Below are 60,948 nucleotides of genomic sequence, written 5' to 3' on the forward strand. Positions count from 1 at the left end.
AGGAAGGAAGGAAGGAAGGAAGGAAGGAAGGAAGGAAGGAAGGAAGGAAGGAAGGAAGGAAGGAAGGAAGGAAGGAAGGAAGGAAGGAAGGAAGGAAGGAAGGAAGGAAGGAAGGAAGGAAGGAAGGAAGGAAGGAAGGAAGGAAGGAAGGAAGGAAGGAAGGAAGGAAGGAAGGAAGGAAGGAAGGAAGGAAGGAAGGAAGGAAGGAAGGAAGGAAGGAAGGAAGGAAGAAGGAAGGAAGGAAGGAAGGAAGGAAGGAAGGAAGGAAGGAAGGAAGTGGCGGAAAGAAAGAAAGAAAGAAAGAAAGAAAGAAAGAAAGAAGAAAGAAAGAAAGAAAGAAAGAAAGAAAGAAAGAAAGAAAGAAAGAAAGAAAGAAAGAAAGAAAGAAAGAAAAGAAAGAAAGAAAGAAAGAAGAAAGAAAGAAAGAAAGAAAGAAAGAAAGAAAGAAAGAAAGAAAGAAAGAAAGAAAGAAAGAAAGAAAGAAAGAAAGAAAGAAAAAGAAAGAAAGCCTTTCAAATTTTATTTCTTCTTTCCTACTTCATAAAACAGCCTGTATCTGGAAACTTCACATTTTCTGTCTCCTGCACTTCAGAAGGCAGAATAAAAGTAAAGAAATTACAAAAGCAAAGGATTTTTTTAAAGAAACAAAAGGAAAACAAATTATGAGATACCAGCACCTTTAAATAAAATTCTGCCCAGAAAACCTCATCTCAGATAAAATTATGAGCATCTGGTTATGAACCAATATTAGAAGTATCTTTTTATCAATCTTTAGCCTCATTTATTCTCTGTGTCCTTTTACAAGAGAATTTGTTGTATAGAACCCCAGATTAGGTTGTATTTGGGAGTAAAAGCCACACATTCAAACTAAGTGTAAGGTGCCACCTAGATCTCATTGGAGAGCTGTTTCCTTTGTTTTCCATACTACAGATAGGGAAAATAACAAAATAAAATAAAATAAAATGAAATAAAATAAAATAAAATAAAATAAAATAAAATAAAATAAAATAAAATAAAATAAAATAAAATAAAATAAAATAAAATAAAATAAAATAAAATAAAATCCAACAAACAAACAAAACACCCCTTTGATTTAGTACATTTACTTCTCAGAATCAGACAGGATTAAAGGAAACTTACTTCAGCAAAGACACACTTTTTCTATCTGTTCAGCTGTCAAATGCTTAGCTTGATACTTTGGAATGTGGATACTGTAAAGTCATATAATTCAGTAACTCATGCTAATTATCCCTCACTTATTCCATCAGCTTGCACCAAAAGATAATATTTATGTAGCTCAGATCAGCACAATCACCCATGGCTCACAATGATTTTCCTATTTTAGATGTTAACTGCAGCAGACCCTTGATAAATTAAAGTGTATAGCACAATTACTTGGAATGTGGCACTAACCATAAGCAGTTTCCAAGCTAATTTTAGGCATCCATAAATTCCACAGATAGAGCAAAACTCAGGTTCATGCTGCAAGAACACTTAGTCTGCTAAAGACAGAAATTAGACCAGATACTGCATAAATCAACAGAGTCCTCTGAGCTAAATGAAAATGGGACAGTTTACCCCAGCAGAGAATGTGGCTTAACAACCTTGATAATTTTTAACACAGGCAAAACAAAATGAAACAAAGAAATTAATAAGAACTATAAATAATAACAAAAGAAACTACCCCAAAAACCTAGGCAGCTGAAATAGGAAAAATACTGCTGCATCTGAGCCAGAGCATGGTTGTGTCCCTCAAACAACTTTTATAAATCTCATATCTAAGAGGCAGTGATTTCATTGACCAGGAGAATCAGTTCTGTATAATGAAAAAAGCATTTGCAATAATCTGAGTAAAAGAGGATACTATTTTATTTTTATTTTTCCTTTGGGATATAAATGGATTTTCATGAACAGGGAAATGTGATAAAAAGGAGCAAATGTGTGGGGAAGGGTGGGATGATAGGGGTAAAATAGATCAGCACAAATTAATCAGAAGTAATAGGAACTTAGGAACTGCAATTGAAACATCAAAAAGCCATCAGATCAGGAGATACCTAGGGGTGAACACAAGCAGTGATGCACCAGGAATTGCGACTGAAGAAGATTTTAGCCACTGTGCCTTGCACAGCCTAGAAAAACAAACAAAACCTGAATAAACTAGGAATATTTATGGTATAACCTTCCTGAGTAAAGACTTTTATGGCATCAGAAGTGAGTATAGATCACTGTCCTTATCTCAGCATTATAGTGTTGAGGAGTTTGCAAGCTGCAAATGCAGATTGAGGTGCTGACCGAGCTCTGGGGGGGAGACTGAGAAAAGGAGTCATGAACTGACAGCAGAATTTCATTTAATCTGATAATCAACACCTGTAAGCAGCCAGAAAGGAGATCCACTCTCCTTCAGGTTTACACAACAGCTGAGGAAATCCAGAGCTCACTAAAACTCTGCCCGTGCACATCTGTGGGATTTTACTCTCAAGTATTATAAGGGGAAAGAAAAAACCAAACCAACGTGGATTGAGGTAAGGCATGGAAGAGAAGAGGCAGGAAGGGAAATTATTCCAGGAAGTTCTCTAGTGGTGGCTTAGGAACATAGTATAAAAAGCTTTATTTTTGTAACTTTGTGTTAGAGAACAGCATCTGCAAAGTCCTGGGGACACTCACAGTCACTTCATTTATTTTCTATTAAAAGAACATGAGGGGTTTTATAACCTCTTAAAGGGCAGCCCGTATATATTGTGCAGAAGAATATCTCAGGGAGAAATACAATGTAAAATCAATTTGTGCATTTCTTTGCATTCATCGCCTTTCCGCAATAAACCCTGCTAAAAAAAAAAAAAAAAAAAAAAAAAAAAAAAAAAAGCTGTAATTCAGCTGAAATTAAACTCCTAAGACTCCCCCCCAGATGCTGGCTGACACATAGGTGTTCTAAGCAGCACAGTTATCTCACACTCTGCAGTGGCTTGCAGAATAAAAGAGGAGTAGAAGTCTTGATCTCTTAAATTGTCCTCACTGCATGTCTGTGCCATTTATCTGTCCTTAACCCATGAGAGCCCTCCCCTGCAGACACAGTTCCTCTGATCTGACATGCTAAACTACCTGGCATAAATAGCCCTGCACTGTTTTAAGATGTCACCTGCCTTAAAATTTTCCACATATTCTGACATTTACTGTTGGCTATAAGGACAAGCTGTTCAGGCAGGTGAAAAATAGGTCTGTAAATGTGCTTATAAATCCTTTGTGCTGAAAACAAATTTAAAAAAAAATATGAAATAAAAAATAAGAAAAGCTAAGTGCCTAACTGTGGTAATAAACAGTTCTGAAGATTCACAAAAATAAAGAAAATGTAAATATAAAATTATTTCTTTGACCATGAATACAGACTGCAACACATGCCACAAAAAATAAAAAATACCTTGCATTGAAGATGCATCTGCTGGGGTGCTGTGCAGAACAGTGTCAGGACCAACATCCTTGCCCATCTGAAAGAAAAAACACATAGCTTTAAAAAAATTTCCAAAGATGATAAAATCAGAGACGCCTGAAAGATCAGCTGTGATGGGTCTTCTCTGCAAGAACAAGACATTGTGTAAGAGCACACTGTGTAACTGTGTCAGAGTTTGCCAGACTCATAGAAAATGTCATACAACTCAACACACCACAGATTAAAGCAAATCATTAAAACATAAGGAAAACGAACAAGCAAAGCCCAAACAGCAGTCTGAAGCTTTTTTTTTGTTTTAAGTGAGAAATGCTAAGTTAAGGACAAGGAGAAACATGCCTGGAAAACACCTTGAGTCATTGGTGTTTGACATTTGTTTTTATCACATTTTCTAAAAGGACAGGTCTGTGGGTTTTTCTGTTGCCAAGAGTCTCACCTGGCCAGCTACACCAAACACTGAAGAAGGTCTGGATTTATTTGCCACCATAAATTTCCATAAATGCCATAGCTTTGCTACAGGGAAATGCATTCTCTCAGCAATCAGGCAAAGAAACTCACTGAGGAAGGAGTGTGTAGCTTGTAAAGCACGTGCACGATCCTCAGTCCTTAAGAAAAAGGAATGAATGTGATAAAAAAAGCCCAACTCTTCACCAAAATGCAGGTTAGCAACAGGACAGGAGAAAAACCCCAGCTTGTAAGTTTAATCAGCCACGGTTGTCCACAATAAATGTTCAATTTAACTGTGTTATTTTCACTTCTATTTGTTACTTGAAAAAAGGTTTTAGGAGGTATTTAAATGCTACTTCTCATGGCAGATCACAAAGATATTTTGCCAGTTAGAGTTTACACACATAGTTACAACAGCTAAAGGTGACCTCTGCTCAGGACACATTTTAGACTGTCACAATTTACAGGAATTAGAAGAGCATAAAATTTTGTGTCAATTTTCCAGATTTGTGTAGTCTTCTCATTAATAATGTGGTGTTGTGGTCTTTTTAAAAATAGGCTCTTTTTTTTGTCCCAATTCACTAGGTTTTAAAACATCAGCAAGTTGATGTTTTGAAATCTTGTGTCCACTTTTGCTGTTTGCCTTTCAGGTGTTGTGGAAAAATTGAAAAAAAAAAAAATATATATCACCAAAAGCACCCTTCCCAAAAAGTGTGGAAGGAGGCAACAGCAGAGTGTGGAGAGAGAACACTAAATTAAATAATTTACCTCTTTTGAGGAAGATGAATGGCTCCACCAAGAATGGAAGCCTGGAGACCAGAGCCACCACAGCGGCGCTCCCACAGGGCTGGAAGAGCCATTCCCACTGGATTTGTGAATAATTGAAGGTGGCAACTGCATGGCTCAGCTCTTAGCCTTCAGGTTGCCTGGACTGGCAACAAGAAATGCCCCTCTGGAGAGACTTGAGGGAGGGAGGGAAGCCCACCTCTCCCCAGGGCTGCTTGCAGTTTTCCTATCTCAGGGGCTTTGGGCAGGTGATTTACAGCACATTATGCACGCATTGTCTCAGGGATGAGAGGCTCCAGGCGATATCATGCTCCATAAGCTGCGCTGCAACAAGCAATCAATGATGTTAAGCCATCCGTTTGAGAGCAGATTTATAGAGAAATAGTCAAGTCTTGGAATTAAGCTCCTTGCGCTGCAGTTCGAGGACGAGCAAATGAGGAAAATGCGCATGAATAATGTAGAGTAATGGGCCAAACGTAGTTATGGACATTTCAAGGACTGGCCTGGGATTGTTTTCCAGTGATATGAAGAGTAAAGTCATGTGGGGAGAGCTTTATTCCAGCAGTGGTCCAGTGGAGCCAGGGAGGATTGCTTAGGAAAACCTGGGGAGGCAACTTGGGGTTTAGTTCTACCAGTGACAACAAACCAATTTTAAAAAGTTTATTTCCTAAGGCAGCTTCTGGTGGGGAAAATGAAGGTGTGGCTCAGGAACCAGGGTTTACACAAAGAAACAAAAAATTTGGTTGAAGGCAACAGGCACCTTTACAGCCACCTGTTACTGGAACTCAATATTTCAACCCTAGAATTGTTTTGTCAGGTTTTGATAACCTGGGAGAAATTCAGCTGCCCAGCGTGGGTGTTTGGTGTCACTGTAGATGTCCCAGGTGCAAAAATTTAATGCAGGGGTAGCAGATAATTCCTGCAACCTCAGGGTTACAATACACTACCTAAAATAGTTCTTCATACCTGTATTTAAACACCAAAATCGTGCTCATGACTACGCAAACAGGACTTGGACAATAACCCCTACACAAATCTTTCTCAATAACTAATTTCAGTCTTTCTTTCTTCTATCTTTTTTATTTTTTTTTTTAACTTTGCAGTGAACTTGAGCGGAAGAAGGGACCAAAATGCAAGATGAAGAATTATAATCAGATAACTTGGCTCACTGTGTTTAAATAATAACTTATAAATTGGCATAATAAAAGAAAACATTTGGAGCATCTAATTTTATTCTTGAGGCAACTGAAGGCTGAAGAATCACTGGGTATTATAATGTAAATTTTCAGCAATTATGAATCTCAGTTCATATATTTTTTTCAATCTTCTCACATTTTTTCCCATAATTTGGCTGTTTTGGATTCCTGAAAGTTACAATAGTTTGAAATGTTTTTTTCCAAGAAGCCCAGGTTTGTGATGATGGACTAAATATGTATACTCACGTCATGGAACCATGGAATTGTTTGGATTTGGAGTGATCTTAGAGCTCATCTTTTTCCACATCCTGCCATGGGCAGGGACACCTTCCACTTGACCAGCTTGCTCCAAACCCTGCCCAAAATAATTAATTTATCTGTGTTTGTGTGTGGACATTTATGTCATATGCATATGACAACATGCACAGGTTTTCCCTCGTTGTATATTATTATAATTCACATTGTGCATATATATATCCACAATATATATGTATATATATATTATATGGTATAAAAATGCGGGTTTGAGGTTGAAAAATGAGCTCTATTTACAGGTATGATGGCATTTTATTCTCTCAATATCCGGCTGAGTGAACACTGCTGTCTGCTTTGGTGTCACCATCCAATTTCCTGTGCCACAAGGCATGCTTCATAGCTCCTCACAGTCATCATCTTCACATTATCTTTAAGACCTCTGCCAATGCCCTGAAATTGCATTTGAGAGGGCTGCACCTCTCTTAGTATTGTAATAGCATCAAGGCTAAATTCTGGACCCAGAGTTAAGAGCGGAAAACTGGAATTCTTATCAGAGGGCAGGTCTCCCTGGAGGATTTTGTAAGAATTATCCTCATCTTGTCGTTTCCCTTTTCAGCTTTAAAGGAACACAAAAACATGGGAAGCAAGCTGAGCCATTGAAGGGCTGGCTCTCAGCAGCAGAATTTGTGTTGGCAAAGCGCTGCTGTGCTTCAGGTTCTCTGAGTTAAATTTGTTGCTTCAGGCCACCTGTTAATCTGACCTTTTTTTTCCCATCAAGCCAAATCTTGCTGTTTTAACAGGTGCCACTCTAATTTGCATCACTGTGGACCCCAAATCATGTTCTCTGAGAAATCATGAGCACAAGAGGTTTACACTGAGGTTTCTGTGGCGCTGAGAAGGGGCTTTAATACAAATGCAATTTTGGTAACAGAGTTTTAGAGAAGCTCAGTGTGAATATCAACCACATGTATAATTTATATATGCATGTTCGTGATACAGTATTTCTTTCTTCCACTGCTTATATTTCCTGTTCCGACCATGAACATTTATTTATCTGAAACTTTTATTTATTTTTTTTTTTTCCCCCATCCTGCAAATGGAATGCTCTCAGAGCACCAGTGACACAGATTTTCCTAAAGGAATTTGGACTAAGTTCCAATTGGAGAAGACTGGGAAACAGGAACTCAGAAAAAGACTTCAGATTTATGATTAGAGGTACTTAGGGGAATGTGCAAACTCTTCTGGTGGTATTCCTGGGTCTTGTTGTTTTATTTTCTTCCTTTCCTCACTCTCTCCTTGATATTTTGTTCGCAAGCTTTATTTTGACACCAATATATTCTGATAGTTTGGGTTTTTTTTTAAAAAGTAATGAACATTGAAGGACAGTCAATCATTTCTTGCTCAACAATATCTCGAGCAATTGCTGTGTGATAGGTAACAAATCACCTGAACAGAGCACATCTCTTCTCCCTTTAAACCATGGAATCCAAGGAATGTGATGGATTTGGTTTTGTTTCTTGCCTTTGCCAAAATGTAAGAAAGCTACTCCAAAAGTGCTCCTCAAGGTTCATGCAGCAGCATATTTGCTTTGTCCAAAGATCACACATTTATTTTCAGCTTTGTAAATTCTCATCACATTATCTCTGCCCCGTTCTTTACAACATTCTGACCACATTTCTCTTTCAAATTCCAGCACAGATACTGCTTTTATTTTTACCTCTGCATTGCCCATTCCTGCTTATTAAAATCTGAATGTTGCTTCTCATTTACAATCAAAATTTTAATTTTCTTTCTTATTTCACCTCTGACATTCCCAGGGCCTATCTCTATCTGGGCCATCATATGCTTTCTTGGAAATATTTCTACAGGGTCCATTGCAGCAGCTCATTTTTTTTGCAGTTTTAATGTCCATACAGAAACTTATGCAGTTGTTTTAATTTGATCTCCTTTCATAAAGGCTTTATTGATATTTAATTTCTCTTAATTTGATAAAGTAGTTTAATTTTATTCAATATTTCATGGCAAAGTTTGCTACCTGTGCTCTGTTTTCTCCTCAGGAACATGGAATTGGAAATGGAAATACACTGAGAAAGCACAAAGGAATAACTCAAAGATTAAAAAACAAACCAAGAAAAAATTTAAAGTCCTTACATTGGTCAATTTAGACCCATATTATTTTAAGATTATTTAGTTTGCATTCAATTGCAGGATTTAGCATCACAACTTCAGTCCTCTAAGTGGTTCAATACCTCCCACTTAAATTAATATCAGTAAAAAACTTTGTGAACTTAATACCCCTAGTGGGGACACTTAGCATCACAGAGGTATAAACTAATTAGCAGTGAATCATGTGATAAAGAGTTAAGTGACAAAAGTTTCCACAGAGGTGAAGGCAGCAGAGAACATTCTTACTGTCTTTAAAATCTTTAGTTTTCCCAGTGTGGGCCTTCTGGACGTATTCAACTCCCTCTGCAAGTACTTAAATCATAAAAATGCAAATGAAAATTGAAATTGATGCACATAACAAAGGAAGAAAAATCAGCAGGAATTAGTCACTGAATTCAGAAGAACATAACACAGCCTGAAGTGGAATTATCCAGCAAAAGGCATCAGGTAACAGGATATTCTTTAAATGTTTTCAGTCCTCTTCTGGTTGGCTGCAGGAAACTGGGGAGATGCAACCACAAATGCTTTGTAGCAATGATTGTTCACAATTTTAACACCTACTATCCAATCTTTTTCATAAACTGCTATTTTTTTTTACTTGAAAACCTCTAAGAACTCAGTTTTTCCTACCCCAACACTTCCAAACCAGTCACACTCAGAAGTTTCTCCAGGACCTCATCCTTACAGAAGAGCCTCTAATTCCTGCACCAACAATGCATTTAAAGTCATTCCTTTTTGCTTTGCTTAAAGAGATGTCTCCCACATTTAATCACACCAGATGCCATTTCCTATCACCATTTCCATGAAGAATTCTCTACTGCTTCTCACAAATTAATTATCTTCTTCAGTTGGAATTAGAGGATTCATTTGCATTTTCAGAATCATTTCACATTATTGCATCAATTGTTGTCAGTTAAAATGTATGGATGTATTCTTTCCTGTCTTGTTTCCACCTGATATACCTGTATTTTATAAAATATATTATATACCTCATCTATTTTTCAGTCCAACCTGATTTGGGTGGATAAGAAGTAAAACTATTCCAAGGATAAATGCTGGACATTTGGGATAAAAGTAGTTTTCACTGAGTTTAATACTTTTTTTTTTTTTTTTTCTGTTTAGAACAAGTCTTTGAATAGGGTTTTTAATTTATTTTAAGAAAATGCCCAGGACACAGGTTGTTCTGCAATCTGCAGAAATCTCTCCTCTTCAAATGCCTCCCCTCTTTCACAGAATAATGCTAAAATATTTGTTGAGGTGCATCACAGCCCCTGTTATTCTGTCTTTCACCTCAAGAAAATCATATTATCACCATGTGATAGAGCCTTTAAGTGAATTGAGGAAGACAGCTAAATCAGATAACCTGAGACTAGGGCATATCCCTGAGATGAGTTATTTTCCCTGAGATGGTTTCCAGGAGCTCTTGAATGCTTAAAATTATTTTCCTGTTTATATTTGATTTAAATTTTCATGTAATTTGAGGTTAAACGAAACTTTCAGATGAAACAGAGAGAACAACTTTTCAAAAATGTGGAATATCGTGGTAATTCCTCTACGAATCACAGCAAGAATACTCTGGAAAAGATATTGCCTATCATGTGGGACATTTTTTTCCCATTCCCTGAAAGGAAGGAGAAACAGCCAGGATCCATTGGCCAAAGTGATCCCAGAGCTGGACAGCCCAAAGAACCCAGGAATTTTTTGTGTCCCAAACTCTGCTCCCATCCACTTCCACCTATCCATGACCTGCCAGATGCAGTGCTCCAGTTGATTCCAATATAAACACTGTTAATGTACTGTGAAATGATTCTCCTGAAGCAGCATAAACATTTAGTCTTTTCATTAGACTAGTGAGTTTTAAATTACCCTGCCTGAAATGCAATATCAGACTGCATTAAAAAAATTAGGAGAACCTGATCCTATAAAATTGACTAAAAGGTTGACCTTGAAAGTTCTTGACTTCATCAGGTAATTAACACATATTAATTAGGCCAAGAAGATGTTTTTAATTTACAAGTTCAGCTTCTAGTGTATGAATATTATTTTTTATATATATATATAAAAAATCCATTTTAGTGTAGATAATGGCATAAATCATTTTCCTTGTAATTGTCAGACAAAGACACATTTCCCCAAACTGAAGAAAGGCACAAGACTGCAATTTCATTTGCATTCCTGACACTCAATCATCAATTCTGTCAGATATCTTACTGTCACAATCTCTATTTTATTTGAATTGATGGCAAGACATCCAGCATTCCTCAAAAATTTTGCTTTAATATACCTGATTTACAATTTGTCTTTCAGTTAAACCTTAAAATACATAATTTTGGTGAGCACTAGAAGTAATGGAAAAAAATAAGGGTGGAGAGGAAGTTTTTCCTGAACTTTCTGTCTGTTGCCAGGGCAACCACATACTCAACATCTCTGTAGATTATGCATGGTGTAGTTGCTTTATTTAAGTGTGATGGACCCAGGTAATAACAGGTTCAAACACATAGCCTAGGAAGACTGAATCTAAATTGTCACTTTATTTATTTCTGAAAATAAACAATCTTTTTTGTATGGGGGTGAGGGGCTTGATTGTTTGTGAGGTATTTTGCTTTTTTTTCTTCTTTTTTTTCTGAAATGTGATGAAAAGAAAGAAAAAGAAAAAGAAAAAGAAAAAGAAAAAGAAAAAGAAAAAGAAAAAGAAAAAGAAAAAGAAAAAGAAAAAGAAAAAGAAAAAGAAAAAGAAAAAGAAAAAGAAAAAGAAAAAGAAAAATTCATAAAAGCCTCTGTCTTTTACTGGCCACTTGGGTGGTGATGTGAAATATAGCTGTGATGTCTTGGGAGTGCAGTACAGAATAAAGAAGTTACTTGTGAAAATTAAGCTAATGTGCCACCTAGAAGAAAAAGCTGTTATTAACTACAATAGGGTGCTATCAATCACTCAGGGTAACTTTCAAGTGCTCACACTGGCTCCTCTCACAGGACAGAGCATTCTAATTGGCATTTTGCTGCCAATTAGACCCCTGCTGTCCCAAAAAAAAAAATAAAAAATAAAAAATAAGGAAAACCAAAAGTTGTCCTCAAATTAAGAGTGATGAAGTAAGGGGTGTTTCTGAATTTCTTCAAAATGTGATCTCTCTGATGTCAGGGAGCCTCATATAAATTATGGATTACAGTGAGGGGCACAGAGAAGGCAGATGATTGGACTGATGGTAATACAGGACAAGTATAATTTATGGCACTGCATCTTACAGAAAGGCACCATAAAAAGAACCAATATGAGGGAGGGAAAAAGAAAGACATCAGATTTTTCATCTAAATATGTAAAGAGGAATTTTTCATTAAGCTGTCACGAGCCCCTACTGGACAGTGTCTATATTAAAGAGGAAAGAATTCTATGATTAATGAGGGAACTTTCTGGCAGCATTAACAGATAACAGTAGAATAAAGTCCACAAAGCAAGAAGACCTATTAATTGCCTCCTTTGGTCCCATCTGTCTACAAAATGAATATTTACTCTCTCAGCATTAATCTTGGTTGGGATTTAGAAACATGCTTAGAAGCATAAATTATATTTTAAACACTTCCAACACTCACCATGTTAGGTATTTTTAGAAGCAGATTGGATGTATATTTAGAACATCTTTTATATTTTAGTTGTTCTAGTGATAAGAGAAAGTTTTTGCTTCAGTTTTGGGGTTTTTTACCTGTGATGCTTTGTTAAATTTTGCTGTTTTACTAGCACTGGCTTTAAGTTGTACTTATTCAAAAGTTATTCCAATGATATATATTATGTTATGTTATGTTATGTTATGTTATGTTATGTTATGTTATGTTATATTATGTTACGTTATGTTATATTATGTTATATATTATATTATATTATATTATATTATGTTATATTATATTATGTTATATTATATTATATTATATTATATTATATTATATTATATTATATTATATTATATTATATTATATTATATTATATTATATTATATTATATTATATTATATTATATTATATTATATTATATTATATTATATTATATTATATTATATTATTACATTATATAATATTATATATATTATATATTTATGTTGAATTGTAATTTTGTACATTCTGCACTCCTAGAGTGAAGGAGAAGTTCCCTACCAAAAACACTAAAATTATTCCACCTGGCCACCAGTTCTTATTCAAATGGAGAATAATATTTAACTCCCAGGTCTTTGATTTTCAATTTTTTCCTTTGCACTCAGGTCACAGCTTTATTTCACTGTCATGTTGGCACAGGGAAAAACTGGAAACTATTGGTGAAGTTCCTGCTGATCCTTCTTGTTCTGCCAGGGATTCTGTGATTTAGAAGCAAAACTGGCACTCTCTCTAAAAGTTTCACTTAATTTTTCATGGTGGTGATAACAAAACAAAAAAAAATTACAACAGCACAGTCTCGAGTTTAAAGCAGTGCATGTTGAAAATCCTCATTATTTTTCGAGACAGTGAGCGTGTTTCTGTTTGAGACAGAGAGAAAAAGAGACATTTCCATCACGTGGAGGAACTGCAGAGCAGAGCTGAGGGGAGTGGGGAGATTCCCTCACACTCTGAGCAGCCTCAGGAGACCTCAGAGTTTCAGAGGTTTCAGTTTTCTGCTGAAAAAAAGTAGTAAATAATGGACTCAGATAAATGCCCTCCTACCCTGAGTGACAGAATGTAATAAATAACCACAGGTTATGGAATGGAAAAGGGGAAGAAAAACACAAAGCCAGGCAGCCACTAAACTCTTCCTGCCTTTGAAACTTTGAACTTACGTGTCTCAGGTCCAGCAGCATCACAGCACACTGGAATGAGCCACAGATCATTTGTTTCCTCTATGAAATGAATAAAGTGAAATGACAAATGAAAAAAATGGACCTTGAAACCCAAAGCATATGATTAGACAATTTCAGGGGGCAATTATTTTACACCCAGTGCATCCAATTAGTGACTTTAATCGAGGATGCTTATAACTGCCTCTTAAGATAAAATAAACTTTACTGAATTATTCACTCAGCACCTTAAATCAAAATATTAAAAATTACTTACAGCAGACCAGACTAAGCTACACTGAAAGCAAGAACTCAGCCCAGGCAGCAAAGTGTTTGATTTTTGTACACATTCATGATTCACTAAATGATTTATGTAGCCAATCATTTCCAAAAATTTATTGCACATTCTAACTAATAAATTTTTGTCACTTGACTGTTTTGTGTACAGGAAATGGTGCCTAAATTAATTCAGTTGTCTTTGAACACATACTGATTATTCTTCCCATTTATTGCGCTCTAATACTTGTAAGGCTGACAGAAAGTAAGTTATAAAATATTTGAGTAAAAATGGTCCTAGAAAAGCTGCCAGGTAAATGAGGAAATTGATTGAGTGTGGAACTGAGTCAGAGGCAGCAGCTCACTTGCACCTGGGCAATCAGATACACCTACACAGAGGGATCACATAGTGCTGTCATCTACTTAGGATTTTGGATTCATTATGGATTTCCCTGAAGAACTCAAAACAGTGACTCATCCTAAAAAAGTGTGAATGCAAAAGGGGGAAAATTCATATAATTCAAAGACTTTACATTTAGAAACTTACAAGAGAAAAGTTTGCCAAATTTGTGGCAAGTCTGGCTTCACAAAAGCCAGGGGAACACAGAATAAAAGCTTTGTAGGGCTCCGAAGTGTGATGCTCACACCTACACATATCCCACAGCAGCACAGGGGACATCAGGTGATGGAATGGCTTCCCACTGCCAGAGGGCAGGGTTGGATGGGATAAAGGGAATAAATTCTTCCTTGGCAAGGTGGGGAGCCCCTGGAAAAGGTTTCCCAGAGAAGCTGTGGCTGCCCCATTCATGCTGGAAGTGTCCAAGGCCAGACTGGATGGGGCTTGGAGCAAACTGCAATAGTGGAAAGTACTTTTAACTACGGTTTTTCCCCATGAATTCTCCTTCTGAGAGAAAGTCATACTTCCCACTTTTGTTAGAGGCTAATTTTGCATTAAATCAACTGTGAGTAACACTACAGAGCACAAAATTATGACGTTTTTATGAGTATGTGTTACAGGCTTCCAAATCTTACAAAAATCAGCAATTTGCAAAAAGCTGTACAGCTGTTGAGGTCAGAATAACTTCTCCTTTACACTCAAAACTCTAAACTTGTCAGTTACATGAACTTGTGCTAGACCAGGACAACATGTGCCCCGCTGTTTGTTTCTTCTTCTTCCCTTCTCATGCAATCATTATTCACCCATTCACTTGCAAGTGAGTTTATTTGACAGTGTTCAACTCTACAGAAGACTTCAGACTTCTTACCTAATTCAATTCCTGGTACATTTGCAGCTGAAAGAAACTTTATGGGCAGACAGAGTCGTTCTATCTTGATAACTTTCAAGTGAAGTCGTAGAAGCTTTAATGAAATTGGACTGAATTAATGAGTTGCCCAGTTGAAGGGAAGAATTGCAAGGCTTTGCAAGCACTGTAAGAGTGTAGTAAGCACTCAGCCATGCAGTAACTAGTGCAATTATTCATCTAGGCTTCAAATTTACGTAGGTGCACACCAGGACATGGAAAAACAGAAAGCAAAACAAAAAACAACGACAGAAGAGCCCAGCTCTTAAATTTAGAGTTTAAAACACGCTGTTGTCAATCCCAGAAGAAGTTATTTTATATTTGTGCTCACAAACAACCTGTTGTTCCTGAGCCAAGACAGAGGATCTGTTACTCATCATTGGCAGGAGTTGTCACTGCTCGTGTATTTTCCAACGTCACCTGGCTGTGCTGGTTTGGTTTTGCCAAACCACAACCACCAGGAAAAGTCTGTGAACAAAACTGGGCATTACAAATGAATCCTCTCAGTTGCATGCCTTTAAGAACACAGGGGAAAATCCTCTGTGAATGGAGGAGGGCTTCAAGTTTTTGCTGATTGGAGAGTAATGAAGTTCTCTTCCAGGAAAAATACCCTGGCTTAAACAGCTAAGCCCTTGAAGTCTGGTGTCTGAAAGGACACACAGCACCAAAGGGACTTTGCCAAAGCTGAATGTAATAATTACTTCACTAATCTTGTAGGCTTCACTGTACCCCATATGACAATTGCTTTTTTTGCAACTTTATGCCTTTGTTAAGTCATCCTCAGGTGGTCATTGACTATAATATCATATTTTTTTTTTAGTAGGATATTTATTGAATTTTGTCTATTTTTAATCTGCTTTGAACTCAAATCCATTCTCCAGGGACATTTTAATCTATCTCAGATTGATCCAAATATTAATTTGAAAGTGAACATTGTTCCTTCTAATTAATGAAAATATTGCTGATTTTTACACAATCACATGATGTTTATTTTCCTGTAGAATATAAAGAATTTATGGTTGTTGTAAGTATGGTTTTATAAACACTTTCACACCATTTCTAAATTGTGTATTTCTACAGTCATAGAAACATAAATTCACATAATTATGTGACTATTTTTTTCAAACATGAATCTATGTTTACAACTGAGTCAGAAGCTTTGTTATCATCAAAGTATTTATTGCCTATTTCCTCTCTTGCTGCATGGGTCTTAAATGATCTGGTTTCCAATATCTTGTCACCACACCCTTCCACTAGAAAAAAAAGCTCTTCTAAGCAACATCTTGTCAGACTTTTTGCTCTGCAGACTGATCACCTATTACCTCATTACTTGTGATAATTGCCTGAGCCCCATTATTAGCTGATCTCATTAGCAAAAATTGTATCCACGTCAGAGGATAGCTGCATTCATGGATTAGGTTTAGACTAAAAATGACACAATGGGTAAGCTTGGCTTGAAAACAGTCATAAACTGCATCATTATGGTGGGATAGGTGTATCATAAAATCAGCCATCCTAGAATGGTTTGGAAGCCACTTTAAAGCCCATCCAGTTCCAAACACCCTGCCATGGACCAGGAGCTCCCAGATTGTTCCAAGCCCTGCCCAGCCTGGCCTTGGGCACTGCCAGGGATCCAGGGGCAGCCCCAGCTGCTCTGGGCACCCTGTGCCAGGGCCTGCCCACCCTGCCAGGGAACAATTGCTGCCCAAGATCCCATCCAGCCCTGCCCTCTGCCACTGGCAGCCATTCCCTGGCTCCTGGCCTTGCAGCCCTTGGCAATTGTCTCTCTCCATCTTCCCACATAAATGCACAATTAATACTTAAAGGTGAATGGGCAAAAAGAGTCATCCCAAGGAGGTGATAAATTCTTCAGCAATGAAGTATGCTGAGCACCTAGGGGAGTTGTGTGTTGAAACCAGAAAAAATCCTGGTCTTCATTTTATGATAAACTGTTCTGAGAGCAGATGTGATTGTCCCTTTTTATTCTGGGATGGGGTCTGAGAGGGAAGGGGAGAGAAGGGCTGAAGGTCTGTCACTCTGCTCTCGGCTTCATCACCCAGAGCTTGGCCATTAAAACCATCAGGGACTTTCACCACTACCAGTCCCTGTATTCCTCAACACCACGCCATTGTATACATTAAAAAAAAGTTTATTTAACTTCTTAAAGGTTTTTTGTTTGCATAAGCAACGAGAATGCCTGACAATGATTTAGAACCAACCACTGCACACCATTAATGAAGGTCAACCCTGCAGAAAGCTGCTTTGAGGTTTGAAACATTCGTCAACCTTTTCAATATTTCCAGCACTGTGATAATTTCATGAGCCGATATGAATTGTATGGCTATTTCATATTTTTTATATTTTATATATTTTTGCATATACAATGTATATTTGTATGTAAATATATATGGAAATAAAGCATACATACATTTGCAGTTAAAACAGTTGACACCAGTGGCGAAAGGATGTCAAAACTTCAGCCTTCTCATTTATTTGTTATCAGACCTCATCTTCCTCATGCTACTCAAGTACTCTGAGAATGACATCTTGTCACTTTTTATGTCCTCTTCTGGTTGTATCTTATCCTCTGAGGAGGTTTTCCTGATTTTGCCTTTCCATTTGTAGTTGGCACATCTACTGAATCTTCCTTTTTATGTCAGATTAACTAGTCATAAAGTCAGCCCAGGCTTTGTGATGGGCATATTGGGATATATCCAGACCTTCAGCAAAAGAGTAATGAGCTCCAATGTTTAAAAACATCTATACTAAAAAAAAAAAAAGTTTAAAAAAATTCTGTTTATACTGCTAACATAAGTGCTATGAAAATTCCATTATCAGCAGTCAACTTCAGTCTACTTAGATAGTGTTATAAACCTTTTAAATTATATGTGAAGTTAAGTGTGGTGTTTTGGTTTGGTTTGATTTTTCTTTTAACTGCTTATATCTGCACTAGGTCTACTATTTATTTCTTAGATCAGGGACGTGATCCTTCCATTTTTCTTTTCCCCTTAACTCATTAAGTTGTATGTGGCCACTCAAAGGTGAGAGAACAAAAGTAATAAGTAAATTACATCCTCATTTTTTTTTTACAGAATCTTTTCTGTAAAAAGTTTCTCTGGTAGGAGGTTAATTAGATATCCACTGTCTCGAATGATAAGCAGAATGCTTGAATAATAGATTATTTATTTTTCAGCCAAAAGGCATGATCCCAATTTTCAGCAGGTATTTTACCTCCCTTTTTGAGATATATATGATCACTTGGTTTTTTAAAGTTAGTAAGAGGTGAAACAAGTTTATCTAGAAAAATGGTGATTTATACCAAGAAGGAATATTCCTGTCTGATGTAAATTGAAGAAACTACAGTGACATGACAGAACAATATCTCAAAGCAGGTATGCCATTTGACAACTTGCTACATATTTTGCTTATACTCATCCTGGATCAATAGTATTATTTAGTTTACCCAGGTTATAAGTGTATATTCTGATTTATTTTCCAAATTTTCCTACTTTAATGGAGCCTCAAGCTGCCAGAAAAAGGAGAGCAAGGAAATGGAAACTCTGTTTTCTAGACATTTCAATTAGAGAAAAAAAAAAGCAGCAAGATGGTTATAAATACTCATCTGGTTTTCTGCCACACTAAAATCATTGGTTTGGAGCAGAAGTGTTTCCTCAGTGAGCAAGTCTTGCATTTTCTTGTTGTCTACAGCATTTCCCTTAAGTTTCTGGGTCACCCCTCATGCCCACATCACCATTTAACATCCCTTTGACCCAGCTCTGAGGACAGACCCAAACATTTGTGGGGGGCCAAGAACAGGAGTTCTCCTGTAACGTCCCAAAAGAAACTCTGCAATGTTTTGAGATTTGAGTTTGTTTGGTCCGCAATAAAACTACCCCTAATTTTCAGATTCTAGTCCCACATTAAAAATCTGTCCTATAAAGGTCATTTCACCTCCACGTGGGTGAGGTCTGAGATTTACAAAATTTTTCTCACAAGGAACAGATAGGAAGGGTTCTCAAAAGATTCAGAGACCTTGATCAGATAACTCAAAATGTCTAATTTTTTTCCCAAACCACCCTTTAAGTATAGTGGGTCATAATGTTCTCTCCCAAAGATCTACTCTTCTTTAAATTAAACTGTTCATGAAGACGAAAAAGCTGTCTGCCCAAACTATAGCCCCATGTTTCTAGTTTTGATCAGATTAGACAATGAAATTATGCTTAAAGTACTTAAACATTTTTAAGAGACCTTATCCAGCCTTTTAAAATATTTGTCTTCACAAAGAATTTTGTAAGGAGGTAATGTCTTGATTTGATTTGAAATTGTTCATATTTGAAAGCATAAAAATGATTGCAGTGATCAAGAGGGACAGTAAGTGCACAGTGATAGATAAATCACATTCATCCTGAGCCCAGACTTAATTTTATTGAACAAATCTTGAAGGAGAAGATATTCCACCAAGATATCTGTTGCAGCCAGAGTTTGAAACACACACTTGTTAAAACCATTTATATTCTCAGTAATGTCAAGCTGCGTATGAGAATTCATTACCAAATGAAAAAGGCAAAGCAGCAGACTCTAATTAGTCTGCATTTAAAAAGAGGATATAAATATTACACAGAAGGTTTTTATGAACACATAGGGGAAATCACAGTGATAAGCCAGCAGTGGTTTTCCAGCACACTGGGGCAGCCTGTCCTGCAGCACCAGCAAACTTTTGCTGGCCGATAAGGACGGCTACACAGAAATTTCATTACCCACTCATTGAACCACAGTGCCCTGTTTGTCCTTGGAGGATCATTACAGATCTTTGTAATTTAGCAGGACATTCCTAAACCCATTAATCCAGGGTCCACTGCCAAAGCATGATTTGATCAAAGGCATTAAGTGGTTGTTTTCCGTGTTTCAATCTCCAATTTGAAATACAATAAAAATAACAAAAAGAACCAAACGGGCAAATAAAAAATGCTCAGCACATTTTGAAGGCAGTTTATTTTTTCATGTCTTGCACAAGGAAATATTATGTCTTTTTCCATTTTTGGCATATTCAGGGTTGGGGTTTTTTTTCCATTTTCTTTTCCCTTCATAAAGCATGCATTAGATACAACCAACTCTACCTTAGAGCACAGTGTAGCAGTGTCACATAAAAAAATCTTGGTTAGCATTTTAAAGCCTGAAAAGAATAATTTCTAGAGAGTAACTGCAAATAAGACAGGTAACTTTTATGCTTTTTTGATGTGTTAGCTGAACTCACTCTTCCACACCGCAGACTGGTGGTCCCTTACAGCCAGGCAGACACTTCTGCTGAAGCAGGGAGTACACCTCGTAGCAGGATGCATGCATAGCAGCCAGCATAATTACTGTCAGATCCCTCCTCAGGAATGTAATTTCAGCTCCTGAGACATCATAAAAATAGAATGGGTATTGATATAAACATGGTTTTTAAAGCTCAGCATCTCACAAGCATTAATGCAGTAATACAGGTGATGGCTGAAGTCACAGTACAGTATTTCATGCAGCACATTTGTTTTCTCAGATAAACACAAAACCACATGATGGAGAGATGAAGTTTTGACATATAGGGGTTTTTGGTTCAGGTTTTTTTTTGCTTAACTTGCAAAAAAAAAAAAAAAAAAGAAGGATGAAGAATTTAAGTCACTATTGGGTGGCAATTGGATTATTCTGCATGCTCTAATATGGCTGCCTTTTCCTTCAAGGAAATTTGTGAGCAGGGACAAGGAGTGTTTGTTATTCAGAGGAGAATATTTGTGTGGAAGTGTTAGATTTTAATAACAATTTTAAAGCCTTTCTTTACTACATTATGAGATTTACAGTTCAAGGTTAAAACTCCCACTCCCATTAAACTAAGCACATTATCTTCTTGTTTAATATATGTAGCATTACAGTATAAAACAGAACATACAAAAGAACATGATCCAGCAAAACTGAAGGATCTGCACTAGTCCAAGATGGGGGTTTTACACAGAGAGGAAAGAATATTTCCAAAAAAATTTATTCTTCCTCTGGAAAATCTGCAGGAAACTTTCACATAGCATTTCTGACCCCCTCTGTGGCCACTGAAAAAGTGCCCAACACAGCAGAGGGGGTCACTTTTTGGAGCAAGATCTCCCTCTGTTCTGCACCTGCAGGAGAGAAGCCCCTCACTGCAAATTTAAACCGATTGCATTTCAGCAGCCTGTCTCTTAATGGTTATAAATTTATGAGCTCCTGTTAATTTTTAAACAGGGAAACAGCCAGAGTAGCAGCACACGTTGCTTCAAATTCATGTTTTAACATCGGCTGCTTCATAAAAGTGGATCAGAAAGGTTATGGAGGCAATACTTGCATGGTCAGCTTTCATTAAACAAGTGGCCTTGGCTTCTCTGAGGCTCCTACAGCTTGGCATGAATATGTCACAGGGCTTTGCTGAACACTGGGGAGAAAGGAAAAGAAGTCAGGGGCTTTTTGTCCAGCTTATGCTGAAATAAAAATTGCCTCCTCAGCACTCTGAGAATGAGTGGCTTTCCCTGAAGCTTCTTGGTTTGACGTGGGCACTAGACCATGCAGCTGGATTGAACTCAGGTGAAGAAAGTAAATAAAAAGAAGTTTAGCCATGCTGAAGAGCAAATTTGCTGTATTGTTGCTAAGGGAGCATTAGTAAGTGGAAATATACCACCAAGAATTAGTAGCATTTCTTATTTCCCTGTATATATGAGAAAGGAGGGTAAGTCATTATCTTGAGGTGGGGTCGCTTTCTGTATTTTCTGGAACATTCCTGCCTGGACTCTGGGGGAATTTCTTCCTGCCAAACTTGCCTTGACAGCTGTCCTTGTTAACAACCTCACAGGAATGTGATCCATGTTGAGCTACCCCAGGATTTCTGAATTCTGAACCCAGATCTGATGTAATTTTTCTACAGGAACAAGATCTCCTATAATTATGTAATTTGATGCAAATAACCCCTATCCAAGCAATGAAAAACTTAAGTAAATTTGTTGGTACTTACACATTAAATTTCAGCTAGCCTGTGATTTTTTATTCTATATATTTTTTTTTACTGGCATGATTTAGTTAGAATTTACTTCTTAATACCTGTCTCTGTGGAGCCTCAATGCTCATCAAAACTGGTGGTCTTATAATTAAACAAAACCGGGTTTCTTGTAACTAAACAAACTTTGTTTCAAACAAAGTTTGAAAATTGCCTTGTTTGTTTGTTGACTAATTTTTATTACATATTTATCAGGCTATATTTAAAGCACTTTTCTTTCCCACTGCAGAAAGCTGTGAACGAGGCATTTTCCTGAGGATACTCAGTGACAGTGGCCAATTTTCACATACCTGTAAATTCTGGCTGAGAGCAATGTGTGTAAAGCTTTAATTAACAAACATTCTTGAGCAGATTGTAACTAAAATATTTTTTGTTATCTTATGAACTTATGAGCACCTCAGCTACATAGAGACAGACACTCCACAAATGACTGACACAGAGTCTCCTGAAAGGAAGACACAGACCAGTCCACCAGTATATTTCATCAAAAAACTACTTTTTACAGCTGAACTATTCATTATGCAAATATTTCTCTGTAAATTAATACTTCAGTGTATAAGTTTTCAATGTAGGCCACTAAGTTTCAGTGTCTTAAACTAAATTTTATAGAGTGGAATGAAACTTAGATAAGGAATCTAAGTCTCATGTTAATTTTTAGATGTAGATATACATGCAAGATATATATATATATATGAGCACAAAAATGTAAGCTCAGATGTTCAGCTTCTGGTATGTATGCTTAATAAATTGGCCAAAGATTTCTTCAGCAAAAGGGTAATTGAAGTCTGGTATTAAGTGGTTTAACCTTGCCCAGCTTTACAGTGTGTCCTTCATCACATTTCCACTGAGTTTATGATTAATTGACCTCTCAAGCCATTAAACTATTCTGCCTTGTATTGTTAGCCTGATTGTAAATCAGCTCACTATTTTTCCTAATATTTTCCAGTGTTTTTAAAGTTAATGTGGTTGGAAGGACATTGCTCTTCTTTTCAGGATCAAAATGTGTTTCTCCAAGAACATTTGCAGCAGTTTTGTGTTTAAAAGACACACGGTTTAGAGTGTGGTAAGATCATCTCCTTTAGCAGCCCCATAGATAAATCTTCATAAATTATCCCTTTGTCTAGGCTGGATTACACCAAGTTCAGCTGCATGACTCACTGGGTGAACTCACCTTGCTTTCCTCACAGTCACACTGGAAGGTGTGACTGCCTGGAGCGTGAACAGGCACAGAAAGCAGAAGCCTGACATGTACATAAAGCTCTTCATCAAACACACTGCTTCTACAGTTCAGCTCAGTTTCTTAAGGGAAAGACTCCTTTGAGCATCCATCATTTACACACCTTCTTTTTCCTTTTCCCTTTTTTTTTTTTTTGTATATTATGGTGTTTGCCCTTTTAATTGAAGCTCAGACGCTTTACAGCCAAACCACCAGGAGCTCGTGGGCACTTGGTACACACACACACAAACCCCTGTTTAGACTCAGCATGAAACAAGTTGGCAGAAAGTGCAGTGTGCATGCCTTCTTGCAGGATGTTAACTTGATTCTTCACATTGCCACTGATTCTGGGCCTCACCATGTGCATTTCCCTGATAAGGTTGCTCCCTCCTTCCCAAAGTCCATCCTGCTGACCTTGCATTCATCTGGAATAGAAGGACTGGTGCTGGCTGCAGCAGATAAATATGAGCTCTGATCATGTTGGTTTTGATTAAGGTGCTGAGGTTACAGAAATGTAATTTGTACCCCACAAGGTACCATAGTATGAACAGTGACAGCAATTAATCCTTTGCCTTCTGATGGCGGTGATAAAATAGCTGTCGCTGCTTCTAATAACTTCATTCGTGCTCCAGAAAGGAAAATTTACCTGTCCCATAACAGAAAATATTACATTTTACATCTGTCTTAAAGTCTTCAGTCTTTGAAACCAATGGTTGTTCTTAGAAAGACAATCTGTTTCTTTAAATGGTACTTCTGAAATCCATATAACAAGAATTTTGATATCTCTAGAATACTATCAAAATGTGGAATATAAAATGTTTTTAAACCTAACTAAAAAAGAGAAGAAAATAGAGAGTTGATCCAGGGGACAAAAAGGTTAACTTTGCAACAATTTCTCATACAATTAAACAAAATCTTTGAAAATCTATTGATTAATACTGAAATCATAACAGAACCTAAACATGTGGTTTCTCTCACAAGGGAGAGAAAGGCCAACCATCTCCTTCAATAAGAAACTCTTTGAAGTTATATTTAAAATTTTAATTTATAAATAATATTGTGTATATATTAGTCTATATCTTTAAGGCACTGTGACAATATTGGGAAAAAACCCATGGAATTATTGCATTTTTCCTATGATGTCCCAAGAGAAACAATATATTAGGCTGTTCTCATTATGAACTTACGTTTAAAAATGTTTTCTTCCCTCCTTTCTTTCCCTAAAAAAAACCATTGCTATCAAAACCTTGTTTTCCTTTGCTAAACCACATCATCATTGGATGTGTCTCTACCACATCTCCACTTCCCAGGGTCGATTGGTGTCAACTGACCAGGAGCCACAACAAAGCCACATCCTCAAAACTGGGACATGGGAACATACCCTGAGTAGCCTCCAGCTACTCCAGTCTCCCTTTTTGTGGAAGTGAATAAATAATGCAGGGATTTGGGTCTCCTGGAAGAATGATGACAAGCACAGACCTGTCACAAACCCTCTCAGTTCCCTATCAAACTGGAGTTGAAGCTGCCAGCAAAGTTAATATGGATGAGCACAAGAGGGTTGTGGAAAGAGTCAGGAATTTAGGGAACTTTAAGTGCACTTTGATGGTATAATATAGATGAGACACTGAAAACACTTCTCATGCATTTATGAATGTTTGTGGAAGGGATTTAGTCAATTAGTTTTACAGCAATGGCTTCTAAAACAATAGCAACATCTGGCAGTGAATCAAGCGAAATAATGGAAACTGAGTGAAAAATGCACAGAATTTCAAGCAACATTTTATATGCCACAGCCCACCATTTTTATTTCCTCCACGTGTAATTGAATACAGCAAAGAGAAATAAGACAATAGTCTGAAGAGGGCTTTCTGACATTCTGAACTATGAGTGGACCAACAGCTTTACATTTACCTTGATTTTATGCTATGTTTTTATACGTGCTGTGCTATGAAGGATATTAAAGGCTGCCTCAATGATCAGATTCTGAGGGGAGTGGCTAAGCTGTTGCACTCCTCCTGGGTATTTAGAAGTGGAATACCTGAGGAACACCATCAATGATCTTGGAAATGTGATGGAACCTTCTGTTCCATTATGGATGGCAGGAAATGGAATAGAAACCTTCCTCCAGAGTTTTTCAATGTGGGAATGGAAAAAGCCTCGATCTCCAAGCTGGCCCTGCTTTGGGGAGGAGGTGAAACAAGAGAACTCCTAAAGTTCTCTCCACCACTAATTCTGTAATTCCCTAATTCTGTTCTGTGGTTCCGTAGCAAAGAACTCTCTTCAGAATATCGTGTGCCCTTTGTGAAGGTTTCTCTGCTCGTAAGGAGATAGGAAAATACATTATGTGGAGGACCATTAAAAGCTTGGATAGTCTTTGCTTCATTTAGGAAGAGGGTGGTAGATTCTTGTGCAGGTGACCTTTATTATTTCCTGACTGGCATGTTTCTGCCCAATGCACATTTGCAATGTTAAAAAATGATGTCTTTACCTCTTGTGGGTTACAAAGTCATCAGCAGCCCTTGTAAATAGATAATACATCTCCAGCTAAACAACCTTGTTATCCATCTACAACACTGCCTATAACATTAAATAACTTAGGATTAGAGCTAAATATACTTTCTTTATGGCCTTGAATTAATGGCTTACATTCAGATAGTCCCCACCGCATGAGCAGGCATTGACGTATGGTTGACATCAGTGCCAAAAGTGATAAATTCAGCATTGAAATTGCAGAGTTAGGACCTTTGACTGGCTGATGCTGCAAATTCTTCTGTCCCAAAAGCATCATAGCCCAGTTTAGTATTACAAAGTCATTACACAGACTGATGAATTAAGACCATTTTGAATTCCTTTCTTGATGTTTTATAATTGAGTTGACCTAAGACATATTTCTATCAGGAATTCAAGCAAAGATTACACCTTAACAACTCAAATATGAAGGTATACAAGGATTTGATTATCATCCTTAACAGGAAGAAAAATATGTACTATAAAACCTCTGCTTTGTGGGTTTTTAATTTTCCCCCTTTTCATTAACGTTTTTAAGTTTTTATGGAAGACCTGATTAACAGTAGGTATATTTTTACCTTAACCCTCTACTACCACTTTTTTTTTTCTTCAGTAATAAATTGCCTTGTCATTAATTATAATGTAAATTTATTATGGCAATTTAAGTTATCAAGTTTTAATTTCCCTCTGTATCTTATGCAGGGTACACACAGAGTAAGATTCCATGCTGGAAATTGTTATATAAAAAAATAATGAAAGTGGGATTGGACCTCCTTCAACAGAAAATTTAGAGTATTAGATTTTTTCTGGTTAGATCATCTTCTTAGAAATATCACCCAGAATGAGTACAGGTAAGCAGAAGGGGAATATTAAAGTACAGCTGGAACTATTTTTTTTAGTGATGAAACATATGGCATAAACTTAAAAAGCTCATACTCAACAAATACACAACACTGTAATGAATAAATGGAGTCCAATAGAAATGCTCTCCATCCAATTCCAAATTTTTCCAGGAACCCAATACATCCACTTCAACTGATTAATCTAGAAACAAGAACTGTAAATCCAAACATCATTCTTCTTATCTCCTGGAGGGAAAGGGCATGCACAGCATGGCAACTTGTCCAACAGCACCAGGAGTAGACCAAGCTATTTCAGAGATTGCCATCTGAACAGCATCCATACCAGAGTTCACTTCTCAAAAAATCACGCACTGGATTTTGTCAAGGACTTTTAGAGACAGCCAGCTACCAACTCTATTGCTCATTCCATTGTCACAAAAGGCTTGATAACTCTTCATCATTTACAGCACCCTGGGTCTTTTTATCTCCTCTAAGTGCTCCCGCTGAAAATGTTTGAAAAGGCAGCTTTGTTCAGCACAAAACTTTGTGCGCTGTCAAAGTTAAAAATCCTTGAAAATGTTTCAGGAAACTGAATGCAGATTTGTAGATGGAAGTCTATGTTCAGATTTCAGAGCAAGTTAAAAAAAAAAAAGGCGAAGAACAACTGGATTAAATAAAACCCCCAAATAAATAAATAAATATTTACTCTGCACTGTGGTTGACAGGACAATACAGATCGCTGTCACATGAGTGTTTTGTGTACTTGGAGAGCAACAATTTGAATTCAAGCACTTAGTCTTTATGTAAATTTGCTGCAGATCTTATAATTTTCACTGTCTTTCACTTTATGGCTTGTTAAGAAAGCATACAGACCACATGTATCAAGTAATAATTCAAAATCTAAAAATGTCTTGAAAACACATAACTACACTTCCAGATCCAGGTTCTAGCAATGGCTACTCTTTCTTAAGTTATTACCACGAAGGTTTTATTTCTTAAACCTGTAATTTGTATGAACCTAGGAAAAAAAAATAAATTCAAATAGAAGTTTATGCAGAAGTGATGGTACAATGATTTTAAGGATCATTTATAGGTTACTTGCAGGAGATGACCTGACTCAGTATCAGATTTTTGCATTTACCATATCCTAAGCCTTTATTTTTCATTTTTATCAAGTGTTTGAGAGGTTTTTATTTTATTTTTTTTACTGACTCGCACAACTAGAGTATTAAATTACATATTAGGAAAATGTGATTATTTACATGTATGAATGACATGCCTGAATCCAACTGGAAATTTTCCCCAAAAACAAATACAATTTTAAGAATCAAGGTAGATGGATGGGTTCTTAGCCTTGTGCCTTCACATTTATTCTTGATTCTCAAAACCTCTTTTTACTGGTTCTCTTCTTCCATAAGCTGATCTTGTAATGAAATACCAAAGTTGTACACTGCGTCCTCATCAGGCTTGCTCCCACTCTGTGGTCCTGTGTTTTAATTAATTTTTCCCAGCCAAAACTTACCCTATAATTTTAATTTTTATTTTTATTTGGCTTGAGTATTACTATGAAACTGCTGACTGTTTATTAGGGACTTCAGTATCTTGGGTGGGCTCACATGCAGACAGAGAATAGGAAGCATGGGATGTTCACATCCTCAGGTACCAGATATGTCCAAAGAATTAAAGGTCAGAATTTTTGTTCTCTCTCAGCTTGAATGAACAAATTTGTATAAGCAAGTATTATCTGTGGACTTATCCTATCACTTCTAGGTCTGCTCTCTCTCCATTCCTTATATTCTCCCACACCACACACAGTAAACTGAATTTAACATATTAACATAAACATAAACACGGTGCTGGCCATGGCTATGTTAGAACTTGGCAATAGTAAAGTTCATGTTATCTTTGCTTTGTTTGTTCTGTACACAGGACTTGAGAAAAAGATGGAAAGCTTTCCCCCAGGGCATGGTGTGAAGGGGGATGTTTGCTGATTTTGTGTTGCCAGACAGAGCAAGAGCCACTGTGATAATACTGCATTTAAAGGAGAGCTCAAGATCATTTTGGCAGTGGGTCACAGAACTCACACATAGTGTTTTTTCTCTATAAAACTTGCACATAGCTCTTCAGAAGACTTGTGAAGTCCCACCATGTAGAGAAAATGCTGGGAAATTATTGCTAAAGCCATGGTTGCTTTCTTTCGTTAGACCTACATATTTTTCTGTTGGGTACTGAAAAAAAAAGGTAGAAAAGTCTTAGAGAGTTACATGTTAGCTAACATCTAACCTCTAGAATTATAAATAGACAGATGATATGTCTTCAATGTCAAAAATTAAAGAGCTCAGAGTGCAGAAAAGTTGCCTGCTAGCCCTCTTTGTCCTGGTCTAATGACAGCATAGATGTGAACTACTTGAGGACACTATTTGGGGAACTCACCACCATGTCTCTGAATATCTTCAAATATCTGATGAGTTTTCAATGTGACCCCTAAATTATGGACCTTTTTAGTTTTGCTGCCTTCTCTGACCTTCTTCTTTCACTCCAACCTCTGTTATCCCAAACCCCATCCTTTTGGAGCCTAAAGAATTCCAGTAATAGAAAACACGGCATCTTGCATAATTTTTTTGTAAGTTTTTTTTTCCCTTCTTCTCCAGAAGTAGGTCAATGTTTTACACAAGTTCCTCTGGGGTGACCCAGTTGCAGCATGAAGGGAATGAGGACAACATTAAACATGCACAGGAGCCCTCAGATCCCCTTTACTCAGGATGACTCTGCAGCTCTAAGGACATGGAGCAGCACGAGGGTGTTATTAAAAACCTGCTGCATCTCCATGTGGCTCCAGGAAAGGAAAGAGGAGCAATACCCAGGGGCTGGATTACTACAGCAAGGCTGGTTCATTTGCGTGGTAATTATGACTGATCTTACTCCTAAATGTGGCAAAGGCCAAGAGAAAGGAGGCACTGAGGGGACTCACCAGTTTGGGTGCCATTAGGACAATCACCGTGATGGAGTTAGGACAGAAACAACATGGACATAAACATTTAATGCTTGAAAAAAAAAAAAGGTATCAAACAAAGCTGTTATTATCAGCTTAATTTAATTTCTGTGATGCAAAGGGGGATTTGTATCCTTATTAAAAATCTAAATTACCAATGTCTCTTCCTGTACCTTTTCCCAGGAAGATTATTTATTTTAATATTTGGCAACTAGGCTTGGAGGAAAAGAATAAAGAAACTTTCATTTGCAGTGTTAAAAATAATGTTCTTAAAAATCTGATTTATCAATAACATGATTATGAGAACTTTTAGAATTTTTTCTGTAGTCTCTTTCTGATCATGTTATTCCTGGATTTTTAGAGTGCAAAAATATAGTATTTATTAAAAAATATTATTCATTATTACCAAAATAAACTGCATGATGGAGTTTTCTTCATGCTTTAATCTTTATTTTTTAATATATATATATAGGAAATTTGAAAAAAATTAATTGAAACCTGAAATGGAAAATTCTCTCATCATGTAATTCTCAAAACATAATTTGTGTTTTGACTCTGGGAGGGATAAGAAAAGAAGGATCTCCTGTGTGTGGAAACCAAAACTGAAAATAAGACTTCTGGTTTCAGCTGGAATAGAGTTAATTTCTTCTCAGTAGCTGTTCCAGTGGTGTGTTTGGGCTTTGGAATGAAGACAGTATTGATAACACACTGATGGTCTGGGTTCTCACTCAGTTGTGTTTAACTAAGTCAAGGATTTTATTTACCTTGTCCCCCCCACTCTGCATGTGAGGAGGGAACATAGCCAGGACAAGTGACCTAAAGAGATTGTCCTAAAGAGGACAGGTGGCCAAAGAGATACTCCACACCACAAAACATCCTGCCCAGTGTATAAACTCAGAGCTCCCAGAATCACAGTTGGTCTGGGCTGGGCAAGAGGGGTGTGGCATCAGCCAGCAGGTGATGAAAAATTGCATTGTGCATCACTTATTTTTCCTTTTTCATCATCTTTACCATTATTACTGGTTTTGGTTTGGTTTGTTTTTTTTTTAATTTTCAGTTATTAAACTGTTATCATACCAGTTCTACTTTGATTCTCCTCCCCATTCCACCAGGAATGGCAGAGAAGATCTAGTTGAACAAGTGGCTGTGTGTTGTTTTGTCTCCAGCTGAGCTTAAAACCACATAAAATGTAAGAAACATTGTAGAAACCATGCAGTAGCAAATTGCTTTACTGTCTCTCCACATTCCTTCAGTCCTGGATCAAGGCTGCAATGGTACAGAAGAAATAGTAGCTTCCCAAATAGCCTGGGTTTTTTGGATTGTGGTATGGTTCCTTCTCTGGCATTGAAATGTGTTTTTCTCTAGTCACCTGGTGCTGATGGCATGCATAAAGTACAAAAATTGCCTCAAAAAAAAATTATATTGGTGATACCTGTTTCTTCAGCTTTTGCTGTCTGTCTCTGGAAGGCATTACCTGCCATCATCTCTGCCATATCTTTATTTCTTCAAGGTTTTAATCTGCATTTTAAGTGGCAGTGCCACGGCTTCAGAGACCACGGAAGCTCAGATGCTCCCAGCTTACGGAATCACAGAATCCTGAGGGGTGGAAAGGACCTCTAAGATCCCTGAGTTCAAATGCTAACCCAGCACTGCCAGGTCCACCACTAACTCACATCCCTGAGCACCAGATGCCAAGTTTTGGCACCAGAGCTTTGGACAACAACCACCTAATCTAAGTGAAGGACCATGAAAACTGCAGTGGGTGACAACCCTTTGTCACCCTTGAAGACTACAAACAAATGTGTTGGCTGTCAAACCAACCCAATCGTTATGAAAAAGGCACTGGATGACAGTTTAAGGCAAGCATAACACAGAAAATATAGTTTTAAAACCCCCAGCTATCTTTCCCAAAGCTCGGTGAGGCCATCACATCCCTTGGGGATATTATTGCATGTTGGTGATAAAACACCTTCTGCTTCAGGAGGCTGGGGAGGGTTTTGAACACATACAAATTTAAACAAGAAACTTCAGAGAGCATGATTTACGTAGCAGACCATCTGTCTGTCCTGTCCTGCTTTCCCACACATCCAGTTGTTCCCTCAGCCATTCAATTTAGATTTCACAGCACTGCCAGACTAAGAGAGGCGAGATGGGAATGAACCTCTCTGTTATATATGTATAATTTCATTTAGCATGTATTATTTTTGGGTTAAGATTTACAGACCAGCTTTCATACTAGGTCTGCATGCTATTGCTTTAAATCATACATTTTCCTTTCCTTCTCAAAATGCAAGGCTGAGACTAAAGTTTTGAATATTAAAAAAAATTTACCAACTTTCACCAGAGTGATTAATAATCCATACAATCTGTGGTCATGAGGTGATGGAGAAAGTTAAATAGATAAATAGACATCATATAATCATTAACATATTTATCTTACTTTACTACCAATAGTTTCTAATTTATGGAACATTGCACTTAAAATTGATGTCATGAACTGTAACAGAATTAATTCTTTTTTATTAAAAAGCTATGAAAAATATTTCAGTAAAGCATTTCAGTACTTCGACACTTTCAATTACTAAAAAAAAAAAAAGTTTGGGAAATATTTTCTCTCCTACCACCACTCTGGAACATTTGAAGACATTACTCTGGATAAAGATGGGGGCTTTTTCCACTGCTGTATGCCAACGTGAAGATAAGTGCCATTTGTGAAATGGATCTCTTTATCAGGCTTCAACAGTTGTAGGGAAATGCTGACTGAAGTTATTGTTGTGAGGAAGGGGGAACACATCCTAGGAGAAATGGACACTTCAAAAGCACTGAGCACTGGGACACCCAGGAAAGTTCTGTTTCAGTTTATAAAAGTTTCCAAAGGTCACACTCCACTCCCTCCTGCGGCTTTGGCCCAAAACAAGAGTGTCAGAAACATTCACTCCAAAGCTTTTATTTTGTTTTTGTGGTTTTTCCTTTTGTTTTGTTGCTCTCGTTTCATTCCAGAAGAAAGCAAGACTGTAGGGAGAATTTCGGACCATTTTGAAATCAGACTATAAGGAAGGATATGTTTATCTAGATATTATGCATGCAGATTTTTTTTCTCTTAAATTGAAAAACATGACATTATTTGTCTGTCAAAAAGAAACAAAATAACTTAGCACAAGGAAACTGATAATGTGCCTGCAAATTAAAAGAACATTTCTGGATGTAAGATTTTTTTTTGTTTTAGAGAAACACAACTATAGTCATCAGGTGTACCTTCTAGATAGCACTTATTTTAGGGTAAAAGTTTATAATTTTAAGGTAGCATAGTGTTGATTGACAAAGAAAAGAAGTTTTGAAACTTTTCTGTAGTAAGTGGAGTGCATTCGTGCTTATCCATACATAAAATGAGAAGTCCAGATGTGACAATTAAATAGATTAATAGTCATCAAGAGTAAATAATCAAGTAGGCAAAATGGTGAAACTAGGGAAAAAATCATGAGAGGAAAAGCAAAATTCTTTTACTTCCTCCTTAATCACTTGAATGTGCCCTGAATAAACCTATTCCCCTTCAACATAATCTCTCAGAGAATTTTTGGTCAGATCTGGAGAGCTTCAGACTACTGACCTAGAGATGAATGGACCCAAGCAGGTCAGATCCTCTGGGGCATAAGTTTTGGTCATGGTTACACACTAAATATTTGACCAAATTAATTTATGCACAAAACAAGCAAATAGTTTATTTTTTTGTAAAAGCATAAAGCATTTTAATATAACCCCATTCTGCTTGCATTAGTCTTGTGACTCTATACTTTCAGATTATATCATTTCAAAGGGACCAAGGGTCTTTGCTGTGAAAGAAAATGGCTCATAAAATTAAGAAAATGGAAAATGCTTGAAATGAGAATATTAAAAAAAATATAAAACAAAACATAAAAATAAGCATAAACTTGTACAGCATAATGATCTCCAACTTCAGTTTTTAACACAAAAAAAGGTAAAAATTAGAATGACAGACTTTTTGGCTGAAATGTGCTACGAATAATTGTGATGAGCATCAAAGAGAAGAAAACTGTCAGTATTTCTGTATGCAAAACTCACTATTGTCAAGAGCAAAAAATTACATGATTCCAGAATATTAACTTCTTCAATACATACATGAATTTTACCACAATATTACCACAGAAGGAAGCAGTTTCATTGGCATAATTACAAATTCATTTTCTCATAAGGTACTTCAAAGACTGCAGATCTCCACTGCAGTGACATTTGGATTGCTGTCTCAAGGAATTCATCTCAACATGCTTTAGAGTCTGTGGTTTAGTAGCTTTGAACATATATTCACCACAAATTATTTTTAAAAAATCATATTTTATATCAATTAGTTGTTAATAAGTACAGTTGTTGTATTTAGACATTGGTGTAATATGTCTTGGCTGGTGATGTAGATGATAAAGTTTGTTAGGAGATGATTCTAAGTTTTGACATTTAAGTTTTGACACTTAAACAGGAAAATGAATTACTAGAAGGGAAACATTATTGTTAAATGGTGCAAGATGATATTTTCCACTGATCCACTGGTACAGCATAGAAAATTACACCTATGTTAATAGAGGTATTTTTGCATATCTTTGAAACAAAACTTTTCACTGTGATGGTGCAAAATGACTGGTGGTAATCAGTTTGTAAATTATTGGATATAAGATGGTGTCTATGATTCCTCTTCCAGATCCACCAGCATGAAACTCTGATGGGTCTTTGGGATCAAAGCTCCAGAAACATGAGCATCTCTAGAATCAGAGATCTGAGAGCTGGGACTTTTCAGCCTGGACAGGAGAAGCTTTGACCTCAGCTCCCTGTGGCCTCGCAGGGCCCAAAGGAGCCGCAGGAAAGGTGCAGAGAGACAATTGCCAAGGGCTGCAGGGCCAGGAGCCAGGGAATGGCTGCCAGTGGCAGAGGGCAGGGCTGGATCTTGGGATCCTGGGCAGCAATTGTTCCCTGGCAGGGTGGGCAGGCCCTGGCACAGGGTGCCCAGAGCAGCTGGGGCTGCCCCTGGATCCCTGGCAGTGCCCAAGGCCAGGCTGGACATTGGGGCTGGCAGCTCCTGGGACAGTGGAAGGTGCCCCTGCCATGGCAGGGGTGGCACTGAATGGGCTTTAAGTTCCCTTCCAACCCAGACCTTTTTGATTCTATGCAAGATGTTCACAAAAGTATCCCTTGCTGAGGACACTGGAAGAGAAACCCCAGTGTTTTCTGACAGATTGTCCCATGATCCCAGTGCAGATCCTTGTCTGAGTGATCTGCACTGAAAGCCTGACTGCAGCCTTGTCAGGGGTGAAGTGATTCATATGGATAAAAAGAGGAGGCCTTTCTGATTTACAAGGTGTCTGTGTTTGTTTACTTGGTTATTTGTATCATTTGAAAGAGTCTGTGACTATGTTGCTTGTTTTGGATGTTGTGAATATTGTGTTTGCATAGCTTCAGACAAAACTCAGTGTGACTGCAGATAATTGCAAAAGAGCAGCAAAATTAGAAAAAGCACAGTGATGCCCAACACGTGCAGTAAGCAGAATTACCTATCAGTTTCTTTCCCCTCCCTAACTGTGTTGCCTGGTTTATAGGTAAAATGGTTTATAGGAATGTTATAGGAATGTTAGGAGAGGCAGAAATACCTAGCTGTCACTATCTCTGATCACAAAGGCATTTCTGCTATGCAGAAAGATGTTGCAGAGCATGGCCAAGGCCAGAGGTGGCACAGGGAGTAGTCTGCCCAGAGCAAATCTAAGGATTGAAAGGTCTTGCCAGAGAGTTGAAACGTGACTGAGGAAAAAATCTGAGTTTGGAGGCAGTTGTTCCCTGTTCCCATGAAAGATAGGCACTTGTAATCATGAGATTAATAGGTTCTAAAATCCATCCTGCAGTTAGACCGCAGTGTTGTAACAGCAACAGCTGTACCCGTGCACTTTCACAGGAAAAACGAAATCTAGGAGACAGATTTTCCCCAACTGCCCCGATAATTTGTGAGGGAAGCATGTTTGTTAGTGAGACAACAGCTTGAACTCTGATCTATTGATTATGGTTGCAAAATTTTGACAATATCATAAAAAAATTCTCCAAGTTTAGAGGCAATTATGTACCTGAATCAGTCTGGAGTCACAATAACCAAATTACCTAGACTGACTAGGCAGCAGGAGCATTTTTTCTCCCCTCTGCCAAAGTTCTTCTTCTTCTGGATTTGACAGAAATTGAGCAATAATTTGCTGAAATAGGGTTTTCTGCATCTTTGCTGCAAAGCTTTGTGTATATAAAACACGTTTAAAGCTGTTGGCAGATAAGCAATAAAGATAGCCAAACTTAGATTCACATAAAACTCCATCATATATCCACAAAGTCACCTGAGTGATACTTTCAATATGCTAGGTACTGATACAGCTGAGGCTGAGCTGGAATCTCTGCATCTCATCTGTCCATTCACTAGCATAGAGAACAGGAGTGCAACTCTATCTTGCAGTGAAGTAGTATAGGATAGATACATAAACGAGAAAAAAAGAATAATAGAAGCCATTCCAGTGTGAGATGTGATGGAGCACAGCTCGGCCATATCACGTCTTTCCTTCCCTCTTGGGAAGAGGGCAAGCACAGAGAAATATCCAGACCAGATCAGCAATGCACAACAGCTCCTCCACGTACCAGGGGAGTGTTCCACCAGGCACAGGCTGCCAATTTATTGGTCTTCTTGTAGTGGATGAAAGATGTGGAGGATAGAAGAAATAAATCCACCTGAGAATCTGGCCCTGGAGTATTTAGGGGTCATATCGTGTGATTGGGATTTTCATACCTCTATTGACTTCACAAAGCCAATAGAAAATATATATAGAGATGGGAAAGGAAGAAGTAGAATCCCCAGACCGCACTGTCTCTCTCAGGTCTGGTGTGATATCCTTCGTTTTGTCTTTTCAATGCTTCTTCATCTCTCTACAGAAGCTGTAAGTGTATATTAGGGTCTCTGCTTTGCAGCCTGAGTGCAAGTAAAGGCTCCAGTCTGTACATGTCTGGGAAAAAAAGTCTTACAGGCTTTTTCTCGACAATTCAATTTTTATTCCAGGTGTTTCTGTAAGAGAGATCGTTCTCTGTTGTGTAGGCAAAATGCCATATGAAGCAAGTCAGGAGGGATCTTTCTTTTATAATGCCCTATGTTTCATTACACTCTGGCAAGCAAAGCGTGTTTTATGGCTTTTATTTTATTTCCTGAACCATTTTACTGATAGAGGTGAGAAAAAGCTCTTCAGATAAGAAACAATGAATGAAAAAATAAAAAGCAAAGTGACAGTAACTTTTCCACAGGCGTAAGAGGAGCAGATACTAGGAAAGTTCACAGACAATATTTGGGGGAGCTGTCAACTCCCTGGAGGGCAGGGAGGCCCTGCAGAGAGGCCGTGAGAAAGGAGAGGCCTGGGCCAGCCCCAACCGTGTGAGGTTTAACGAGGGAAGGAGCCGGATTGTGCCCTGGGATGGGATAACCCCGCATGTAGGGACAGACTGGGGAACGAGAGGCTGGAAAGCAGAGCCAGGGAAAGGGACCGGGGCTCCCGGTCAGTGGCCGTGCCCTGGGGCCGGGAGGGACATCCCTGTCCTGGGGCACCGGGCCCAGCAGGGCCGGCCCGGCCAGGGAGGGATTGTCCCGCTCTGCTCTGGGCTGGGGCGGCCTCACCTGGAACGGTGAGTGCAGTTCTGGGCCTGACAGAATAAAAATGACATGAAACTGTCAGAGATGTGCAAAGGAGGGCCATGGGGATGGAGAAGGGCCTGGAGGGGCCGCGTGAGGAGCAGCTGAGGGCACTTGGTCTATTGAGATGGAGGAGAGTGAGGGGAGACCTCACTGCAGTTCTGCAGCTTCCTGCTGAGGGGAAGAGGAGGGACAGGCACTGATCTCTGCTCTGTGACCAGGGACAGGGCCCAGGGAATGGCCTGAAGTTGTGTCAGAGAGATTTAGGCTGGATATCAGGAAAAGGTTCTTCCCACACAGGGTCACTGAACAGTGAGCTCCCCAAGGAGTGGATCAAGGCTGAGATCAAGGAGTGTTCAGACAATGTTCTCGGGCACAGGTGTGACTCTTGGGGATGGATCTGGGCATGGCTAGGAGCTGGACTCGATGTTCTTTGCATATCCCTTCCAACTCAGCATGCTCTGTGGTACTGTGAACATCATTTAAATACGAAAATCTCTCAAAATTTGAAACATTTACTGCTGAATCAGTGGCTCTTCCAGGGGCATCACCCTCTTTCCACACAGAGTGCACACGTTTGCTTTCTCTGCTTGTACCAGCAATACCTCTAAAATCTTCAGGAAGCAGTGTTTTATGTTATTCTGATCTTCAGTGTTTCTCTAATACCCCCCAATAGCTTATGTTTGCAGTCAGGAAACATCCTTCATCACAAAAAGCAGGACAAGGCTGACCACCCCTCTACAGCAGAGTGCTTCCAGCCACTGCAAGATACAAGCAGATAAACCTTGTTTTTTACAAAAAAAAAAAAAAAAAAAAGCTCTCCCTCTAAATAATACTATGCTCATATTTGGGCAATAATCTCAGAGGGTTTGTTCGCAGTATGACTGGATAGTTTGTACCAAAATTGTAATCAAAATTTTTGTACACATCACTCATACATACACTATGAAAGCCAGAATCCATCTGTCTGGATCAGAGGAAAGGTTCTCCTGGGAGCTCCAGCTTGTTGCCTAATGCAGGAGCTCCTTCTATTGGCAGACAAATTGAGTTAGAATGGGAAAAAGTTACCTGATAAAAGGGGAGTAAAGATAGTTTTTGATGCAAATTTTAAGCTTAAGATGAACTCCTATTAAACACAACTATATACATCAACTGTTAAGAGCCTAGAGGAAATGCTGCACTGAAATTAATTTAATTTTGTAATGAAAGAATGAAAGCTTGAACCTTACTGTTAAAACATTCATTTTAAATAAGTGATTAGCAATTCCCTGTTAGATCCTCAGCAAATCTTGTTCTTAGATCTTTGAGCTGCAAAGCTATGATTAAATATGATATGAAAAGGGCCTATTATGGTGAGTAATACCTTTTTTTAGTAGTCATATTTTGTTCATCTAGGCATCTTTTGATCATATAAAAAGATTTTGCCAGTAATAAGAGAAAATTTTTTGAACATTTTTTCTGTTGGTATCACTCAGAGGATTTGTTTTGTCAGGTCAGTAAAATTCCCAGGGTAATCCCAAAGTAACTGCTGCCACTTAGTATAAGGTTTAAGAGTTTACCAATGTTAAGGTCAGTTTTAAAGGATATTTAAGGGTCAGTATTGTGCAAACTGATGCAGTACTGGCATTGATTGTGGAGGAGCATGGAGGAGCATGGCTGTGGAGCATTAATCTAAAACTAGGCTGTTTTGTCATCTGAAATTAAAAACAAGGTTCTCATCAAACTTACAGTAAGTTATGGTCCTTATTTTTTGTTAACAGATTTCCATTGCCAGTGAAATCTGAGTTATCATTCCTAGCAGTCTGAAAAAGTGGAAAACCACTTCCAAATTTCAGTGTACAAATGCTGAAGACTAATCATGATTTTTTTTTTTTTCAGAGACAAATTTTGAAAAGTACAGACAGTGCTGCAATAGAACAGAGAAATATGAAAACAGAACCTGCAGCTGTTCTCTGCAAGTTGAACATGGGGATCAATGTGTTCAGGGAGAACCTTTTAAGTCTGGGCTCACCTCTCCTCACCAGTACTAGCAACTGAACAAGCTTTAATAACTATAGAATCTTTTCAATGTCTTCCAAAGGATATTAACTTCTTCCTTGACATCATGAAGACAAGCACCCTGTCAGAGGTCTAAAGAAAATTCATTTACACATTTCTTAAAATCTCAAACCTTCAAATAGAGACTTGATTTCATGCAAGATTTTTGCACGGTTTTGAGGAGCTGTCTCAATACCAATTAACTCACAAGGTTACTCTGGCATGTGAAAAAAAAATACAATAATAGAACTCACAGTTACTAGTGTAGAGATATAAGATTTTAGGCTTCTCACAAAAAATGAGAACAAGTGTGACAAGTCACAGAATGAGTTGTCTTATACATCTGCTGAGTGGGAATGGAGAGCAGCAACACAAACAAATAATAACTTATAGCTCACATACTGTCTGATATGTTAACGACCTGATAAATTAAATACCAAGTAAAAATATCATAAAATAAAATAGTCCTATGTTGTCAAGACTTCTTCTTGGACTAGAAAGGCAATTCTGCTATATATATATGTGTGATTTAAGAACAGTAACTCAAACATCACAATGATTTTTTGATAAGCAGTCTCAGCCAGTCCATATTAAATTGATACCCTTCTGATGTCCCCTAAAAATTAAAAATAAATTATGAATAAGAGAAATTGTAAATTAGGCTGAGGATTCAAGCATATCTGGTCCAAGAATGTAATTACCTATTTCTAATTGCCATTCCAATCCCAAAGAAAATCTTCACTGAGTGGGAAAATATGGGTTGAATGTACTTAGAACAGTAAATGCTGGCCTTGGAAAATACAAATTTACAAAATACCCTGCATTTACATTACAGAGCAATATTTGCACTAGTTTTGATACCAGTTTTCAAACTGACTCAAAGTCACTGAACCAAGTGTATTCCACTTTCTATTCATGAACATTTTGGCAGTGAATTCAAGCATTCCAATGGTTGCACACCTGTGTGCAATAATGTAGTTTGGGATGCAGGACTGGACCACCCTAGCTGCAGTGCACTTACCTCTCCTGCTGCAGTGGAAATGGACACACCAAATCCTGCAATCACTCATCCAGGTGAGGCACACCTTCAGCACCAAAGCCATGAGAAACCATTTTGGGTGGGAAACACCAACTGCACGAGCCAGGATTTGAGCTGACCTACTCATACACTTGACTGCTCCATGAAAAGAATATTCACTGCCATGTGGAGTCTTCCTAAGGAACATGGCTGGAGTGAGAAACTCTGCTACAGACACCTTTAGAAACAGAGCTGAGTAATGTCGCTTAGAACATGCCTTGTTTTGTTGTGGTTGGGAGCAAGTGCATTACAGAGAGCATCAGAGATTTTGCTAATGAGGTTTCAGGAACTGTACATTCTCTGCTGATAATCAGGATATGGACTGCTTTCAGTTCCCAGGAAAACCTTAAGAGAAGAGCAAAAAACTCCTCAACATTGAGAAATGATGTCTCGTCCATGTGCCTTGTCCAAGCATGTTACAAGTAGGAATTCCTCTTCCACTTGAAGTCACTCACACCCTGCCTCCCTCTCCCATAAAAGGGTGCTTCCATTGCCTTGAAGATTTCAGGCTGAAAGAAAATTCATAGAATGGTTTGGCTTGGAAGCCCATCCAGTGCCAGTGGCAGGCCATCCAGACATGGCAGGGACACCTCCCAGTGTCCCCAGAGTTCCCAGCCCCAATGTCCAGCCTGGCCTTGGGCACTGCCAGGGATCCAGGGGCAGCCCCAGCTGCTCTGGGCACCCTGTGCCAGGGTCTCCCCACCCTCACAGCCAGGTATTCTTTCCCAATATCCCATCTATCCTTGCTCTCTGGCAGTGGGAACCATTCCCCCTTGTCTGGCACTCCAAACCGTGGAAATATTCTCTCTCCATCTTTCCCACAATTCCTCCAGACACTGGAAGCTTGCAATGAGGTTACTCTAAAGCTTCTTCTCTCCAGGCTGAACAATTATCCCAGTGTTGCATTTTTTTTGTGGAAGGACTCCACAGAATTTGTCCTTTGCTGACCACAGAATTGAGAACATTGCCCCTACAAAATAGGCCCTCTTGCCCATTAGGCATTACACTCTGTTTTAAAATGCAATAGTTTCAGTGAGAAAACAGACAGATATCATTTAAATAGGTTCCCTGTCATCCCAAAACACCACCTTAGACTAATGCATATCTTCAGTATCAAAATAAGTGAACTGTGAGCTTTGGTGGAGGGGGATGGTTCACCTGCAAGTAGACACCCACCCTCAGTGAAGAAAATAAGTTTTCTTATGAAATTTTCACTAATGCCTATATTCCAAGTTGGTGATTGTTGGAATGTTGTTTTTTTAAAGTCCAGGAACAATGTCACTGTTCCACTTGGGCAATGATTCAGCTAAGGAATGTTCCGAGGCTGTCAGGGGATGACCGATAATCTCTCATTCCCTTCCTTAGTCAAACAGAAGTTCCTGTACAGACACTCCCCATCTAAATCATGCAGGAGTTTCTAGAATAGACAAAGGATGCTTCACTGCTCAGCCCATTACTCAAAGTCTGGGGGATATCAGGAATTCCTGGGATTCTACAGCAGCTTGAGGACAGGGCAGTGTGTGGGATGTACTACCACAACAATGCAGTACATGTGAAGACTGCCTTTCTTAATTCCAAATAAGTTAACATGAGAGTTTCTGTTAGTCTTTTATTTTGAATAAATCAAAACATTTTCATCTGCTAAGTTATGGCATAAATTCAGTAAATAACCAAGTTAATGAAGCAGCAATAAAAAAAAACAAACAAACAAAAAAACAAAAAATCAAACGCCGAACCAAACTAAACACAAATAACCTGACAGATAAAAAGGATCTGCAAGACCATGCTGAGACAACTCACCATGTGCGCTTGCCAGGATTCCTCAATAGCTCATGCTCCACTCATATTCTCTGTTCTGTCTCCAGATCACCATGGTCCTTTCATGTCAAAATCAGATTTTTCCAGAGATCCTGGCTGGTGTTTCTTTAAATCTCTGGGCACCCAGCCCAAATGTGCCTGGGGGAAGAAACTTACATCAAGAGCTGTCAAAGGTCATGCTGGTGGCAACTCTTTCTCTGGAAAGGACCTCAGACGAAACTACAAGTTTTCTGTCCAGCTCTAAATGAGATGTTATTTCACCTCTTCCAGCTTCTTTTGGGGTTTAGCAATGAATTTCTCTTTCTAGTCTTGCCATTTTCCACTGGAAGTTTCCCATATTTAGGAGGAAAATGTAGAAATTAAATACACTGCAAATTCTCTCTTAAACGAGACTGTGATGAAATAAACAGGGGGAAAAAGAATTAAAAGGAAGTCAGAAAGTATATTATTCTTTCCTAGGTTTTGCATGTGCAATTCATTCTGAGGCAGCCTTTTTTAGGTTTTCTCTGTGTGTCCTGCTCTCTAAAATGGCTGAAGAGCTGTACATCCTACCCTTGGATGGAAAGCCCACCTTCAAGGACAACAGTTCGGAGTGTGGTGGCCCATCCTCACAGAACTGGAGCTGAAGAAGGTGGCAGTATGAAAAAAAAAGGGGAAGAAAATTGCCATCATTTTGTTCCTTGAATGGATTACAAATGAATGTTTTTAAGAGCAGAGAGCATTGTTTATCTCTAAGGGGGTACAGCACCATGAGAAAGTACTTGCAGCAGAAGAGACTCCTGAAATCAGCCTTTCCTCTAAAATTATGGATTTTACTTCAATCACCAATAGCCCGAGAATTTTAACCTAATGTGTCTAACACACATTTTCAAGGGGTACTTAAAATCAGAAAGTGGAAACAATGGAAAATTTCTGAATTAATTTAAATTCCAGTCTTTGATTATGTTTAAGGAATTAGCTGAGCAGCAAACAGGAACTGCAGAATACCTATGAACTATAGTTGAATTACATCATGAGCATAATGTTGCAGTTAAATAAGTACTACACAAAACCATTAACTATCAAGACCACACTACTCTTTTTTCTATTTCTTTTTGAAAATCTGCACTCAGGGTTTTAGCACTGAACCACAGGGCTGTTAAGCTGTAATAAAATATTGTATCAGGAAAAGCTAGAACGAGCTGTAATAATGAAACCTTGATTATAGGATGTACAGAGCGATAATATCTATCAGATAACCTTTCTTTACCTAATTTGTGTAGGATTTTTTGCTACATTTGTGCTTGTAAGTGGAGAAGTAAAAATTATCTTCATTTTAATCAAGCTTCAGTGATTTTAGTTTGCTCGGATTCCCCTTTTTCTGTAATTATGAAGACATTTGTTTCCAGCCTTACATTTCAGTAATGAAAAAATCAGTGTGGGAAAAAGAGATTATATGAAGAATTTTATGTAAGTGATTTGCAGTAAATAGTTGCAAAGCTCATGAGTATTGTGTGGGAATTTGTGTGTTTCAGAAAAACAGGAACCAGAGAAGCCATAAGCAAAATAATTTTCTCCTTTATTTCAGCAATTGACTGGAGATTAGAGAAAAATAGCCACTAATCTTTCATCCCACAGGCCAGCAGCAGGAACTGCCGTGTTCTGTGACTGCAGAAGGAAGGATCAAAATTCACAGGAAAAGTGGCAGGTCCTGATGCTCAGACACATCCTCGTTACAGCAGCGATTTGAGGTCAATCACACGAAATACATCCCATACTCTCAATCCTTTAGATCTGAAGTGTAAAATACAAGGAAATATTTATTTCTGGGATTGCCATTCTCTTTTGGAGTGACTTTTACTTTTGATGGCACATTCCTGTGCAAACCACCAAAGCAACTTCATCACAGGCTTTTTCTCACACATTTTATTACAGGCTGGAGTTAAAGCTATAAATGCTGTATTAACCTTGATCAACATTTCTTCACAAATAAACTCTGAAAAACTCCTTACCTTCACCTGCTTTTTTGAGTGAAAGGAAAAATGGGAGGGAATAAAAATATTATATTTGAAAACTTAAGTGCTAATGGTGTTGCTGACTAGGACACCGTAAGAACATAAGCCTAGCTTTTTTGAGGAAACTGCTTTTGTAAACTAAAAAACAGCCAGCATTTTATTTGCACAGTTTTCAGCAAAAAAGATAATATTACAATTTTCTAAAACATGTGGGAAAGAATACCTGAGCTCTGCTTTTCTGAACATTAATCTGGAGCATCTTCAGACTTGAATAATATACACAGGCCAATAATAAATATTTCTGTACTCATTGCCTGGTTTTTACTTGGCTTTTGGTTAATGCTAGTTCTACTAAAATAGAGTTTAGATGAATTCCACTATTAGATGACTATTATTTTTTAGTAGGAAACCAAAGATGAAAACTGATTAACAAATACTCCTAATTATCAGGTTGCAAAAATAAACATATTTTAAGATAAAGACACTACTTTCAGAAACCTTGCAAAAAGTTACTGGTGCACCAAGAGCTTACTTTCCTTTGAAGTACAATAATTATATAATTGGATTGCCTGTATAAGTGTGATTATTTTTTAGTAGGCATTTAATACTACTTTCATGAATTTTTCAGTCAGTAGAGAATGTATTTCTTGTCCTTCCACATGTGTTTAATTAAAGGCTTTGAATATAGTTTAAGCCTCTCCATACTGGCAGACTTCATTGAACTTAATTTGTTTTATCTTGCTTCATCCATTATTTTTTCCATTTCCTTGCCTAGATTTTCACAAGACTGGTGAGCATTTCTGTGGTGGAGGAAAACAGGAATTATATTACTAATCACAGAGTCTTACAGTCTTTGAAGAAATGTGGGATTCTGGGATCCCCTAGCACTGAAGGAAAAGATGGAATTATTTACATGCAACTATGAAAAGTCTGTGGGACATTGAACAAAGATGAAAAAGAGAAATTCCACTTCTCCAGTTAAGGTAGGATGGACATCTCCTGCTCATGGATTTTGTGGAAAAGCTTCAGGAAAGGGTTGAACTCCTCAAATAACATGGAGAAATTGCAAATTCATGCTTCAAGCCTCTGCTCTCACACATATCCAAATAATTGTAAAAAACTATAAGCTGAGAAGAATATTTATGAACTCAGTCCATTAACAGGATCTAAACATTGTAATTTCTGGAAAACTTACAGTGTCAAACAAAGCCATTAAAAATCTAAGATAATAAGCTTTGAGGGAGTTTGGGAGTTGGGTTTTTGAAATTTGTTTTGTTTTGTTTTAACTTACAAGCATGGTAAAGGTTTTGGTTTTAATCTGTAGTTGTATTTGCTAGACTTTCACTGTTGCTTACACCTTTTTTTTGTAAGAAACTAGACAGAGGTCACGTTTGCATGACATCTGTGATGTTTCAAAATTTGTAAGTGAACACAAACTAAATGAGATATAATGCACATTAAACAAAACAAACAAGAAAAAAAAAAAAAAAAAACCCACAAAACCAAAAAACAAACAAACAAAAAATAAACAAAAAATCAGAGTAAAGCTGAGAAATTTATGGTGTAATTCTAAGTGGAATGATTTACTGAGTAAATCATGGTTGGGATGATCAGTGACCTTTCCCAGCACAGACATTTCTTTCTTCACATGAACCTAAGCAAGAATACACAACTGGGCCCATTTTCTTACACAACTGTGCCTCAAAATGCAGGAACCTTTTCAGATCCCTCAGAGGAAAGTGCTGCTTGGAGCAATATTCTGGATGCACCCAGTAACAAAATCCTAGATGGTGGTAGTTCATTTACACTTGATAATCATGACATGATAAATCTTCAGTCCAACATGTAAAAGGTAGTCCATTAAGTGCTAATATTCTATACCATAAAATATGATATACTTACATGACTTTCTGGATGGGATTAGTGACATTTTGTGTATAATTTGCATATGCAAATTGCATATTTCTATGCCTGCTGTAAAGTTTAATTTTTTTGCCTATAAAACATGCAATAACACTTTGCTACATGACTTTATGGGTAGGTGTGGTATTAAGAGGAAAAATGCCTTTACTAAACCCAGAAGTTAAAAACTCTTACTGATATAAGACAGCGCTGCTCAGTGCAGTCCCATTAACCACCATCAACATGAACTCCATACCCAGAACATATTTCATTTCATCTGCCAGTTCCTGTTGACTTTTTTTTTTTTTTGGCAGCAATTCTGATAGTTACCACCATCAAACAAGAACCCAAAGAAATTATAAATCACATTATCACATGATAAATAATACTAGAGGAATCCAGGGGCTGGGAAAAGTTGGGTCTCCAGTGCATCATAGGCCAGAAGGAGTTCCCATAATTTATTCTTCCCAAACAGAGACTCAACACATAACTTTTTAAGGATGGGGTTTTAATTGAACTGTCTGACAACTACTTTAGCTGACTGGTTTGACGGTATCTGAAGGAAAAACATCACACAGATCTGGCAAAACTGCTCAGCCAGGTTTTTGTGGGGATTATCTCTGATGGGATTTGATTCACCTCTGGTTTCAGTGCAGCAGCCACGCACACTGATGCTGACAGCTTGTCACATTTACAGCATAAGTTTCTTGTAGAAAACCTGTGCTCCTCAGCAGGAGCACACTGCTCTGAAAAACACCTGTTTTTTGTGTGTTTATCCCTGACTGTAATCTAAGTGAAAATTAGGAAGCCAGAGCTCTGCTTTTGGAACAGGAATCTACAGACTTCTGTCTGAAACTAAAAAAAAAAATACAAATTCCAATGTCACAGAAACTGGGGCTAATTCTAGACAGGATCCACACAGTTGCTTTTTTTCACAAAAGAGAGCACAATGCAATTATGTAGTAGGAACATATTAATTATGCAATAAATAGTAAATATCCCATAGCAATAGTAAAAACAATAGTAATACGAGCAGTGATTACAAGACTAAGAGCAAGACTAAGATTAGGTAAGTAATAACAATTAAAATATGAACAGTAAGTGGAGTAATTACACAGTAAACCATGCACTATATGAAGGCAAAGGTCAAGATTCAATAAACTCCATATGAACTGTCTCCCACACATGGCTGAAGCCCAGATGGCTTTATTGAACTCCTAGACAGATAAAACTTTTTATCCATGAAGAGTGTAACATTAATATCTTCATTGATTCTCCTTTCTTCAGCATTTAGTCCAAATAATGAGTAGTTAATACTAGTGACATATAGATTGTGCTTAGGCTACCCAGGAGACACTTAGGTTGCCAGTATTTTTACAATTTAAAGCAAAACATCATTATTATGCAACCTCCAGTCTTTGTAATAAAATAGAAAAACAACATAAAAATATGCAGAAGTAAGTAAAAGAGGTATCTAAGTACAAAGAGTTGTAAGCATTTTAAATACAGAGGGAACCAGCTAGGTCTGAGATAATAGTACAGTTTAAGAAAAGATAAAGAGAGAAGCAACTGACATCTGTCCTCTGAAGCAACCATTCTCAGTTTCCTTCTCTTTAAATAAAGCTTGAGCCCAGACTCTCAGCAGTTTCCCGTCTGTGCAGAAAGATGGGAGCTATTATTTCCTCATCAGAACTTTCTGAGAGGATTACTCATTTTGTTATAAACTATTGTGATGCCAAGTGGTGGCACTCAGGAAGCAATGACAGGAAATCATCCTAATGCCCGTGCGTAATGCTTTTAAAAAATTCTGCCCATAAAGTCAATCTCCTCTGTCATTTGCTGTAGTTTCCAGCACAATTTAGTGAACACTGGGTCTTTTACTGCTGTTTCTGATACTGTGAGTAAAGTCATTGGCACAGCTTTCCCAAGGAACATTTGAGATATTCCTTATCTACTGAAATGTTCAAGTGGAAAATCAACAGGCAGATGGTAGGAGATAATAATATTTTAATGAGAGCAGAAACTCAGCCTATATAGTTGCATGCCATTAAATTATTCAATATTTTGTAGCTAGACACAATAAAACAGTAGTTATTTATGCCAGAGACATTAGAGGGTTTTGTAAAATAAACCTAAGACAAAAAAATTCCACTTGTGATATTACAGGTGCCAATGAGCTTATTGATACAACAACATCAAACAACAGGGTAACTATAAACAAACACATAAACCTAACTATAAACCACCACAAAAAAAAAAATAACACCAAAAATCCAAGATGTTTTCTAAATTAGTTTTTACAAGTGACAACGATAATGCAAATGTAGCTGTGAAATGGAATAAGGATCTTACAGCAGCTACCTAGACTCCTCAAAATGCCAGTCAGAGTTGCTGGGATGAAAGCTGCAAGATGCCTGCTGGTTACCCGATAATCAGAGAACCATCAGTCAAAAGCACATTGCCTTAAGATCTTTAGCATTTTGAGAAAGTAAATGAACAAACACGCAAAGGATTCTCTCTCAAGAGAACTAGGACATGTTTCTGCTACAAAATTTTAATTGGGTAGCAAAAACTGTGTTTATTCAGACAGTTTTGCTGAATATTTTGCCAATATTTTTTTCCTCCAGGGTGCACATCAGGTGGGTCACTTTGTTGTTTTGCTGCTCCTCTTGTCTGAGGTACTTCTACCTCTCTTTTACCTTATCAGCACATATGAATTACCTGAGTGTGTGGATTCCAACATTAGAAAAGGAAGGGGCAGGAGGTTGTCACTCACATTTCCTCTCCTCTTTTCAAAGAAAACTCTGAGATTCAGAAATCTTGACTAGTGGAATTTGGCTTACTCACAGTGAATTTAACACAAATTTCATCGTGTTCTTTCGAAATGATATGGCATTATTTCAAAATGCGGTGATTGACAGAGCCTGGTGGCAGAGAAAAACAGGTACAAGCTGCAAGGTTTGAAACTGCAGTTAGATGAAAGGAGAAACTTTCTGACTCTGGGACTGGTTAAATATTGCAGCACTTTTCCATAGATGCTGTGAAGCAGTCATCCTTGAAAATATTCAGATCTCACCTGGGTGAGGCCCAGACAAATCTGATAAATGTTACCCCTGCTCTGCTAACAGAGATGAGATGACTTTAGGGATTCACAGTGTCCCTCCAAACATATAAACTTTTTTTTATGCCCAGTGGAATCAGTAACATGCCAGACAAATTGCTTCAGTGAATCACAAGCCACTAAGAAGCAACGATTTTTTAAAATTTTCTTTTTCAGAAAGTTTTTTTCAGATGTGCACACTGCAAGCATGGACACAAACATGAGGTGTATGAATTCTTTTGCTCCTTCTTAGCAGAATTTTGCACTACTGATCAGAAAGCCTTGACCAGCTGTGAGGAATAAAAAAATATGTTTGGTCAGACAGATGGTCTCATTTCGAGATGATGATTAAGAGTTCTGGCATTTGATGTTCATTTGGTTGCACCCTTCTAGATTTTTTTATTTTAATAAAAAAATTCCTTTTACTTTCTACTGTTCTTGTAAACTGCATGTTTGCCAAAATTTTCATTAATTTCTAGAAGGCAACTGTTTATACTGTTACTTCTCCTACAAAAATAACACTACAAAATTCTTTTAAACTAGGTGGGTGATAAGCACAATTAGATGGTTCTTATTTTACAAAAAATGGGGCTGCGGCCTTAAGGGCTCATAATGTTAACATAGTAATTAATTATTACTTTTTGCTGTAAAATATATATTGCACTTTTACTGTCATCTTTACAAAGCACTTATTCCAGTGGAGAGCAAACTACCTCTGTGGAAATAGCATTTCAATGATCTGATTCAGAGTGTAAATCTGAAATTAAAAATCAGTCTCCATATTGCAAACAAAGTACTGAGGAATGTAAAAAAAAAGAGAGACATCATGACTCACACAGAGAATGTTGTTTAAAAGACACCCAGCCCAATTTCTTATTTGAGAAGTAATTTTTTTTTTTACTTTTGACTTTCATATCAACTGGCAATGAATTATACATTTTTTCTGGATTAACTGCTGTGTACATTCATTTCTGGTTTTCTGCAGAGCAAAGCAACACAAAAATTCACAGCAAACAAGAATAATAAGAGGGAAGATGATTTTTTGGCTTCAGTAGTAATCCTGAGGCTCTCAGGAGCCTCACCTCTGCCACATTATTTCAATTAACAGGAAAAATTTCCTTATTAGGTCTTTCAGCTCACTGTTCTAGAGGGTGCTGGAAAGATCACCATGTACCAATAATGATGCACCAGTTCTTCAGAGAAGTATCAGGAAAGTAAAAAGAAATCTAGAAAAACCAACAATACAAAATATTTTTTCATCTTCAGAAAAAAAATACCAAACAAATTTACTATTAATGGGAAAAAATGTATTGGGAAAGTCTTCTGTCATGGGGAGGCTGTGGAGCTCTAAAAGAATTCTCTTAACATCTACATATGCTATTCTCTAGAATACTGATTCACATTAACATAAAATAGTTCTGGTGATGTTATTCTGATTTCCTTTTCCCCTTCTGTTTAAATGTAGGTATGAATCTCTAAAATACTTGTAGCTTGAGCTATTCCTGAAGTTTAATGGCTTCTAACTACATGGAACAGTTTAAAAAGGAGAATAAAAACAAAAAGCAAATGTAGCATTTTGAAGGACACCACAAATCCTGCAAAATGAGTGAAAATTCCTAACCTGAATGCCATTTACAGTCAGTAGTAACAACCTCATCTTATTTTTTATCATTCCTGCCCTTTGTTTTGGAACAATTCAGTGGAAAGTAATTCATGTTTAGTGTGTCCCCTTTCACATAATTAATTCTAACATTTCAATAGGACCAGATAAAACATATTAACCCTCTTTGCTGACAGTTCTCTCCTGTTTATTTCTCTGCTATGTTTGTAGTTTTAACATAAAGATGGAAGTTTATATATTCTACCACTATATATAGTCAATGTAATTTAAATGTACAATTTAAATGTAACATGTTTATGTACATGTAAATGTACATTTAAATGTAATTGAAAACTATATCCATTCAATGGATTTGAATGCCGACATAAGTATAGAATATTAAATATTAATACAGAAGATGAAGAAATTTGTAGCAGATTTATGTATATGTGTCTGCATATACCAAAACACGTTTCCTGTTAAGGCCCTTCCCATGTGTAATATTTCAGTTAGAAACTTCACATTTAGGACTTTTCGGGTTTTTTCACATATTCTTTTGACTTCTCCTGCATATCCCTCTCCTGGCAACCAGACTATCTGCATGCTGCAAATAGCAAGAGCTCTCTCACAGAGGTCACTGGTCTACCAGGGAGAATATCAGGTATTTCTGAATATTGAGCAAAACAACATTTGACATTATTAAAGGCATCCAGCAGTGCAAGACATTTTTATTACTTTGCATGGAGCAACACTATTTGAAGAAATGCCTGTACAAGGGCTAATGGAACTGCTTCAGATTGCACCTGGCACTAGGCACCCACAGAAATAAAATCTAAGGAAAAAAAATTATATTTATATATAAAATCAATTTGACAGAGGAAAAAAACGTTCAGTCAGAAATTATAGCTCTAGTTATCCCAATATATTTACCAGGTCTGAGAATCTGAGTGGTTTTTGCAAGAGAGCATTGACCACTGTACTTCATCAGCTGTATCAAGTGTTTTAAGTGTCTTAGTATACGTTCAAAATCCCAGAAAAACTGCAAGTTTTACAGATGGATCTATACAATATAGCTACGGAAACAGCTGAAAGGTAAACAAATGTGCCAGAAATATAATTAAGATAAAATAGGCAGAACCATTTACCTTTAGATTTAATTTTGGGAGCTCTTTCTGCAGAAAAAGTCACGTATTTATTTATTCTGTTACCTGTCTTTTTCAGTTTGTTTTTCTGTAGACCCACTGTGCTAATTATAGAAAACCCTGGTATTATTAGATATTTATAATCCCCTGGTAACACCTTCTAATCTCTCCATTTCCCCAGATAACAACCTCAAAGCTCTGCAGACTCTATTCTTTTAATCACTTCCCACGTAACAGCACTGCAGTCCATGACTAAATACAGCCTTTGAGAAACACCTGGATGCAAATAATCCTCACTCACACCTTGTCTCTCTTCCACATCACATTCCCTTCCAGCATTTCCTTCCCAGATCCTCTCCTGTTCTGAGAACACTCCAGCCCAATGGGAGCTTCTCTGTTCTTGAAACATCCCCCAACTTTCAACAATTCTCAAAGAAACAAGCAAATGTGACCTATTTCCAAAATTTCCACAGACTGCAATCTTTGCAACCAGCCCTGTCTCATTTACACCTTTCCCATGATTTTCTTGACTTGACCATGAATCAGCTTTACAAAGCTGCAAAATTCTTCAGTGTCCTGATTTTTAACGTTTTTCCTTACTATTTCTGTCATTAATGGCTGTTCTTTCTTCCATTGTCTTCTCAGCATGATCTATCTGCATTTTATTTTTTGCCAGTTTTAATGCCATAGGTATGATAAATCCAAGAAAAAAGCGAAAGAAGTTAATTACAGAACTACACCTCCTTTAAAAATATCACTTGACCTTGAAATAAAAAAAAAAAAAAATTAAAAAAGCCAACAAACCAGAAATCAGTCCTTTCTAATTTTTGTGGTCCCAGGGGGAAAAAAGGGCCTGAGGAAAGTAGCCTTTTACCACCACAGAAATCATTTTGCACACAACAATACCCTTGGCTGATTTTAATCGGGATTTCTCCGTGGCCTTCACGAGGAAATTGCTCTCCTCCAACGAGCTAATGACTTCCTCATTTCAGCTGCTAATGGATTTTTCCTCCTCGACCTTGGGGACGTCCCCACTTTTGTGGACCTCTCCATCTCCCAGCAGACCACTGGCCCTGTGTTTGTGGGATGTTTGCCACAACACAGTTCCAGTAACCTCATTTCATCTCTCTCGTGTCACCTGCTCCTTACCAGCATCTCTTCTACTTTACAAACAACTTTGATGTTGCTTTAAATCATGATTTTTCACTTTTTTAAAAAAATCATTATTTTTGCCACACTTACTAGTGGCTATTCACGTGCTCTGAGCTTTATCACCATATTTTCTTAGACGCATCTTTACATATTTCAAGTAAATAAAAATGTTAAGATGCCACATATATTTACTGTTAATAAATAAAGGGGACCACTTGCACTAAATATTGTGGTTTGTGTTATATTTTGGGTTTGGTCTTTGTTTTATTTTATTTTCAGAAAAATCTAAGCATCACTACAAGTCATTCTCTCTCTAAGCACATAATGTTAAAATCACAAGTTAAACTCTGTTTAGATAGTTAAGACAAAAGGATTAAATCTCAACACTGAAATTCTGGAAGTAATAGTAAAAAAACCCACAATCAGTTCTTGAATATTCTTTGTCTTTCAACTACTGTGAACAAAACCAGAAAACATTTATATTTCAGGTCAACAGACAAACTTTAAAGTTCCCAAGCATTTAAGAAAGGATAATAACACAATAATGAGTATAAGGAAAATAATTCTGGATATCACAGGAAAGTGAGCAGCACACCCCCAGCAGTCTGTCAGTGGGACTGGGAGGAGCTTTAGTGGAAGAATTGTAAGAAATAGAGGAGTGTGGCAGTGGGTCAGTCCTAGGAGGGAAGCAGATGAAGGCTGTAGCACTACAGGACTGGTAGGTGCAAAAATACTCATCTCTTTCCTTTCCTGAGTGCCAGTGACACTTTTATTAACAAGACCTTGTGACTACTCCCTGGCTGTGACCAATTTTCTGCGCTCATAACACCCTGTCTGATTAAAAATTAGATGCTGCCTTTGGACAGCAGCCCGCAGTGCTTGGAGAAAAACTCTGCTCACTAAAATGAAGGAGGATCAGGCTGGCAAAACCTGAGTGAACTCTTTATGGGCATTATTTGAGTGGATGACAACCCTGTCTTCAAATGGATGACAGCAGCCTGCTCAGGAGATGTAGGTACCTAATTCCAATGTAAGAATCTGCTGAGCCAGAGGGATGTGGGCACCTGAATACAAATCAGAATTCAGCATCCCCAGGGACAGACTTTGTCTCTGCTTCTGTGCCTCATACCACAAAACATTCAGAAACAAGTGCAAGCTGTTCAACTCGTTATTACTCCAGTTTTTCTTTAGTTAGCAAAAATTACCAAATATATCTCTATGGAAAATTCATAATTTGCTTATTTTCCTTGTTATGGTAATAGGTTATACCAGTTTTTATTTTCTGAATAAAGATTTAGATTCATGCCAGAGTGAAAGCAAACAATGAACACTATGATCTTATACACAATTTAAGCAGGATTTCCCACATTAACTCGTCAAAAAATAAAGTTGAATATGTGGCTGGCCTGCCTACCATTTTCAATGTGGTTTTGGTTATATAGTGATTTAATATTGGGTCTTTTTTGAGACTTGGTTATTCCAATACAACAGCTTTTGCAAAATACTGCAAACTTGTAGCTTGTCTTACCAACAGTTTGAATATTTATACTTTTAAAGATATCCTTTCCTGAACATATGTGCTTAGAAAAAAAAATATTTTGAGTATTTTTAAAACCGTGCCTAAATACGGCTGATGTGTAGTTAAAAGTCAATCAGAATTAATTTTCAAGATATAACTTTGCAATCTTTGAAAATTTCCTTTTTTTATATGATCCTATGAGTAGTTATTAGTTAAGATTAAATGATCAGTATGTAAGGGGAGTGGGGTGAGGCGAGGTGGGTATGTTTTTAGATTTTTAGAGAAGTCAGAAATCACCATAGAAAGGTATTGTAGAGCCAAGTACTCTGAACTAGATCAGTGAGAGCAACAGGTAAATGCTTTCCTGAGAAACCAGATTCAATGTAAGCAGGGAGTGCTGTTTTTAACATTCAAAAGTCAAAAATTATAGTATACGGACTAGCCAAATCCATTTACTTCAACTTACAGACATTCTATGAATCATAATGTAAGGTTTACTTATAATATTCATAAGTTGGTTGTGACTTTCTGGTTATCAAAATCCTTTCATTCCTAGGAACCCAATCAAAACCTCATAATACTTTGAAAATTAAGATGTTCCTTTACTCTGGTATTAATTCCAAGGGCATAGGGGTAAACAAGCAACCATTTCAAAGGTAGACAGGATGCAGTCAAAAAGGTCTGTGGTGTTTGGTTGTTTTGCTCTGTGGTGTTATGGTATGTTTTGCTCATTTTAAAATGAGTTAAAAATATGATACATACTGATTCCTCCTCACATTTACATTGTGTGACTAGTCAGCTTCATAAACTTACATCATTTGATGTCATATTCAGAAAAAAAACAAAGCTACAGGCACATGCATGCAGATAAATGAAATGCTTATATTTCAGTTTATTTATATGGTCAATGCTTGGATTTTTTTCAAGGCTGGACAAGACAAATCCAGCTGATCTGATGCAGTGCTGGCAGTGTGACATCTCTTGTGACCACTGAAACTCAGCCAGGCAAATCAGTCAGAATATGGGTTGTTAAGCTGAATCAGGTACTTTAAGTTCTTCTTTTTACAGATAATGAACTTGAGTAATATAAATCCCCGTAATCTAACTTATCTGTTTGAAATGGAAGAGATTGTCATGCAGCAACGTCTATTCAAATACATCACACCAAGCATTAAACTGTATTTCCAAATAAAATAGGAATCTGTAAAGTAGGTACTGTACAGCCAGGATATTGTACTGAAATCAGACTTCTGTATGATATCATGTTTTTATGCCAATAGCTGCATATGTAGATGAAAAACAGATTATCAGAGTAACTAGAACCATACCTCATGTATTAACCATTTTTAATATTCTTTACAGATGTTTTGATGATCATTATGTGAGACAGGTGTCTGAAAAAAATCTTATTGTGTTAAACTTCCCATTACTCATAGCACCAGCGTAAGATATATATTTTTTTTACTGAGTCAAATTTTTTCCAGTGTTCAGAAGGAAACTTTGGATTTCCTACGCTCTCCTGTTGCTTTAAAAGCCCCCACATAAATGCAGATTTGAATAATAGCTGGTACCAAAAAGAACTTTTTTGCATAAAGTCCTACTGTGCCTTTCTATTCAGCATTCACATAAGTGCTCCAAAGTTTAGAGAGAGCATATTTCTTAACTGAAATCTCTTTGAAAGTGATCATAATTTTCTCTATTACAAGAAATGAGACACACAGTCTGATATAGACTGTGTCAGCAGGTAGAGATGACTTGGACACTCTTGTGCAAATTCTTTAATATTCCTCTCTCCTCGCATAGCCATGACCAAAAAAGGCTGTCACATTAAATTAAAGTGAACAGAAAGACATTAAATAGTTTTATCCACAATGAAAACACCATCACCAAAATTACAGAGAAGAGGTGTTCACATGAAATGATACGACACTCAAATACTTCTCTCAAAAAGTTTCTGCATTTCTTTATCTAATTAGAATGTCACACTGCAAAAATCAATGCCTCTCTAATGCTTTCCCTGCTTCAGTCATGGCTTTAAAAGGACATTTATTGCACAGGCAGCTGCTACTGATGACTAGCATCATTTCCCCATTCTATAGTTCAATTGCATACTCTCATAACACATTGTGACACAAGTCTCAAGCAGCCCTGTAATTTCCCCAAAATTACTGGGAATTTTGGGCAGGGCTGTTTGGAGTGAATTGGTATCATTCACAAAAATATACTCACATTATTGATATGACTTTGCTGTCGACTTCGTCTTATTAGTTCCAGTCACTTGTTTTTGCCAGCTTACAGCCCTTCACAATATCCTTCTCTAAACTGGAGAGGGATGGATTTAACGAGTGGGCTGCTGGATGGATAAGGAAGTGGATGGATGGTCACTTACATGGGGCAGGGGTAAACAGGTCAGAGCGCTGATGGACATCAGTGACCAGTGGTGTCCCTCAGGGTCTGTACTGGGACCAGTGTTGTTTAATCTCCAAACCAATGACACAGACAGGGATTGAGGCACCCTCAGCGGGTGGCACCGAGCTGAGGGCGCAGTGACACCCCTGAGGGACAGGATGGCATCCCGAGGGACCTGGGCACGCCAGGAGTGCCCCAGGGGATCTCAGGAGGTTTAACCCGGCCAGGGGCCGGCGCTGGCCCCGGCTCAGGGCAGCCCCGGGCCGGATCCAGGCCGGGCTGGGCAGAAGCAGCAGCCCCGCAGCAGCCCCGGGGGTGCCGTGGGGCAGAGGCGGGAGCCCCAAGGGCTGTGCTGGGCTGGGCCCCAGCGTGGGCAGCAGGGCAGGGGGGATTGTGCCCCTCTGCCCCTCAGCTGAGACCCCACCTGCAGAGCTGCCCCAGCCCGGGCCCGGCCCAGGGAGCAGCTGGAGCTGCTGGAACCGGCCCAGAGGAGGCTCCAGGATGAGCAGAGGGACGGAGCAGCTCTGCTGCCAGGAAAGGCTGCCACAGCTGCCATTGCTCAGCCCGGACAGGAGAAGCTTTGGCCTCAGCTCCCTGTGGCCTCGCAGGGCCCGAAGGAGCCGCAGGAAAGGTGCAGAGAGACAATTGCCAAGGGCTGCGGGGCCAGGAGCCAGGGAATGGCTGCCAGTGGCAGAGGGCAGGGCTGGATGGGATCTTGGGCAGCAATTGTTCCCTGGCAGGGTGGGCAGGCCCTGGCACAGGGTGCCCAGAGCAGCTGGGGCTGCCCCTGGATCCCTGGCAGTGCCCAAGGCCAGGCTGGACATTGGGGCTGGCAGCTCCTGGGACACTGCGAGCTGGCCCTGCCGTGCCTGGGGTGGGAATGGGTGGGCTCTGGGGTCCCTTCCAACCCAAACCATCCTAGGGTTCTGTGGTTCTACTCTAATTCTGCTAACTATGGCTCTGATCCATTCATTAATGCTTGACACACCATACCTTAAAAGCAAGTACAACTCCTCTAATTTCCCTCTAACTTCTGAAAGTCCTTTGTAAGAGAGGTGCAGATATCCATCTCTAAAAAGTAGCAACAAAGAGAGATTTTAAAATCATATAAAATAGCTCTGACAATGTACAAGGCTATTGGAGAGATCACCTTCCCTTGTATTTTCAGATTGATAAACCCCTCTGTCTGGAGTAGGAGGCAGGATTCATATGCTGGACATAAACAATGAAAAAGTACTTAGACCGCTCTTTAATTAATTTATTAATGCACATATTCTCTGCAGTTTCTGTAAACAATGGACAGGAACGTAGATCCACTGCAACACAGTGTAAAAATAATAAATAACCTACTGCCACCTGCTGCTCGTGAGTCTGGGCTGTCAAGTGGTGTCATTCCAGTTTGATTTACACTCGTTTTGTGGAAGGAGGAAACAGGCTCCTGCTGCAAACATATTTCCCTGCCTGAAAATACCCTGCATCTGAAAAAAACCTGCACAAAACTGTTCAGCACCACAATTTTTAAAAATTTACTTATCAAAAATTAATTACTAAAAAATGATAATTTATTAATTTCTTGATTATTTATTGCTTAAAATTTTTTGGGAAGTTCCTTTTCCCACAGAATATCAGTCATTATCTAGAAAAAATTATGGTTGCACAACAACATTGCACTTGTTTTTGATTCCAAGATTTTGAAAAACATTTGCTAAACTTTGGTAATCATTTATTTATAAGACATAAATGTTGGAGTAGCTCTGTAGAAAACAGACTATTTTTATTGTGAGCTTTACCAACTTTTTTTTTTGCCTTGAAAATCACTTTATTTGATCTCTTTTATCTCCATAACTAAGAATTTGTTAGCTTAATTAGATTTTTTTGCCTTAGAAATATATACATGGATTATCTGAGGTGAGTATTCAACATATTGTCTATTCTTTTGCATGATTAAATGGAGCAATATGATCCAAAAAAATGTCCTTGGAAAAATGAAATTATCAATTATGTTATAATTGTGATATTGTAAAATCCTGTTTATCTTTAAAAAGAACCCCTAAAATTCTGTGTTATGCATGGCTCCTATCTGCTACATTTTTAATTAGGGAATCCTTCTGTAGGAGCACAAATAACTCTGTTGTTGAAATTTATTTTTTTTTTGCCAACTAATCTTACTCATTATATTCTTGAGTACAGTCCATAACTGTGATGAAACAAGGATTATGATTTTCCTCTGTGATTCTGAACTGCTTTCTGACCACTTGACAACCTTGTGTAGCCACACTTCATCCTCGTGTTCCTCTCCGTGGAGTTAATTAACACAGTTTCACCTTTCTGAAGAGCTGTTATTGAGTGCAGGCTGCCTTTTGCTGTAAGATGATGTCAGCAAAGTAATTGTTAAAATATTTAAGGCTACTATTTGCTCTGGTACAAAATAAATGCACAAGCCATTGAATTATATAGGGGAAAAAAAAATGGAATAATCTAATAGAATTGTCTAGAATAACCCTACATACTTTGGTTGTGTATTTAAAATGGATTTTTGAAAATGTTCAATGTTGACCAAGCCCTCCTACCATTGGCCTCAATACCTTAATTTCAGTGAGAAAAACATTAGGTCAGTGCCGTGTGTTTCTTTATAATCCAGTAAGAGGTTTCTTTTCTGACATTGTGTGACAATACTGCCCCTAAAAAATATAGGAAAAACTATATTTCTACTCTGGAAAAAAGGGGCTTTAGCATTTGTGCTGCTCTAGTTTTCAACAGATGTGTCTGCTGTCTGATAATAAAAGTCAAAGCTCATGGAAAGGATCTTTTAATAAAAAGATATAATGACGTTATGAACACCAGAAATGCCTTGGAAGTTGTTTACCTGAATCTTTTGGACCATCTGGGAAAAAAATAAAGCTTTGATTTCCTGAGTAAGAAATGCTCCTATTTTAAAATGGATTGTCTAATTAAAATGAAGGACTTAGTGATTAAGTACATTGTTTTAGGACTAATATTTTTATTAAAAACAAGAAAATGATAGGCTAATAGCCTTCTCATACCTCCTTGTACCCAGCACTTCTCAAAGAATTCCCAGAATTAAGGTATTTTATGTGCAATATCTTCATAATTTATGTATAATATTGTCTACAAATCTACTCAGCGTTTAGAGACTCTCCTTCTAAAAAAGGAATCAGAAAATAACAGATCATGAAAAGCAACTTTATTTTCTGAATTAACATCAAATACTTCTAAACCTATTGCTGTGCAATGACAGCAATCCATGAATGGAAGAATTTTGGATAAGTATTTTGTGTATAGTTCTCAATACTTCTTGAACCTCCTACTCCAAAGCCTGCAATTACACTTTCTTCAATAATTATTGAAGAAAATTACATTTTCTTCAATTTTTGTAGTGGTGCAAGTTAGGGACACAAAAAAAAAAATCCTGAAAGACACAGCTAAGCACATATTTGGTCTTCAGAACTGATACTGGATTATTTCCAACTACAACTCTTTCTAATATCTCTGGAAGAAAATAATGGGTTAAAAAAAAGTCCCATAATTCTGAGTTAATGAATTTTTCCTCTCATTTTACTGAAAGACATAACAGTCACTTCAAAATAACAGACATCTTTTATTTCAGAACCTGATAAGAGTTCTTCTACTGGGGGAAGAACTAAAGTGGGAAAAGTCTATACAAAATAACCAAGAGGGCTATTACAATTTTACTGGAAGAAAAAATATCATGTGCTTCTTAAATCCACCTCAGGTATTTGGAAATTCGTGGATGCTGGATTTTCCCATTCTTCATGACCTAATTCTCTCACAAGTGTAAAGAAAATTTTCAACTTTTACAAATATCAGAAGCTAGACTCTGTAAGATTATGAAGACTGCAGTCCAGGGAAAACATTGTCTGGACCATTCTTTTCCAATTTACATTTTAACAACATTGTCTTGAATTACTGTTGTTAAAAAATAACAAGAAAACCTAATAATAATTAAAAAAAAATCTAAAAAAACCACTAAAAAATACCCCACCCAAAAAATTAACAACTCAACAACAAAAAATCCCCAAACCAGACTCCAAACAAGTGGAATCATTCTGGAAAGCATTTCAACTGGAGAGAAATTTTATGAATACTTATATCCATTCAGGGAGACTTTAGTCATATGTTTAAGTACCTAAAATCCTAAAATCCCATTTCTTTGTAAGTATATCGGTAGAAAAGTACTATCTG

At 37.6% G+C, this 60,948-nt stretch overlaps 1 protein-coding gene and 1 long non-coding RNA gene across 3 annotated transcripts; one reads left to right on the forward strand and one right to left on the reverse strand.

Annotated features, from left to right (window-relative positions):
* Positions 1 to 36,566: 36,566 nt before the first annotated feature.
* Positions 36,567 to 60,723, reverse strand: LOC147647983 (uncharacterized). The gene is made up of 3 exons (XM_086868067.1): positions 56,545 to 60,723; positions 41,889 to 42,044; positions 36,567 to 40,597 (listed from the first exon to the last, which is right to left on the reverse strand). The coding sequence occupies exon 1, from the start codon at positions 57,639 to 57,641 to the stop codon at positions 56,763 to 56,765; it is 879 nt and encodes a 292-aa protein (XP_086724193.1). The 5' UTR covers positions 57,642 to 60,723; the 3' UTR covers positions 36,567 to 40,597; positions 41,889 to 42,044; positions 56,545 to 56,762.
* LOC111941685 (uncharacterized) lies at positions 36,655 to 45,143 on the forward strand. 2 transcript variants are annotated; one of them, XR_015280538.1, is made up of 4 exons: positions 36,655 to 36,966; positions 38,852 to 40,803; positions 43,524 to 43,636; positions 44,676 to 45,143. It is a non-coding gene; the product is annotated as an uncharacterized LOC111941685 (long non-coding RNA). The 2 variants fall into 2 exon arrangements; XR_015280537.1 differs by lacking the exons at positions 43,524 to 43,636; positions 44,676 to 45,143 and having other exon boundaries at positions 38,852 to 43,225.
* Positions 60,724 to 60,948: the final 225 nt, after the last annotated feature.

Source organism: Cyanistes caeruleus, chromosome Z (assembly GCF_971803275.1).
Source record: "Cyanistes caeruleus chromosome Z, bCyaCae1.hap1.1, whole genome shotgun sequence".
NCBI lineage: Eukaryota > Metazoa > Chordata > Aves > Passeriformes > Paridae > Cyanistes > Cyanistes caeruleus.

Bases quoted from the DNA above. Each gene is read 5' to 3' on its own strand.
- LOC147647983 (XM_086868067.1), bottom strand. From the start codon at position 57,641: ATGGTTTGGGTTGGAAGGGACCCCAGAGCCCACCCATTCCCACCCCAG.